The sequence below is a fragment of the Nicotiana sylvestris genome, chromosome 10, assembly GCF_000393655.2.
Source record: "Nicotiana sylvestris chromosome 10, ASM39365v2, whole genome shotgun sequence".
Taxonomy (NCBI): Eukaryota; Viridiplantae; Streptophyta; class Magnoliopsida; order Solanales; family Solanaceae; genus Nicotiana; species Nicotiana sylvestris.
Window position 1 is genome coordinate 35,165,529 of NC_091066.1, and position 72,089 is coordinate 35,237,617.

At 38.5% G+C, this 72,089-nt stretch overlaps 2 protein-coding genes and 2 long non-coding RNA genes across 4 annotated transcripts; 2 read left to right on the forward strand and 2 right to left on the reverse strand.

Moving 5' to 3' along the window:
• Positions 1–26,746: 26,746 nt before the first annotated feature.
• LOC104243051 (protein LEAD-SENSITIVE 1-like) lies at positions 26,747–29,271 on the forward strand. Its single transcript, XM_009798177.2, has 2 exons — positions 26,747–27,012; positions 28,125–29,271. Exons 1-2 carry the CDS (start codon positions 26,919–26,921, stop codon positions 28,868–28,870), a joined length of 840 nt encoding a protein of 279 aa, XP_009796479.1. The 5' UTR covers positions 26,747–26,918; the 3' UTR covers positions 28,871–29,271.
• A 1,130-nt stretch (positions 29,272–30,401) lies between these two features.
• On the reverse strand, positions 30,402–32,473 carry LOC138880507 (uncharacterized). Its single transcript, XR_011403217.1, has 3 exons — positions 32,364–32,473; positions 31,374–31,432; positions 30,402–30,707 (listed from the first exon to the last, which is right to left on the reverse strand). It is a non-coding gene; the product is annotated as an uncharacterized lncRNA (long non-coding RNA).
• Positions 32,474–49,104: 16,631 nt separating this feature from the next.
• Positions 49,105–56,632, forward strand: LOC104243052 (uncharacterized). Its single transcript, XM_009798179.2, has 3 exons — positions 49,105–49,471; positions 53,282–53,430; positions 56,233–56,632. Exons 1-3 carry the CDS (start codon positions 49,286–49,288, stop codon positions 56,369–56,371), a joined length of 474 nt encoding a protein of 157 aa, XP_009796481.1. The 5' UTR covers positions 49,105–49,285; the 3' UTR covers positions 56,372–56,632.
• A 2,491-nt stretch (positions 56,633–59,123) lies between these two features.
• On the reverse strand, positions 59,124–59,810 carry LOC104243053 (uncharacterized). The gene is made up of 3 exons (XR_715123.2): positions 59,722–59,810; positions 59,437–59,622; positions 59,124–59,332 (listed from the first exon to the last, which is right to left on the reverse strand). It is a non-coding gene; the product is annotated as an uncharacterized lncRNA (long non-coding RNA).
• Between the last annotated feature and the right edge of the window lie 12,279 nt (positions 59,811–72,089).

Here is a 72,089-nt window from a genome sequence, read left to right on the forward strand (position 1 = left end):
AAAGTAGTAAATAAGACCCTACTAGTCTCCAGAATACCCGATGTACGCAACATCCTCTAACACTTATCTAAGAAACCCTGGGCGTCCTCGCCCTCTGCACCACTGAAAGTTGGAGGCTGAAGTCTATCAAACCTCTCCAATCGACACTGCTCGTCATCAGGCATAACTGGAACCACAAAATCCTGAGTAGGTGCAACCGGCTGGGCTAGTGGTGCCTTTGGTATTTGGAGTCCCTGGACAACCTGCTCGGGTGTAAAGACGGCGGGAGTCTGAGTGCCTCCCCCGACCTAAGAAATAGTTGTTGTAGTAGAAACTGTGACTGTCTGAGCAAGATCGGTGCACACAATCAGAATCTGAGCCAAAGTCTTCTAGAGACCCGGAATAATAATAGGCACAGTCGGTGTTTGAGCTGGTACTACTGGAGCATCCCCCGCGGAAGCCTGATCATGAACTGGGGCAGCGGGTGGATCTGCATGTGCTGCCCTAGCTGCTGTACGGGCCACACCCTGCCCCTACCACGGCCTCGACCGCTTCCTCGGCCCCTAGTGGCCCCAGCTGGTGGTACTAGTGGTCGTCCATCCTGACCAGTAGCACGTGTCCTCACCATCTGTGAGAGAATAGAATAACAAAAATTTAGTACTCAGATCAACAAATTCACACGACAAGAATTCAAGAATATGAAGTTTTCCTAAAGGTTCTGTAGCCTCCCAAGGACCAATCCGCGAGACTCTACTAAACTTGCTCATGACTCGTGAGACCTATATAACCTAGGCTTTGATACCAACATGTCACGACCTAAAATCTAGCCATGTCGTGGTGGCGCCTATCGTGATACTAGGCCAACCACTTATTTCCAAATACACCATTTTTTTCAAATGAATACTTAAGTAAAATCATAATTTTGAACAGAGGTTCAATAAGATAAAAGTAGTAATAAAAATCCAATAGAAGAAACACAATCCCGATCTCGGGTGTCACTAAGTCATGAGCCAAAACCTAATATGACTATTCGAAATAACATGATCAACACGGTATGAGAATATTAAAAACATATAAACTAAAGGGAGATAAGGGAAAGAGAAGGCGGAACTGCAGTTGCCAAGCAGCTACCTCGCAATCTCCAAGTGAAAGTCCGCACAATATAATCAATAGCCGCTACCGTGCCCCGAGATACCTGGATCTGCACATAGGGGTGCAGGGGGTAACGTGAGTACACCAACTCAGTTAGTAACAAGTCCAAACTATGTACTGACGGTAGTGACGAACCAAACGTCAACAGGTTGCAACAGTTAATTGTACCGAAATATAGGCATGCTTACAGTTCAAGTAAAGTTCAATAGTATTTAAATGCAACTGACAGCATGAAGTTCTCAGGGATTTTACATCTACAAATGCACAACTAGTATGATCAATGTGCTATGAACCTCCGCTCACAAGTACCTAACCCCTTGGTACTGTATATGGCCATCCGGCCCAGAGAAGATCCATCCCGGAATATACATCATTGTCGGCAGTCATCCACTATCGAGGACCCAGGCCAGTCTAGCCTCACAGAGAAGATCCATCTCCCGGTATAATACTTCAGACAAGATCTATGTCCAGAGATGATCCATCCCTAAATATCATCATCTGGTCTCACTAGGGGTGTAAAGACTCCGGAGGGGCTTCTCTCATTAGCCCAAGCGCTATAATAAAGCCAACGAAGGCTTGTTCAATATCTCGCTACAGTGTGTAGCCCAATCTCATACTGTCAATCATTATCAGGCTCTCGGCCTCACTCAGTCAATACTCTCCAGTCTTACACACACGGGCTAACAATGTCATGATGCGAGCCTGAATAATGATATGATATGTCAAATAACAAAAATCGAGACAGAGGCAGGATATAATATGCATGAACATGACTGAGTATAGATTATAAATGAAACTAATGACATGACAGCAAGAAATGACCTCTCGGGTCTCAACAGTGTTGGCGTGAAGCCTTAACATGATAATTAACATGAATTGCAGCTAATTAGCTTAAGCACATAATTTACAACACAAATATCATCACAAAGGAGTCACTAAGCAGTGCCATGGAATGATCCAGGCCGCATTTTCTCATGGTGCATGCACACACGCCCGTCACTTGGCATTGCGTCACTTCAATAGAAATCATATAACACACAGTTCGGGGCTTCAAACCCTTAGAACCAAATTTGGAAGCGTTACTTACCTTAAGCCAAGCCAAACTCTAGCCCGCGACACCTTTTCCTCTCGATTTGGCCTCCAAATGCCCCGAATATAACCAAAATCATTATATAACCATCAAAATATGCTAAGGGAACAAAGCCCATACAAAAATAATCAAATTACAACACAAATTCCGAAATTGACCAAACCCGACCCCCGGGCCCACGTCTCGGAATCCAACAAAATTTACATCAACGGAATCATTATTCCCCCATGAGTTCATTCATATCAAAAGTACCCAAATCCACCCACAAATGACCTCTCAAATCCCTAATTTAGTCTCCAATTTTCCAATCCCTAGCCCCCAATTTGCTACTGATTTTCCCATAGATTTTAAGCTTACAACCTTAAAAATCATCATAAAAACGAGTTTAGGGACCAAAGACCTTACCTCTAAGAAACCCTCTTGAATTCTCCCTTCAATTAGCTCTCCAAAGCTTTTTCCCGTTTGGAATGTTATGAAAATTAACTCAAATTTGCGAAGGGTGAAATATATATGTTCTAACCCAGCAAAACCGCATGTGCGGTCCAATTCCCACACCTACTGGACCGCTTCTGCGCATAATCAACCACTTCTGCGGTTTCTCATTTAATCCCCTTATCCGCACCTGCGACCCAAGCTCCACATCTGCGGGCTCGCAGGTGCAGCACACCTTCTGCATCTGCGGCTTCTCCCTTCTTCGCCTGTGGCTGCATCTGCGGCTTCCTAACCACAGGTGCGGGTATGACAGTAGAATCAGCAGCTGAAGCTGCTCCAATAATTTCCCAAATTCCCCGTCAACCATCCGAAATCACCCCGAGGCCCCCGGGACCTCAACAAAAAGTTTAAACAATTAATATACCACCTTCCAAACTTTTACAAAGCTGCAAAACACCTCAAACAACATCAAATCAACCAAATAACATCGGATTCAAGCCTAAGGTTCCAAAATCTCCTGAATTTCGCTTTTGATCAAAAAGTCTATCAAACCACCTCCGAATGACCTGAAATTTTGCACACATATCACAAATAGCACAACGGACCTACTCCAACTTTGGGAATTCCATTCCGACCCCTATATCGAAATCTCACCTATCAAACGGAAAATGCCAAAATTCCACTTTCATCAATTCAAGCCTAAGTCTTAATCGGACCTCCAAAACACATTCTGATCACGTTCCTAAGTCCCAAATCACCTCTCAGATCTATCCGAACCATCGTAATTCACATTTGCCCCTTTTTCACATAAGTCAACATCCAGTTGACTTTTCCAACTTAAGCTTACTCACAAGAGACTAAGTGTCTCATTCCTTTTCGAACCCGAACTAACCAACTCGATAACACATAATATAGTTGAACAAGATGATGAGAAGCATAAAATGGGGGAAATAAAGTGGTAACTCATAAAATGACCGGTCAGGTCATTACAGGCATGGACTGGTTATCTTCTTGTCATGCATAGTTGATTGCCACGCGAAGACAGTTAAATTTTCATTTATTGGGGAAGATCTAGTTATAACTAAAGGTGAAGTGGGTACACTTGTGGGTAAGTTTATCTCTTACCTTAAGGCTAGAAAACTAGTGAGTAGCGGGTGTTTGGCATATCTAGCACATGTGCGGGATATGAAAGCCGACTCCTCAATGCTTGAATCAGTACAGATTGTGAAAGAGTGTCCATAGGTGTTACTAGATGATTTCCTAGGGTACCACCAGATAGGGAGATTGAGTTTGGCATAGACACATTGCCAGGAACTAAACCAACTCGATTCCTCCTTACAGAATGGCTCCAGCTAAGCTAAATGAACTCAAGAGGCAGTTACAAGACCTCTTAAATAAGGGTTTTATTCGACCTAGTGTTTCACCCTGGGGTGCTCCAGTGTTGTTCGTGAAGAAAAATGATGGTTCCCTACGAATGTGTATAGATTACCACCAGTTGAATAAGGTTACTATCAAAATAAAATATCCACTGCCCAGGATAGATAACTTATTTGATTAGCTACAGGGTGCCAGGTATTTCTCAAAAATAGATCCATCAGTCAAAAATAAGAGAAGCAAACATCCCGAAAATAGTTTTTAGGACTCGTTACGGTCACTATGAACTTTTGGTGATATCCTTTAGGTTAACTAATGCCCCAGCAACTTTTATGGACTTAATGAGCAGAGTCTTCAAGCCTTTCTTAGATACCTTTGTCATAGTATTTATTGATGAAATTTGGTTTATTCCCGTAGCCGAGAAGAGCATGCGAATCATTTGAGTACAATTCTTCAAATACTCAAGGAGCGTCAATTTTATGCCAAATTTTCTAATATGAATTTTGGCTCGATACAGTTACATTTTTGGGACATGTGATCTCGAAAGAAGGCATTAGAGTATACCCATAGAAAATAGAAGCAGTTAAGAGTTGGCCTAGGTCGACGACCCCTACAAAGATTCGTAGTTTTCTAGGATTGGCATGTTAGTACCGTCATTTTGTAGAAGGGTTCTCTTCAGTAGCTACCCCGTTGACAAAGTTAACTCAGAAATATGTGAAGTTCCAATGGTCTGAAGCTTGTGAGAAAAGTTTACAAGAACTAAAGAATAGGTTGACTACGGCCCCAATCCTGACTTTATCCAGCTCTATAGGTAAATTCGTGATCTATTGTGATGCTTCCAGAGTAGGGTTAAGATGTGTTCTTATGCAGAATGACAAGGTAATTGCTTATGTTTCTAGGCAGTTAAAGAATCATCAAAAAAAAATATCATACCCACGATCTTGAACTAGCGGCAATTATTTTTGCTCTAAAAATATGGCGTCACTACCTTTATGGAGAACATTGTGACATTTATATAGATCACAAAAGTTTGCAGTATATATTCAAGTAGAAAGAGTTGAATATGAGACAACGCGGGTGGTTGGAGTTGCTTAAAGATTATGATTGTAATATCCTTTATTATCCCGGCAAAGCAAATGTGATTGATGATGCTCTGAGCAGAAGATCCATGGGGAGTTTTACCAGGTTGTCTGTGGTTAAACGTCCAATAGTTAAGGAAGCCCAACAAATAGCTAGCAAAAGGGTTCGTCTCGATGAGGAGTATGATGGAAGGTTGATAGCAAATATGGGTGCTAAGTCTACTTTAGTAGAGCAAGTTGAAGCCAAACAATTTGAGGACGCTAGCTTGCTTAAGCTCAAGGAAGGGGTCCTCAGTGGCAAGATTAAGAATTTTGCACTTGATGAGAATGGTGTGATGAGACTTAATGGCCGCGTATGTGTGCCTAATATGGATGATCTTCGAAGGGCAATTATGGTTGAAGCTCATAGTTCCAGATATTCAATACATCTAGGTTCTACTAAAATGTATCATGATTTGAGGGAAATTTATTGGTGGAATAATATGAAGCGATATATTGCAGATTAGTGCCTTAAATGTCAGCAAGTAAAAGCTGAACACTAGAGGCCAGGTGGCTTAGCTCAAGTCATTGAAATACCATAATAGAAATGGGAACGAAGAAACATGGATTTTGTGGTTGGCTTACCGCGAACTTTAAAGAAACATGACTCCATTTGGGTCATAGTAGACCGACTCACTAAGTCAGCTCACTTTTTGGCAGTCAAAACAACTACACGGCACCCCAGTATGCAGCATTATACATAAAGGAGATTGTTCGGCTGCACGGTTCTCCTATGTCTATTATTTCTGACAGGGGTGCACAATTTACTGCCTAGTTCTAGCAGAGTTTTCAGGAAGGTCTCGGTACCCGAGTTATTCTAAGTACAACTTTTCACCCTCAAATGGACGGGCAAGCCGAGAGGACAATCTAGGCCTTGGAAGATATGTTATGGGCAGGTGTTCTCGATTTTAAAGGGAACTGGGATGATCATCTACCTTTGATTGAGTTCGCATATAATAACAGTTATCAAGCAAGTATTCAGATGGCCCTATTCGGGGCCTTATATGAGAGGCGATATCATTCGCTTGTAGGGTGGTTTGAGATAGGTGAAACGAAGCTTATTGGGCCAAACATAGTACAAGATGCCTTGAAAAAGGTGAAACTTATTGATGAACGACTTAAAACAGCTCAAAGTTGACAAAAGTCATACTCAGATAATTGACACCACGATCTTGTGTTCAAAGAGGGTGACTGTGTATTTTTAAAGGTGTCTCCAATGAAGGGTATCATGGGGTTTGGTAGAAAAGGGAAGCTTAGCCCAAGATATATAGGGTCTTATCCAATTCTTGAAAGGATTGGGCTTGTGGTGTATCGACTAGCTTTACCTCCAGAGATATCTTTTGTGCATCCAGTTTTTCATGTGTCCATGCTGAAATAGTACTTTCATGACCTGAGTCATATACTTGATAGACACGAGATAGATGTTGATGATACTCTATCATATGAGGAGGTCCTAGTGGTTGTAATAGACAGGCATGTTCGTAGACTTCGAACCAAAGATGTTGTTTCGGTATAAGTAATGTGGAGCAACCATTCAGTTGAGGAAGCTACATGGGAGCCAGAGAAAGTCATGAAGGAAACGTATCCCTATTTGTTCGAGATTTCAGGTACATAATTCATTTTAAGGTTTAAAATATTTAAATTTTAAAGTTATGTGATATCTGAACTAATAATGATATAAAATGGCTTTGGGGGGTATATCTGTGTGCCTTGATGTTGTATATTATTGTATCGAGTAGATGGAGGTGCAAATTGTTCGATTGGTTGGACAGGTTGAAATTTTTTGGATAGCTCCAGTTACAAAGGAAACTCTGCCGAAATTTTTGAAAATTTAAGAAGTTAGTCAAATTTTGGGGGTCATAAGGGAAGGTGTGAGTAGCGCAAGGTCTAAAATCTTTGTGTTAGACTCAAGAACAGATGCCACACAATATTCGAGGACGAATATTTTCTTAGGGGGGAAGAATGTAAGGCCCCAGGAATATTTAGACTCTAAATACGCTGATTACTAGCCTAATGACATGAATGAGATATTTTTATTATCGTGATCGTAGTATGTCTTATTTGTCTTTGGGGTATATCACCAAACTGTAAATTTTAGGCCAATATCCATTTAATAAATATTATTAGACATACATTATATTATGTGTTGCTATCAAAAATAAATGTCCACTACCCAGGATAGATGACTTATTTGATCAGCTGTAGGGTGTCAGGTATTTCTCAAAAATAGTTCTAAGATCGGGATACCATCAGTTAAAAATCAGAGAAGCAAACATCCCAAAAACATCTTTTAGGACTCGTACGGTCACTATGAATTTTTGGTGATGTCCTTTGGGTTGACCAATGCACCAGCAACTTTTATAGACTTAATGAATAGAGTCTTCAAGCCTTTCTTAGATACCTTTGTCATAGTATTTATTGATGATATTTTGGTTTATTCCCGTAGCCGAGAAGAGCATGAGAATCATTTGACAACAGTTCTTCAAATACTCAAGGAGCGTCAGCTTTATGCCAAATTTTCCAAATGTGAATTTTGGCTCGATACAGTTACATTTTTGGGATACGTGGTCTCGAAAGAAGGCATTAGAGTAGACCCACAGAAAATAGAAGAAGTTAAGAGTTGGCCTAGGCCGACGATCCCTACAGAGATTTGCAGTTTTCTAGGATTGGCAGTTACTACCGTCATTTTGTAGAAGGGATCTCTTTAGTAGCTGCCCCGTTGACAAAGTTAACTCAGAAAAATGTGAAGTTCCAATGGTCTGAAGCTTGTAAGAAAGGTTTTCAAGAACTCAAGAATAGGTTGACTACAGCCCTAATCCTGACTCTACCTAGCCCTACAGGTAAATTTGTAATCTATTGTGATGCTTCCAGAGTAGGGTTAGGATATGTTCTTATGCAGAATGACAAGGTAATTGCTTATGCTTCTATGCAGTTAAAGAATCATTAAAGATATTATCCTACCCTTGATCTTGAACTAGCGGGAGTTATTTGCTCTAAAAATATGGTGTCACTACCTTTATGGAGAACACTGTGACATTTATACAGATCATAAAAGTTTGTAGTATATATTCAAGTAGAAAGAGTTGAATATGAGACAACACAGATGGTTGGAGTTGCTTAAAGATTATGATTGTAATATCCTTTATCATCCCGGCAAAGCGAATGTGGTTGTTGATGCTCTGAGCAGAAGATCCATTGGGAGTTTGACCAGGTTGTTTGTGGTTGAACGTCCAATAGTTAAGGAAGCCCAACAAATAGCTAACCAAAGGGTTCATCTCGATGAAGAGTATGATGGACGATTGATATCAAGTATGGGTGTTAAGTCTACTTTAGTAGAGAAAGTTAAAGCCAAACAATTTGAGGACGCTATCTTGCTTAAGCTCAAGGAATGGGTCCTCAGTGGCAAGATTAAGAATTTTGCACTTGATGAGAATGGTGTGATGAGTCTTGATGGCCGCGTATGCGTGCCTAATATGGATGATCTTCGAAGGGCACTTATGGTAGAAGCTCATAGCTCCAGATATTCAATACATCCAGGTTCTACTAAAATGTATCATGATTTGAGGGAAATTTATTGGTGGAATAATATGAAGCGAGATGTTGAAGATTGTGTATCACGGTGCCTTAACTGTCAGCAAGTAAAAGCTGAACACCAAAGGCCAGGTGGCTTAGCTCAAGTCATTGAAATACCAGAATGGAAATGGGAATGAATAAACATGGATTTTGTTGTTGTCTTGCCGCGAATGTTTAAGAAACATGACTTCATTTGGGTCATAGTAGACCGATTCACTAAGTCAGCTCACTTTTTGCCAGTTAAAACAACCTACACAGCAACCCAGTATGCAGCATTATACGTAAAGGAGATTGTTCGATTGCGTGGTTCTCCTATGTCTATTATTTCTGACAAGGGTGCACAGTTTACTGCCCAGTTCTGGCAAAGTTTTCAGGAAGGTCTCGGTACCAGAGTTAATCTAAGTATAGGTATTCACCCTCAAACGGACAGGCAAGCCGAGAGGACAATCCAGACCTTGGAAGATATGTTACGGGCATGTGTTCTCGATTTTAAAGGGAACTAGGATGATCATCTACCTTTGATTAAGTTCGAATATAATAACAATTATTAAGAGATTATTCATATGGCCCTATTCGAGGCCTTATATGGGAGGCGGTGTCGTTCGCCTATAGGGTGGTTTGAGATAGGTGAAACGAAGCTTATTGGGCCAAACATAGTACAAGATGTCTTGAAAAAGGTGAAACTTATTCAGGAACAACTTAAAACAACTCAAAGCCGACAAAAGTCATACTCAGATAATAGACGTCACGATCTTGAGTTCAAAGAGGGAGACTATGTATTTTTAAAGGTGTCTCCAATTAAGGGTATCATGAGATTTGGTATAAAAGAAAAGCTTAGCCCAAGATATATAGGGCCTTATCCAATTCTTTAAAGGATTGGTCTTGTGGCGTATCGACTAGCTTTACCTCCAAAGTTATCTTCTGTGCATCCACTTTTTCATGTGTCCATGCTGAAACAGTATTTTCACGACCCGAGTCATTTACTTGGTAGATAGGAGATAGATGTTGATGATACTCTGTTATATGAGAAGGTCCCTGTAGCAGTAATAGACAGGCAAGTTCGTAGACTTCGAACTAAAGATGTTGCTTCGGTGAAAGTAATATGGAGTAACCATTTAGTTGAGGAAGCTACATGCGACCTAGAGGAAGCCATTAAGGAAAAGTATCCTTATTTGTTTGAGATTTCAGGTACATAATTTGTTTTAAGGTTTAAAATATTTAGATTGTAAAGTAATGTGATATCTGAACTTATAATGATGTAAAATTGCTTTAGGGGTATATCTGTGTGCCTTGATGTTGTATATTATTGTATCGAGTAGATGGAGGTGCAAATTGTTCGATTGGTTGGACAGGTTGAAATTTTTTGGATAGCTCCAGTTACAAAGGAAACTCTGCCGAAATTTTTGAAAATTTAAGAAGTTAGTCAAATTTTGGGGGTCATAAGGGAAGGTGTGAGTAGCGCAAGGTCTAAAATCTTTGTGTTAGACTCAAGAACAGATGCCACACAATATTCGAGGACGAATATTTTCTTAGGGGGGAAGAATGTAAGGCCCCAGGAATATTTAGACTCTAAATACGCTGATTACTAGCCTAATGACATGAATGAGATATTTTTATTATCGTGATCGTAGTATGTCTTATTTGTCTTTGGGGTATATCACCAAACTGTAAATTTTAGGCCAATATCCATTTAATAAATATTATTAGACATACATTATATTAATAAGAAGAATGAAAGTCACTTTTCTTTAAGTGACATTGACAGCAAATTTAATTATGTGTTGGTTGTCTTTCTAAAGTAGTTAATGGCCACTTTTACTAAGATTTGGATTTAAGTAATATCTACGCGGGCCACTAGCTAAAGGATCAAATTAAAGAGTATGGCTTATGATAATAAATTCTTTAGTCCAAGCCCATGGGTCGTGTGACCAGCAACCACAACAAGTGTAGCAATTGAAAAAAAAATAAAAAATAAAAAGAAACCATTTCTAAGGATTGGAAACAGAAGTCTAAGGAGAACGACGTACAACTTCTACACAGGTAACATCTCCCTGTTGACACAGTGCACTAGGTTTCATTCATCATTTGTTCTTCCTCTTTTGCCCATTAATTTCCAGGTATATATGGAGATAAATATTCTAGTTGAACTTGTACATAAGAATTAAGGTTTAAGTGTGTATTTGTGAAAATTTTGAAATAATGAACTGATAAGGTTGAGATGAATTAACTCTGCTATAAAGAAATAGATGACATCCACAGTACATTGACAGTACATTGGGAAAAAAACTATTAGAAAAACTAAGGTATTTGGTCATGATCTCTTGTACTGATCTCAGATGTTTTGAACCAACAAATGTTCTTTTGTTCCTTACCCGTGAAAGATTGTTTCTTTAGCTCACTAATTATTCTATTTATCAGTATTGTGATTGTGACGGTCTCGAAATTAAATTGCTGGTCATCTTGAACTTACAATTGGATCGAAAGGCAAATTGAGGTGAGTTGAGGTTACTTTCCTAGTAGGGAATTCTATTAGGACCCATGTGCTCCATATATTAGATAAAGCTAAGTCATGTCTTCTCGTGATTCAAAACTCAGTTCACTTATTCTTATTCAGTACGACATTATATGTGGTATGAATATATGCTTATGTGTATTACTAGTTGTTATGTGCCTTTATTTGTGATATTCATATTCAGTTAAGTATTGAGTTTCAACATTGATTCATGCATCAATGTGATCACATTCTTTTGGGAGAAGTGGCCAACCTCCCCCAGTATGAGTGCAATGATGCCAGGGTTGTCTACCCCAGGTTCGCAGGTGCCAACTATTTGTTGGAGAGATAGGTCGATACTCCCCCGTACGTGTTCCCAGATGCTCACATACGCAGGGCCATTAAGCGTAAAAAAAATTAGCAAAATTATGTTTTAATGTTTATATATATATATATATATATATATATAATAGTGTATCTCTCTAAAATAAGCGCCGACATTTTATATCATTAAGAGGTACCACAGGATAACAAGCATGAAAATAGGGCTAGTAGTCATAGGCACCAAACTGCCCCTGCATATGGGACAGATATATAGAGTAAGATGTAAGCTCGGAGTGGTTATTAAACCTTTTCCTTTAATCATACTTATTGACTTTTCATCTTTATGTGGTTTTGCATAATACTGGAGTTAAGTCTCAGCTACCAACCATATTCTGCTAAGGTATCAGTTAGATAAGTTGTTTTGTTGTGAAATGCTTATCTTTTGAATTCTGCTATGCTTCTGTCGAAAAAGAAGGCTTAAATGAAACAAAATTAAACTTCATCCCCACTTGCCATCACTTGAATTACCAAATAATGGATCTACATATGTTTGTCATTTAGTTAAGCATTGGTGGGTAGAGGAGAAATGTCACGACCCCAAACCGGACCCAGTCGTAATGGCGCCTCTCATGAAGACAAGGCCAGCCGACACAATTTCCAAATCAATCATTTTCCATTTAAAAGTGGTTTTTATACCATTTATAAACCAATCTCATAATGAATATTTAAAAGAACAATGCGGAATAATTACATAATCCCGACATCGGGGTGTCACTAGTCATGAGCATCTACCAAGGTCTGAATACAACAAAACAGTCAAGTGTACTAAGTACAGAAATGGAAATGAGATGAAGAAACAGTGTTGCGAACGTCGTGCAGCCACATTGCTAACTCTGATGACTCCGTGTCTGAGCAATCAATACCCGCTACCGGGTTCTAAAATACCTGAATCTGCACACGATGTGCAGGGAGTAATGTGAGTACTCCAACCCAGTAAGTAATAAGAGTAAATAAAGACTAAGCAGTAGGAAACAATGAATCCACATTCATGATAACTCAATAAGCACATAGGCTGCTAATTCAGAATACGAGTCGATCGTCTTATTAAAATCCAGCCTTTTGGTAAAAATTATTTGAAAATGCTTTCCGACAGTTTTAGTAGGGGTTCAATACCATTTATAATAAAAGAGATGAAAACCCATAATCATCCCCTCGGGCAAAACATAGTTCGTAAACAACCCCTCGGGCAAAACAGGAATCATAAACACCTCATAACATAAAAATCTCAGTGGAAATAACAAAGCCAAATCAGTGATTAAATTCTGAACATCTCATAAACCCCAGCTTAAATGAAAGTTGTTTTAAAATATTTGTTCAACACTTTCGACAGAGGCTCAATATAAAGATGAGTGAAAACAGTTAATAAATCAACATATTCGATAGAAACTCATTTTAAAGAGGAGTGAAAATCAATAAGTTCATAAACAGGCCCCTCAGGCAAAGAATCACCCATGTGCATGTATATATCTATCGCCCCTCGGGCAAGCCTCTCAGTCACTCGTGACTCAACTCTTACCAATCAGCGCTCACACTCAGCACTCACACTCAATAGGTACCATATAGTAACCGTTGTGGTGCGCAGCCCGATCCATATATCGCTACGGCATGTAGCCCGATCCATATATCTCGTCGACGGTGCTCACTGGGGTGTGCAGACTTCGGAGGGGATCCTACAGCCCAAGCGCTATATTGCTGCGGCTTGTAGCCCGATCCATATAAGTATTGCTGTGACGTGCAGCCCGATCCATAACTATATAATCCTCACAACTACGCTCTCGGCCTCTCTCAGTCATTAACCTCACAATCAGACTCTTGGTCTATCTCAGACATCAAACTCACGATCACTCACACGATCGGTAAAACAGGGAACTCAGCCCAAACATGTGATGACCCGGCCAGTCGTCTCATGAGTTACCGCTCCATTTCCCCAATCTCAGCTTCTTTACGCTTCGTTATCCATATTTTATGGGATCGAGATGATTAGTTCGAGTTCGTAGAGGATTTGGTAAGAAATGAGACACTTAGTCTCTTTTAAGAAGGCTTAAGTTGGAAAAGTCAACCGGATGTTGACTTATATGTTAGAGGGTTCGGATGTGAGTTCCGATGGTTCGGTTAGCTTCGGGAGGTGATTTGTGACTTAGGAGAGTGATCGGAAGTGGTTTTGGAGGTACTGTGTAGAATTAGGCTTGAATTGACGAAGTTAGTATTTTGGCGAATTCCGGTTGATAGGTGAGATTTTGATCCGAGGGGTGTAGCTTCGTTATGTCATTTTGGACTTGTCTGCAAAATTTGAAGTCATTCGGACGTGGTTTGGTTGGGTTTTTTATCAAAAATGGAATTTGGAAGTTCTTGAGATTCATAGGCTTGAATTCGATGTGATTTGATGATTTTGGTGTTAGTCGAGGTGTTTTGATGATTTGAACGAGGTTGAATAATGTTTAGGATGCATTGGTGCTTTTGGTTGAGGTCTCGGGGGCCTCGGGTGTGTTTCGGATGAGTTTTGAGCGAGTACGGACACTTCGGAAATTAGAAAAATGGAGGGAGCAGCAGTTTTGGCGCGGACCGCGCTCCTTTTCACGCTGGGCGCGCTGGCCTAGTGCTGGCCGCGTCAAAGTGGCCGCGGCCGTGATCATGAAGACTGCAGGTTATTGGTCCTATTTCGGAAGCTCATATCTTTTGATCCACAAGGAATTTTGAGGTGATTCAAAAACGAAAGTTGTAGCCCTTCGTGTCGTTTCCAGAAAGGTTAGGATATTGCAATTTGGACATTTGTAGCGAAAGTTATGGCCGAATTACTAAAGCCTGTCCCTATAGAGCAAGACCTGCGCGGCCGCGGTCGTTTTTGCGCGAACTCTGCTGGTTTTGCGCGGACAGCGGTCATTTTTGTGCGGTCAGCGGTGTCGGAATCCGAGGGGTACTCTATAAATACGAGGTTTTGGGTTTTATTTGATATTTTGACCTAGAGAGCTCGGATTTTGGCGATTTTTCGAAGGTTTTTCAAGAAATTCATCGGGGTAAGTAATTTTAACTCAAATTTGGCTAGAATACATGATCTATCACTGAATTCATCATTTAATTCGTGATTTGAGATGGAATTTAGGAAGAAAATTGTGGAACCTTTCAAAAATGTAAAATGATGATTTGAAGGACCAAATGGTATCGAAATAGGATAATTTTGGTATGGTTAGACTCGTGAGGGTATGAGGATTCTGAAAATGTAAATTTTTCCCGATTCAAAGACGTGGGCCCGGGGCTCGGGTTTTGCTAATTTCGAGATTTTTGATATTTTTCGAATGTTTTCGCTTGGGCTTTCTTCCCTTAGCATATTGTGACGTATTCGTTCTGATTTTGGATAGATTTGACGCGCGTGGAGGCCAATTCGAGGGGCAAAGGCGTCGCGAGCTAGAGAATTAGCCAGTTCGAGGTGAGTAATGGTTGTAAATGATGTCCTGAGGGTTTGAAACCCCGAATTGCACATCGTAGTGCTATATTGAGGCAAGATACACACTGGATGATGAGCGTGAGGTTTTCACTACTGGGGATTGTGACTTGGTCCATCCCGATTGATGATTTTACTGAATATTTGACTGAAATTTATTTGTTACCACCATGATTTGGGCTGATTGCCATATCTGGGCTTCGTGCCAACTATTTGAACCCTTCGGGGATTTTTATCACTGTTTCCTCACTACTTGACTTATTACTTGAACTCAGTCCTGTTGATATCTACTGTTTTATAAACTCAGCCACTTTTACTCAGTTTTGAAACTAAAATGATATTTCTACATCATGTTTTGGGCTGAGGACTACTGTTTTACTAATGCCCAAGGGGCTTATGATGATTTCTGGACTGAGTGAGGTCGAGGGCCATATGTGAGGATATGTTGAGTGATATGAGGCCGAGGGCCTGAGATACTATTTAGGCCATGCGGTGGCTTGAGTGATGTGAGGATATGCTGAGTGATGATGCCACGAGGTGGCTTGATATAGCGCTTGGGCCGTGAGGGGCCCCTCCGGAGTCTGCACACCCATAGTGAGCGCGGGTACCCATGTGATTTGAAACAGTGGTAACAATGACACTGTTTGATGAAAGTTGGTCAGGTAACAATGGCTGACCATTATGCTGAGTGATTGTGAGGTAGCCCGAGGGGCTGATACTGTACTGAGAGTGAGCCCGAGGGCTGATACTATGCTGAGCGGTTGATACTGTGCCTGAGGGGCGGATTTCTACTTGTTAATTACCTATTAAATTACCTGTTTTACTTGTTTTAAAAAGGAATATCATTTGATTTCTTCACTGATTTACTGCTTTAAGTGATTTTACTGCTTGACATGGAATTTCTTTGTGCCTTTACGTGTTTTCATACTTTCAGCCATTATTTGTAATTATTACTCACTGAGTCGGAGTACTCACATTAGTCCCTGCACCATGTGTGCAGATTTAGGTATAGCAGAGTCCGCACCTGAGCGCTGATTCCTTCCAGGCTAGGCAGTGATTTGGAGTTACGAGGTAGTTGTTGACGTCCGCAGCCCCTTGTCTCTCTTATCCTCTATCATTTATGTTTTCTTCAGACTGTTGTATCGGATTCCGTACTTTGTAGACCAATGGAAGATTCTGTAGTAGCTCATGACTTGTGACACTCCGGTTTGGGATGTGTCGGGATGGTTCCTACTGTTATTATCGTTAAATTCCGCAATTTATGAGTATTATATTATATGTTATTACTGTTATGATGATTAACTGTTTAAAAGAGGTATTCCGTTTTGGTCTGACTGGCCTTGTCTTCACGAGATGCGCCATCACGACCGAGTTCGGGGATTGGGTCGTGACAAAACAGTTTTCATATTTTTAAGAAATAAAGTGATAAACCAGATTTAAACAATAAACAGGTAAAACACGAATGAGGATATGCTTTCAAAACAAAGAGTGAGGAAAAATAGTGGAAGTGCCCCTAAGGGTCTCAGTAGGTCAGCACAAGGCCCCAAACATGGCATATAGCCCAAAATATAATAACATCAAACAATTAACTATCAATTACGCATTAAAATAATCGTTCGGAATGGACTAAGTCACAATCCCCAGCGGTGCTCTACCCCACGCTCTTCATCTAGCGTGTAAGTCACCTCAACATAGCACAACGATGTGCAATTCGGGGTTTCAAACCCTCGGAACAGCATTTACAATCATTACTTACCTCGAACCGGCTAAATCTCTAGCATGCAACGCCCTTGCCCCCAAAATTGGCCTCCACGTGTGTCGAATCTATCTAAAATCAGAACAAATACATCACAATATGCCAAGGGAACAAAGCCCAAGCGAAAACAAATCGAAAAATGCCAAAAATCGCAAAATTAGCAAAACCCGAGCCCTAGGCTCACTTCTCGAAACTCAGAAATTTTCACATCAATAGATTCCTTATCTCCCCACGAGTTCATATATACCAAAAGTTCTCAAATCCGACCCCAAATGGTCTTCCAAATCCCCAATTAAAAATCCCAAAATTTCAAGCCCTAGTTCTTCCATTTTTAGCTTAAGTTCCATGAATTTCTAGGTTGATTTAGCAATAGAATCAAGTTTTAGGTTCAAAAAATCTTACCTCCAATAGGTTCTCCTTGAATCCCTCTTTAATTTCCTTCAAAAATCTCTCAAAATGATCAACAATGGGGGAAATGAGCCCCAAAATCGCGGATGAAGTGACTTAAAATCTGCCCAGGTCTGACCCTTCCTTCTTCGCGAACGCGGTCAACGCCTCGCGTTCGTGAAGCACAAACTTACGTTGACCAACTTTTGCCCTACGCGAACGCGTCACACCAATCGCGAATGCGATGCTTCTGCCTCCTACACCTTCGCGAATGCGACAACATTACGCGAACGCGATGAACAAAATACCTTGGACCCCAATTTACTCTACACGATCGCGAGTGCCTTCTCGCGGACGCGATGCACTGCTTCCCATCCTTTTGCGAACGCGAAGGCTTAATTCTGGCCTTCCTCAAATCCATCTACGCGAACGCGAGGCTCCACTCGCGAACGCGAAGAGATAATTCTCTGCAACAGCTTAGCAGATTTTTCTACAACTTTCAAACTCCAAAATGGTCTGATTGACCACCCAAAACTCACCCGATGCCCTGGGACCTCAACCCAAAGAACCAACACATCCTAAAAGCTCGTTAAAACTTGCTCCAATCATCAAAACACCTCGAACAACACCAAATCCACCAATTCACATCGAATTCAAGCCTAAGTGTTCTAAAAACTTCCGAAATACGCTTTTGATCAAAAACCAACCAAACTGCATCCAAATGACCTGAAATTTTGCACACACATCCCAAATGACATAACGAAGCTATAGCAACTCTCGGAATTCCATTCTAACCTCTATATCAAAATCTCACCTATCCATCGGAAAATGCCAAAATCTCACTTTCGCCAATTCAAGTCTACACCTTCCACGGACTTCCAAAATGCATTCCGATCACGCTCCTAAGTCCCAAATCACCTAACGGAGCTAACCAAATCATAAAATTCTGATCCGAGATCATATACAAACAAGTCAAATATTGGTCAAACCTTTCGAATTTCAAGCTTCAAACTGGGAACTGTTCTTCCAAATTCATTCCGATTTTCCTGAAAACCAAAACCAACGATTTAAATAAGTCATAATTCATCACACGGGTCTAGTCATGCCCAAGAACTGGTGAGCAAAGTGCAAAAGCTCAAAACAATCGGTCGGGTCATTACATCCTCCCCCACTTAAACATACGTTCGTCCTCGAACGTGCCTAGAGTTGTTCCAAAAGCCAACCAATCGCTGAATAACCTTACCATGCACATACCCGGGGGTGATCCCACGTCACCCTATCACATATAGGTCCGATAACACAATGCAACTGAAATTTCATTATCTGACCTAGCCCATAAACCTTAGAACCACATTTCCACTCTTGAGATCATCCACATGATCAAAATCTCACATCTATACTCTGAATAAGCCTGAACTGGCTGTAATAACCCCTACTTGCAAACTTAGGTGCAATTACATGGTATACCACATACCTCAACCACTTGTAGCGATAACTTCTAATCACAACAGTTGCACACAACAACCGAATACTGGTAAAAAACCTCTTATCAACCAAAGTCTCATTCCCAACACTTCCATATACTGCCAATGATAAATAAACCACAAAGTAAGCCATAACCATTCCTCAGATCAACCATTCATGAAGCTACTTCTCCTTTGGCAAAAACCATAGCAATTTCTAAGCCGAACCTCGATATTATCCTTCCAACATGCTGAAATCGAATCCGTTTGTATTCATTAATGATCCCAACGATCTCCTCTGATCCAACAAACTACTCTGGTGACATGACACATCAATACAGGCTTAAGCCACAACTTGCATAATACACGCACCAATAAGCAACGGTCTGAACATACTCAAATCATGAAAATGACTCTAACGAAAGAGCTGCCCCTCAAGCTCACCAATACCATCACAACACAAGGCTGAGAACCCGTCTCTCATCATAGAAATAGAACACACGAATCTAACTCGCAAGGTCATAACTCCACATAGCTTCACTGCAACGCGCGATCCTATCCAAACGCTGCTCCACAGGAAACTCCTCGAGTCACTATGCTCAAAATCGACAACCACGCACAATTTGTTGTCTGGAGCCAAAGCAAATCATTACACCCACAGTGAAACAAATAACATATACCACGCAAACCCGAAAGGACATAACCGATATGTCATTCACCAAACAACACCCAATCACTCTTCCCGCTCGACTTCCACTATGAAACTCCGATAGAACCGCACCATAGGTGCCTATAATCAACAGATCATAACATCTCGCAACACAAAAAGGTAACTCATAGATCTCCCCAGATTGCCAATAAGCTCAATAACAACCGAATCAACACATCCTTCGCCTACAGCAACTCGAAGTCAACAAGGTCATCTCGATGCCGGACACATATCCATATAGGTCTACCAATGGACCACACATCAACTCTAGTTACCCACAATAGATAAATAATCCTTCGAAGGTTCACAATGACTGAATCAAAGCACATACTAACATCTGACTAACTTACCCACATTTTGCCATCCACAACCACGAGCTAACCTGCGCATGAGAACTTCCAGTCTCCAAGTCCATAAAACACACGAAGTACCATATCTAATCCCAATTCCGCCACTCGTATATATAACTCACCTCTAGTACTCAATCATTCCACGAGAGATACTCTAAGATTCCTCTGTGTTGCCAAGCAAACTCGAATATCAGCAGCCGATCTGACAAGAAGTGTTGCAATACTACTGGAGTACCATCAACTTAATCACATTACCTCTCTCTAAATCATATACCCTCGTCCAATCACCTCAATTAGCATTACCATTTCCTTAATCATCTAAAGAGTATTTCTCAAATCATTTGGATCTCATTTCTTCAATTTATCTGAACTGCTCGTGCTGCCTAATAATTTATGACCTTCCTTTCAAATTTGAACCGTGACCTTACACATGCCAATCTCACTCCTACACAACATACCGCATAAACCGTACCATTCTAGGATAACCACAAGAACCTTGTATTTCTTTCGAGCCACAAGCAACTATGTACTCAACCAACCAAGAACTTTCCATTGTTCCCATCTAGAAGAAAATCACTACACATACCATGCTCCTCATGCCCATAGAAAATATACATTTCCAACCGAGGTCAAAACCATCAAGAACTCTCTGAGTTCCCCTTGCACAAACCAGGCCTGCCAGGACTGAAACCTTCGAACTCAACCGAGATACGCAGATCACTAAAACCCAAGAGAATTGCCGAGAAACACCTGTAGAAACTCATTACCTCGCAAGCATCCAAAGAGCTAATCGTATCCTTACCATACCAACTCGGACTACTACCAAGCTATCCCATCTATCCGAATTTCCTTCTGATTTACCTTCAACTTGGTACTCATTCTTGCTATAACATCACAATTCCTCAACCCAGACTTACCACATGGGACCCAAGCATAAAGCCATACCGTCTAAGGCTCATAAGCCGCTAAATACTTTCTCAGATATTCCCACGAGCACCACGATCAAAGTACTTTGCTCTGAAGAGACTTCCTGCGAATCTAAATCTGTTACCTTTACCTTCCTGGTACTGATACATAGAATTTCATAATTTATAAATAAAATACCACAAGTCTCGACATCTTCCAATGAAAACTCAGTTTCTAACCACATATACAACTTTAAAATACCCAACTGTTAAATGTAAAATCTTGAACACATTAGAACCATTCTCGAGAGTCATTCACTCTATTCAAACTGCAATTAGCCTGATCAAATAAATAGAACCACCCGTGCCTCAATAGCACTCTGACATCGCAGGGTGTAACTTCATCCTAGAACAACCAAGCCACTTCCTACTCTATGCACCGAGCATCCATTACCACAACATCTCAAGACACTCTGAGATTCCCATACACCTATGAAGCATGACATAACCTCTGTCAAAATTTTTCCTTTACTCGAGACATCCTCGGTCTCAGTCCCCGTAAGCCATAACTGATTCACCAGTGCGCCTCAAACTGGAACCAACATAGCACATAACCGTGCAATCAACAAATCAACAGCAGACTCCTCCACTTGGCTCGAAACCATAGATCAAAACACACTCAATATCTCATAACATATATACTCTATTGATGCCATAATACCATAGTGAGATTAAACTCAAATCTTTTGTAAGCTTGCGAAAACACAGATCATCTAGTACTTTAACTCTTTTTCAAATCTCGCATTCACTCTCACAACAGTTAGGCCCCCTCTCTTAAGCGACCCATTTAAATTACAACACATATCTTTCACTTGCAGATAAGATCTGCTAACAGACAGCATAAGGATCGCACAACTTCTGAACACTTCACAGGAGATAACCCACCTGATTTTCCTCAAACTAACATTCCCGCATACCTTCCACCGTCATAAACTTTACGCAGTCATTTAGTCTTACTGAGTCTGAACCCATACCGCAACATGAAATTTACTTCACTCCCAACTAGGAAATATGAAAGATTCTTCACATGCCCACAACTCGGGGCTATACCTCGAACCAAGATGGAATTCAAACACCTAATAGTTCTTCTATCCTCCAGCGGACCTTTCTCGTCACTTCTAAATCATATGGATATGTCTCGCAATACTAACATACTCATCACATAGCCATCCAGTCGTTGCTCCCTCTAATAGGGACAATACCGAACATATAAGTTCAAAAACACTTGCTCACACAATCAGCACCTCGATGCTCAAGCCATAGGCAAAGATCCGGCCTCAAGTCCTCCAGACTGGCCCAACATCAACTCACAAAGATCACATCTCGCCCCCCGATCGGGGACTCAAAAGCCATCGATGCAAATCTGATACTGAGCGCTCATGCGTGCATACGAATGCGTGGAAGGAATTCAAAGAGTTACATTTCAAGCTGAATCAAGGACGCACGATAAGAATTAAAGAACGTGAAGTTTTCCTAAAGGTTCTGCAGCCTCTCGAGGATAAATACAGACGTCTCTGTACCGATCCGCGAGACTCTGCTAAACCTGCTCATGACTCGTGAGACCTATGTAACCTAAGCTCTGATACCAACTTGTCACGACCCCAAACCGGACCCGATCGTGATGGCGCCTCTCATGAAGATAAGGCTAGCCGACACAATTCTCAAATCAACCATTTTCCATTTAAAAGTGGTTTTTATATCATTTATAAACCATTAATCTCATAATGAACATTTAAAAGAACAATGCAGAATAATTACACAAGCCCGACATCGGGGTGTCACTAGTCATGAGCATCTACCAAGGTCTGAATACAACAAAACAGTCAAGTGTACTAAGTACAGAAATGGAAATGAGATGAAGAAACAGTGCTGCGAATGTCATGCAACCACCTTGCTAACTCTGAAGAATCCGCGTCTGAGCAATCAATACCCGCTACCGGGTTCTGAAATACCTGAATCTGCACACGAGGTGCAGGGAGCAATGTAAGTACTCCAACCCAGTAAGTAATATGAGTAAATAAAGACTGAGCAGTATGAAACAATGAATCCACATTCATGATAACTCAATAAGCACACAGGCTGCTAATTCAGAATACGAGTCGATCGTCTTATTAAAAATCAGCCTTTTGTTAAAAATCATTTGAAAATGCTTTCCGACAGTTTCAATAGGGGTTCAATACCATTTATAATAAAAGAGATAAAAAACCATAATCGGCCCCTCGGGAAAAACATAGTTTGTAAACAGCCCCTCGGGCAAAACAGAAATCATAAACACCTCATAACATGAAAATCTCAGTGGAAATAACAAAGCTAAATCAGTGATTAAATTCTGAACATCTCATAAACCCCAGCTTAAATGAAAGTTGTTTTAAAATATTTGTTCAACACTTTCGATAGAGGCTCAATATAAAGATGAGTGAAAACAGTCAATAAATCAACATATTCGATAGAAACTCATTTTAAAAAGGAGTGAAAATCAATAAGTTCATAAACAGGCCCCTCAGGCAAAGCATCACTCATGTTCATGTATATATCTATCGCCCCTCGGGCAAGCCCCTGAGTCACTCGTGACTCAACTCTTACCAATCAACGCTCACACTCAGCACTCACACTCAATAGGTACCATATAGTAACAGCTGTGGTGCGCAGCCCAATCCATATATCGCTGCGGTGTGTAGCCTGATCCATATATCGCTGCGGCGTGCAACCCGATCCATATATCTCGTCGACGGCGCTCACTGGGGGTGTGCAGTTTCCGGAGGGGCTCCTACAGCCAAGCGCTATATCACAGCAGCATGCAGCCCGATCCAACATATCGTTGTGTCGTGCAGCCTGATCCATATAAGTATCGCTGCAGCGTGCAGCCCAATCCATATATATATATATATTGTTGCGGCATGCAGCTCGATCCATAACTATATAATCCTCCCAAACAGACTCTCAGCCTCTCTCAGTCATTAACCTAACAATCAGACTCAGACTCTCGGTCTATCTCAGTCATCAACCTTACGATCACTCGGACCATCAGTAAAACAGGGAACTCAGCCCAAACAGTTTTCATATTTTTAAGAAATAAAGTGATAAACCAGATTTAAACAATAAACAGGTAAAACACGACTGAGGATATGCTTTCAAAACAAATAGAGAGAGGAAAAATAGTGGAAGTGCCTCTAAGGGTCTCAACAGGTTGGCACAAGGCCCCAAACATGAGATCCAGCCCAAAATATAATAACATCAAACAATTAACTATAAATTACGCATTAAAATAATCGTTCGGAATGGACTAAGTCACAATCCCTAGCGGTGCTCTACCCCACGCTCGTCATCTAGCGTGTAAGTCACCTCAACATAGCACAACGATGTGTAATCCGGGGTTTCAAACCCTTAGAACAGCATTTACAATCATTACTTACCTCAAACCGGCTAAATCTCTAGCTCGCGACGCCCTTTCCCCTCAAATCGGCCTCCACGTGCGTCGAATCTATCCAAAATCAGAACAAATACGTCACAATATGCAATGGGAACAAAGCCCAAGCAAAAACAAATCGAAAAATGCCAAAAATTCCGAAATTAGCAAAACCCGAGCCCTGGGCCCACTTCTCGAAACTTAGAAATTTTCACATCAATAGATTTCTTATCTCCCCACGAGTTCATACATACCAAAAGTTCTCAAATCCGACCCCAAATGGTCTTCCAAATCCCCAATTAAAATTTCCAAAATTCCAACCCCTAGTTCTTCCATTTTTAGCTTAAGTTCCATGAATTTCTAGGTTGATTTCACAATAGAATCAAGTTTTAGGTTCAAAAAATCTTACCTCTAATCGGTTCTCCTTGAATCCCTCTTTAATTTCCTTCAAAAAGCTCTCAAAATGATCAACAATGAGGGAAATGAGCCCCAAATTCGCGGATGAAGTGACTTAAAACATTCTGCCCAGGTCTGACCCTTCCTTCTTCGCAAACGCGGTCAACGCCTCGCGTTCGCGAAGCACAAACTTATGTTGACCAACTTTTGCCCTACGCGAACACGTCACACTAATCGCGAACGCGATGCTTCTACCTCCTACACCTTCGCGAACGCGACAACCTTACGCGAACGCGATGAACAAAATACCTTGGACCCCAATTTACTCTACGCGATCACGAGTGCCTTCTCGCGAACGTGATGCACTGCTTCCCATCCTTTCGCGAACGCGAAGGCTTAATTCTGGCCTTCCTCAAATCCATCTACGCGAACGCGAGGCTCCACTCGCGAACGCGAAGAGATAATTCTCTGCAACAGCTGAGCAGATTTTTCTGCAACTTTCAAACTCCAAAATGGTCCGATTAACCACCAGAAACTCACCTGAGGCCCCCGGGACCTCAACCCAAAGCACCAATACATCCTAAAACCTCGTTCAAACTTGCTCCAATCATCAAAACATCTCGAACAACACCAAATCCACCAATTCACATCGAATTCAAGCCTAAGTTTTCTAAAAACTTCCGAAATACGCTTTTGATCAAAAACCCAACCAAACCACATCCGAATGACCTGAAATTTTGCACACATATCCCAAATGACATAACGAAGCTACAGCAACTCTCGGAATTCCATTCCGACCTCTATATCAAAATCTCACATATCCATCGGAAAACGCCGAAATCTCACTATCGTCAATTCAAGCCTAAACCTTCCACGGACTTCCAAAATGCATTCTGATCATGCTCATAAGTCCCAAATCACCTAACGGAGCTAAGCAAATCATAAAATTTCGATCCGAGATCATATACAAGCAAGTCAAATATTGGTCAAACCTTTCGAATTTCAAGCTTCAAACTGGGAACTGTTCTTCCAAATTCATTCTGATTTTGCTAAAAACCAAAGCCAACGATTTAAATAAGTCATAATTCATCACACGGGGCTAGTCATGCCCAAGAACTAGCGAGTAAAGTACAAAAGCTCAAAACGACCGGTCGGGTCGTTACAAGGAACATGGGTGATGAGTTTAAAAAATACATAAAAAAAAGTTAAAATAATCTGTGAAAACAACAATGGAACGGAAAGAAGATGCATAGATTTACGTGTGCTGATTTATAAGACAAATAATGCAACAACAGGCTTTATTTGCATAATGTTTGAGAGCTTTAGCATTTATTCTTGATCCTAGACGCTACCACGCTACCAAATATTATATAATAAGTTCTAATCTCTAGTGTTATCTAGTGTTCTCAATTGCCGAAGAAGAGATCTGTTAGCTCTGTGTATGAGGTCGTCGGTTGGTTGAAATTTTATTGCTTATTGAAATCCATGAGTGAGCTGAAAAGAATTTTGTATACAAAGAATAAAATTAGCTTATACTACTCATTCTCCTATTCTACCTACAAAATCTATGCAGCCACTATAAAATAGAATTTCATACCTTTCCGAAGTCCAAATTAAAACTCATAAAGCAAATTTAATTGTTCTACATTTCCCCTATTTTAAGCAAGCCTGGCATTAATGATCTTACATTTTTTAGGTTCGGGCGGTGGCAATTTTTTAACAGTGACTTGAACCCCATCTTGACAAACAGCTGACATGGAATCAGTATTTGCGTTATCAGGCGAAACAATTTTCCTAGTAAATTTCCTAACTTTCCTCTCCATTCTCAAATACTTCACCCCTTCTTTCTCGTCGGTAATTTCTCAAACACCTCTAGTGCAAGTCTGGATGTAGTATCTAAATAAAAAGTAAGATCAAATCATGAAAAGCACGTAAAACACAAGTCTAACAACATATCACCAATTAAGTAAGAATTTCAGATGAAAGCAAGCTACATCTTCTAGGAAGATTCAAAACATCATAAAGAAACATTCTTCAAAGTAAAAAAGCAATACAATCTTAAATCTAAATAACACTGGTAATCAGAAGAGGTTGGATAAACAAAGGAAAACACAGAAGAAAAAACTCACCCAATAACTATACAGACAGCACACAGTGAAGTGACGAGGGAGAAAAAAGAGTGAAACAGAGCAGAAAAATGACGGAAGACGTTGTGATAGACGGTGTCGTTCAATTTCATCTTTCAATTTCATATAATTGGGACAATCTATGAGGATGTGTCAAAGTAACAGAATAGCATGTGTCTCTTACCCCAATTCTCCAAAATAACCCTACGACCCCAATTCTCGTTAGCCGCTTATAATAGTAGTAATAATTTTCATTTAATCCTTAAACCTTGTGCTCACTTATCATTTTAAACCTAGATTGGGAAAAGCTGAAAGGAGAAGGAAAGAGATGGGTCTGCTGTCTCACAGAGTAGAAAGGAATGAGATAGCAGCAGGTGATCATATCTACACGTGGAGAACTGTCTTCGCATACTCTCATCACGGTTAGTCTGCAACCCAATTTCACTAATTTTCCCTTTCAGTAAATCCTAATGTAAGATTTTAGTAACTTTTTTCTTCATTTCATGATACTGGAAATGACCGAAAACAGCAATTACTACCGCATATGAACAATCTTGCGTTGTATACAGTAGCATTTGGCTTTAGATTAGAGAAATGATTGCGGAATACAACCAGCCTTCTTTTCAATTGTGGATCTTCAAATTTGCTGAAAATATGGTTGATGATCCAAAAGAATAGTGACTTAGAGAGTGTTTGGTGTTGCATGATCTCAGTAGGCTTTAGCTTTTGCTAAATCGTAGTGGATTAAGCATAAGAAAAAGATACAAGCAATGACACAATTCTCTTTAGAAGCATGTCCATTTCAGGTGCTGCTTTTGCAAAATGCTAATGAGTTAATTCTGATAAGATGGTAATTTAGTAGTAGGACTATACCTCTATGTACACTGGAAACCTTGGACAGAAGGATTAGTAGGTTATTGAGGGGAAAAAGGGAACATATTGCCCATGTAAAGTTTAGATATCTTAGACATTTATACTCTTGGTGTAGGAGGAACTATGTAAATAACAAAGAAAACATGCTGGAGCTCATGGACTCTCTCCTATGCATATTTAGTACCTCCTTGGTACATTTATATCAAAAATAGAATTATCTGTTAATAAAAGTAGCAGGAAATATCGGATATCTGTCATGTTAATACTCTAGATCCTAGAGTAAACATGCATGCCTCCTGAATTTTGGATAACTAATCACCTTTGATATTGATGTGACCAGGAGGTCACGGGTTCGAGCAGTGGAAACAGTCTCTTGCAAAAATGCAGGGGTAAGACTGCGTACAATAGACTCTTGTGGTCCGGCCCTTCCCTGGACCCCGTGCATAGTGCGAGCTTAGTGCACTAAGCTGCCCTTACCATTATAACACTTGCTATTAATTAGTTAATTAGGCACAACAGGCTTCATCTCCTATATTTTAATTTCTTGTCAGAGTGCCAGTTATTTATACTCCAGTATCTGTTGTGACTGAAAATGAGCTTAATGATATTCTAGTATTGGTAGTTGGTGTCATATTTTCAAATGTGTGAAATTCATGAGCAGGAATCTATGTTGGTGGAAGCAAAGTTGTCCATTTTACGCGTGAGCAAAATATTGTTTCAGGAGACACAATTCTCTTCTCTGTTCCCCCAAAACTCTCGTCAATTTCGAGTACAAATGTGTCTTCGACCTGTACAAATATTCTTGACTGCGGATTTCAGCACAAGGAAAGTGGGGTGGTTCTATCTTGCTTGGATTGTTTCCTGGGTGATGGACTATTGTACCGCTTTGACTATGGAGCCAGCCCTTCAGTTTTTCTTACTAAACTCCGAGGTGGCACATGCACAACTGCACAATCTGATCCTCCTGAGGCAGTGATCCATAGAGCCATGTACTTGCTTCAAAATGGTTTTGGAAACTATGATGTCTTCAAGAATAACTGTGAAGATTTTGCCTTGTACTGTAAAACAGGTCTTCTTGTTCTTGACCAAGGAGCTCTTGGAAGGAGCGGTCAAGCTGCCTCTGTTATAAATGCTCCTTTGGCAGCTATTGCTTCTTCGCCCCTTAAGTTATTCATGTCAAGTCCGGCTGGCTTAGTCTTAGCAACCGCTGGTATGTATTGTTTGACGAAGTATGTAAGTGACATTGGTGTGAGGAGTGATGTTACGAAGGTGAAAGTAGAGGAACTGACTTCGTTCCATAATTGCAAAAGCTTGAAGAAATCCATCAATGAGGACCATTGTGATACAAGAGAGGTGACTCTTAATCAAACAGATACACCAGCTAAAAAGCGGCGAAGATGTGATTGAAACAAAATTAGCAGTGTGCCGGACTACTCATTTTCCATGTTTTGAGTCAGGTGTCAAGGCTCCGACAGGACCTGGAGCCCGAATAAATCTTCCAATGAGGAATTTGAAAGGCTTGGTTTTTTACTTTTTTTTTCTTCACTTTGTTCTCCCCAGCAAGCTGAAAACCTTTTTTGCAGAAGATGGATTGGGGATCTGAAGAAGGTTTGGATTGGTCTTTGTAAATAGCTGGACTAGTCTTTTATTTTTCTCCAGCAAAATGGTATGTGCTGTTTAGTTGGTGATATCTCCAATGATTTTTGTTTTTATTCTTGCTACGACTAAGCAGGTAACGTTAATTCTGATCAACATAAATAAGTTCCTTTTTTTTCTTTTAAATACATCAAAGAATATATGATTGTCTATTAGTTTTGGTTTCTGTTGATTGAATTTGCTAAACTATGGAAATAATGATCTTGCTATTCTTTTCCTTTGCCTTCAGTTGAAGCTGCCCATGTAAACGAGGGTAAACAGGCAACAAAGTTTAATTGTAGTCATTTTGCTACTCTGAGAATAAGGCAGACATTTTAGCTGAAGAAATATTTTGTAGAGCAAGACATTCTGACATATACGATCACTCTACATATTGCCATTCATTAAAAATTATCCGAATATAAAAATAAAAAAATAAAAAAAGAGAAGAGAGATCAATCCGTTGTCACCATAGGTGCAGCACATTAGCAGCATCTTAATTGCTCTCCTCTCAAGTGTAGGCCTTGCCGTCGAGTTGAGCCAAGTCGAGCTGAACTCATCAAAGCCTAATCCAGTATCAAGCTTGGACCGGCTCATCCCATTTTGTTTCCGCACACTAAGTAGTAAAAATTGCACGGGGCACCCTATTTGGTCGCCCTCATTTAACATATACCTATTTTTTTTTAAGTTTTAATTTGTACCCACTTTTTAAACAACTTCAGCCCCCTTTCTCTCCCTCCTTCGTTTTATTCTTCTTCTTCTTCTTTCTTCTGTTGTTGTTGGTACTGCTATGAAACTTCAGTTCATGGGATGATTGACATAAATATGTTTATCATATTATTTAAAAATAAATTATAAATAATTACGTAAGTTAGTAGACAATAATTTGTGAATATTTTCCCGTACGTAAGTTAGTAGACAATGATAATTCTGTTCTTTTCACGTTTATTATTTCCAGAATTTATGATTTAGATACTGTTGGCAATCTGATTATTTATATAGTATGTTAGAAAGCTTTATCAAAAACTTCAGCTTATATAGTGCTGAAGTTTTTACAAATGAACTAAATAACTTCAGCATCTTCTACTAAAGTTTTTGAAAATGCTTTATGGCAAAACTAATGAATACAGGACAAAAAAACTTCAGCTTTGTCACGACCCAAACCGAAGGGCCGTGATGAGCACCCGGTGCCTTACTCAACCGAGTACCAACATAACATATCTTTCTTATTATACTATCTTGAGTAAATGAGCCAGAAACCCATCATGAGATAACAAGAATAAAACGTAAGGGAATACTCAACATATGACGACCCAACATAATATACAAACTTATACATGTGATATACGGGCCTATAAGGTCGACATGACCATTTGTAAACTCAACACATAGGCCAACAAGGCCATACAAGTATCCATAAACCTGACATCTGTCTACAAGCCTCTAAGAGTACATAAAATCATAATGGTCGGGACAGGGCCCGCCATACCAATCAATACATAACCAAAGCATACTGACCAAATAGGCAACTCCGGAGCAAGTGGAGTGCACCAACACCTCCGCTGAGCTGATAGCCTACTAGGAAGACTATCAACCTATCAATCGGGACCTAGGGGCATGAAACGCAGCGTCCCCAGACAAAAGGGACGTCAGTACAAATAAAGTACTGAGTATGTAAAGCAGGAAAGCATAAACAAGAACATTAATGTAAAGAGAGATAGAGGAGATACAACCTGTAACATCTAAGTGCCTCTGGGGATACAGACATGAAATGCATAAGACATATACATACATAAACTTTTAAAAACATATGCCTCTGTGGCATCATCATCATCATATCGTACCCGGCCTCAAAGAGGACTCGGTAAAAACGTACCCGACCATCATAAGGCTCAGTAGAATCGTACCCGACTACGTGGAGCTCGGTAAATCCAATTGATCAGTGGTTGCATAATAGGTGTCATACCCGGCCTACTATAGCGCGGCTCGGTAGAGTAAAATAGATACTATATGTAATGCATACTAGACTTATGGAATCACGTTCTAAACCTTTGGAGTGACTTAGGTCGTTGCATCTTCGATTAACATTATGGACATCATACCATCAATATGAGCTTCTATAGGATTCAAGGATCATACATACTTGCTTAGAATAACTTTATAAGGAAAGAACAACATGGGCAACCTTAATTTCTAGGAGTAGATCCGTTATGAAATAGAGTATTCATTTCACTTTAGATCATGCCAAAAGAAAGAGGGAAGTGCCTTAACATACCTTAACCACGTTGAGTCCTTAATACCTCCCAAGCAACTCTTCAAACAACTCAATTCAATCTACCATTGCATAAGGAGATTCAAAATCAATATTGAATAAAGGCTAAGTCTGCAACATAAACTTGTAGCTCGTTTATATAAATTCGGGCAGCATCTCCCCTGTAACAAGAGCCTACTCCAACACCATATACCAACAACAATTACCAGAGAAATCCAGCAATACATAATTATCAATAACAAGACACCATAAAACAACAACAAATCACAACTATTTTACGACGAGCGACAAGCTCCAATTGGAATTTGTATACCCCATATCATACCTTATAGACTTTTTACTTTAATTTAATAGTATTATTAAGATGATAATGAAGTCATTCATCAATAATTCCAGTCTTATACCATATATCCATAACAAAGAAAATGATCCACAACTCCAATTATTCTTAATTAGCAACTTTATACACTAGTTCATGTCTAGTTCATCCATTTAACTTATCCAATGCCAAGATAACCTTAAGCGCCAGTAGGAACACAATATAATTACCTCCTACAGTGGATTCAAGTCGAAATCCACATTATATTTAGATTACAACAGCCCAACATACCCCAATCAATTCATACCAAAAACGACGACTATAATAGTGTCCAACACCCCGAAAATATTGCAAAGAATGACTAATCCATCATTTTGCCATTACGTGGTATTTCTCCACACCATTTATCCTCCAAAAACTCCATTAAATAGCAGCAAAATATACAGACCAAAAGCTACATGAAACAGCCCAAAAACAGCACACAACAAGTCGAATAATTCGAACTCACGGCTTCCGATAATCGTCCCATGCGTTCTAGCTATTACGAAATGTATTTATCAACCTTCCTTCATATTTGAAAGCTTAAATATAGAAATAAGGTATTTTCTTAAATATTAAATATCTTCCAAAACTTAAACTACAAAGAAAAAGAGAAGCAATATAGTGATACTTACGTCGTAGGGATCGTTTTAATGTTATCGCTACTTGATTTCGTGCCCCGGATGATAATCTTATTGGAAACCCATGTGGAGAACTTGAGGGGAAGGTTAGGGGTGTTATTTGGTCGTGCTATCTGGAAAAATGGGGAAAGAGATGAGATAAGGGATGTAAATATCCCATTTTGTTGAAAAGTCAAAAAGGTGCTACTTGGTACCATCTCATTGGCCCTTTTTCAAATACTTATATCTTTTTATCCGGATGTCGTATGAACGAACGGTTAATAGAGTTGGAAACTACATTCCAAGACCTTCAATTTAGTATATAATATGTCCAAATATGATCTCATATAGTACACGAAATTTATTACTCAAAAAGCTCCATTACAAGGCAAATCCTTAGTCGATTTTTCCGCAACTTAAATCCGATTTTTCTTAAACTTTATACTTCATATACAAACATCATATATAGCCATATCATGGCTTTAAACTCATTTAAATCATGATTAACAAGTCTCATATTTATCTTAACTTGCTTAACACTTCGGCAAACCTTTCTTGTCCTTGGAGAAGGATTTCATCCTTTTTGCGCTTACATCAATTGACTCACGATGTACTTTCAGGTACAAAAACATAGGTTGTAACATTATTCCCCCCTTTGGAACATTCGTCCTCGAATGTTGACTGATGTGCTTCTCCTTCTCATACCATATGGCTCTTATGAATACTTTAATATTGTCCCTTGTCATCTAGGCAATTGTTCTGTGAATAAATTTAAAAACTAGGGCATTCCCCCCTTTAGGCCTATTCTCACCTCGCGAATTATGGACGGAGTTCTTCCAATCTCGTAACTTCGACTACCTTCTATGATGTATCCTATATGACTATGTCCTTTTATGCACGACTCTTCTCTCCTTTTTCCTCCAACTTTTTGCCAATCGCTTGGCTTCACTTTGTGAATACATATATAGAACTATGACAAGATGTCCCTCTGGGCATATATAGGTATACTTAAGCTTTTCGCTTGGTACTTTTCTGAATGTATGACTATTGCTATATTTCATTTTATAGCATTGGTATTATTACCGAGGTGTGCTACACAACTCTAGGTTAATTTCTCATTGCTTGTCCCATAACCTGCCGGCGCAACCCTGCCACATTAGGAACATATAATCGACCTTAATATCTGAGGACTCCATCTCACCCTGCCACATTAGGAACATATAATCGACCTCGATATCTGAGGACTTCATCTCATGTAATCTCAAATAGTGTCTTCTCCTTTTGATGGGTTGTATCTCTATAATGATCTAGCATATGATCTTCATACTGGCATTCCTTCACTTCAGTTACTAAAGAGGAGGTTTCCATGTCCTAAGTAGTAACTCTGGTACCACCTGCATCTAGTAATCGAATTCCAAGATTAGCTAGCAGATGAATCTCGCAAGCTATCTCACTCTTCTATGCCTGTAAATAGATAGGCTACACATAGATCTACGATTGAGGGTGTTGACTACTACATTCGCCTTCCCTGGATGATATAAAATAACATCATAGTCTTTCACTAACTCCAACCATTGCCTCAAATGTAATACATTGTCACTAAGGCTCACATCTCATCGGGGAACATCTGAAGTGATTTTCTTGATGCACCTAGGGATGATACTATACTTCAATAACTACATTTTCATAATATCTCAACGTATTCATCTTATGGGGGCATTCTAATACTGTACCATCCATGAAATCCCTTTTCTTTAAATCATTACTCAATCGAAGGCTCAAACGTCATTCTCTTAACTATCACAATTACACCCTTATTCTACTACCAGGGCAGTATTCCATCTCTTCTAATTGATCCTATTCTTAGACTCCTCTGAGTTCATTCAGAGTGTACCGAGCTTTCTATAGCTCATGAAAAGCATCAGCTCTCTTGTTTTGATGGGTTTAATTATGAGACCTTGACTATTATTGTCACCTTCTCACTCACATTTACCATACTTACCTTTAAATCTCGCACCGTATCTTCTATCAATTTCATAACCTCCCTTCTACATTGGTGGAATTCACATCCATACCTTAAATCTCTACTATAATACTTGCAACCCTGGTGCATACACAATCTGGTGGGAGCTTCGTATTTACGTCTTATGAGGCTGGTACTCTTCTAATTGTTTTATCGTAGAGTTTTTATAGAATATGATTGTTATACTATCTCTTTTATACCTCTGCTATTAAAAGTGCTCCTGATATAGTTCGAGTCATGATTTCTATAATCATCTAGGTCTAACAATCGGACTCATGATGTAACTTTCGAGCTTCCTCTTCCTTCTCAGCCTTTAATTAAGCTTATGCTATCTTCCAATCTTCAGCTTAGGGTTTTAGCTATTACATTAGCCTTTCATGGACTCTATGTAGCATCCATGATATAATATTCTAACAATTCAAGCCTTTATAGGTGACGTGGACTTAATTCTTTCTTTTAACTTATACCAGAGTCTCCTATAGCTGTATGAATGTCAACATATATGCTGCATGGATATAACTCTAAAGTCTTAATTGCATTCACAACGTAATTAACTCTAGATCATTGATTGAATAATTCCTTTCGTGCCTTCTCAGCGTTCTTTAAATGTAAGCAATCACTTTTCTTGGTCGTTATGCCACTTGTTGCATGAATACTTGGCTTATCTTATTGCCCACCAATACTTGAATTTCCTATAACTCATATGATCTCAAATATCACTTTTGACTTCCCGTTCATTAGTCACCATAGGTGCCACTTTCTTATGGAGTATATACAATATTGTAGTGAGACTGTTGTTACAAGACCATTTCTTTTTATATCGTTATGCTTAAGTTGAAGCCTTCTTCCTTATTTCCTCAGCTAGTCTTTCTTTGTAGTACTTAAGGAGACCTTCTGGATCTTGTAAAGTTACGATCTTGTTATACTGTATACCCGAAGGAATTTTCGATGTTCTTACTCGCCTACAAACATCCTTAGTTACATACCTTCGTGCCTTTGTGCTCGTAGGGTTACTTCTAAACTCAGATTTTGATTGTCTCCTTAGTGGCACTCTCCATTATTTCCGTAACACTTATACGGTACCTTTAGTAACCCAACTCCTATCTGAATATTTCTCAAAGTTACGACATCCTATCTGCGAGACTGAATTTACTAAATTAGGATTCACTAAGTTTATCTTGCATGATCTACTGATTTGCTTATAACCTCTTGTATAGCCATAACTTGGCTCTTCTTGAATCAACTACAAACTACTCGTTGGTCCATTCCCATATCTATATTCCGCGTAATCTCTCTTTAGTTATTTACTTTGTCTTAAGTTACCTCTCGTATTGGCTCCTTATGTATCAAGTGTTCATTTGCACTTATTTATCAATATCATCATGTGCGCAACCCTTACCGCTTCTCTCCGGCGTCATGCTTGCATAATGTTCTGGAGTCATATCATATCTATAGGATCTGAATAGATGCAATCTCATTCCTTTCACCCTTTTACCGGTTCCTCATTTACTATTCCATAGTTACCTCTTCATCTTGGTATTTTCTTCACATCTTCACTAACATCTTACTCGCCTTGCGGTAACATCTCTATACCAGGGATAATTGAATTTATTACGCATAAGGGTGACACTTAATGTAACTGGCACACTTAGTCCCTTAAGCTTAACTTTGCTCCACGTGCTTGCTTTAGGGAAGCATCTTCCTAAATGAACCTTAAAAGTTATTCTTTTGTTGTCCATTCTATTATTGTCAGAATGTTATCTCTGAAATTCACATGATATCAACTATTATAAAATCCTTCAGTCCCTAATTCATGTTCAGTTTATCTTGTTCACCAGCCCATACTAATTTCTACTACTCTGGGGTCTAACCTTGCCTCCTAGTAATCACATTGAAGTCACCAACTCATTCTCGAAATAAAGATATGACTTTATGGCCTATACTCATTTATTGCCTCAAGGCCTGTTACCTCTTGTATTTTCCTTCACTCGACTATAGACTCTATCATCGTGTCATATTTTGATTTACCGTTATCACCCATATATCATATCTTACTCATGATGCTTCATTTACTCTCTTCTTATTCTTCGAATAATATTTTTGTCTATCACTTTATTCTGAAACTTGAACAAAATGTTCTTTCACTTTTAGCTCCCCTTGCTTTATCTCACTGGATCTTCGGAATGCCTAACATTCTTCCCTTTTTCTTACTCGGGTCTGGAGTCATACTAAGGGAAATATTTTTCCCTTCTAGGATCCCACTACCTATCTTCTGAAATTTCTGAATATTCTAGTATTCATATCTGATTATACTATTCTAAAGTTCATCATCTAGGTGTCTCACAAGGAGATCTATTACCATATTTGAACTATCCTTCGGATACATTAGTTAATGATAACAATCCATCCATAATTTTTGGTTACTCTAACCCGAATTGATCTTGATATCACCTTCTTCTTTTAAACTATATTTGTTAGCTCCTATAGGGCACAACTGAGATGGGTGTGGTCAATTGTATATATCATCGTTAACATTGAAGGTAACACCAATACTGACATTTCTCTGCCTGAATTGTAAATACTGATAATCTTTATTAACTAGGTACCACGTACCCTTTGTCATCTTGCTTGTTTTACTTGCTGAAACTTGTGTCTACTTTCCGATTCACTTATTTCTTTTTACCATACGAGTGGATAGATATTCTTTCCTTAGGGCTCCTTATCAAGAAGCTTACACATCTTAGAATACATATGATCTGCTGAAGACCCCACATTTGCTCATCATAAGCATGATGCAAAATCGAGTTCCTCTGACTCAACTCTTCCACAACCACAGTCAATCGCATACCAACTGTTTATTTGGATGAGGTATCATTGTATTACGAATATAATAGAATTTAGAAGTTTGAATTCTTACAATTGAGCTCTACAACACGATCTAGAGTAAGAAGAAAGAGTGACAGTCTTATATGCCCTATAGCCTCCTGCTTATAAGTATGGTGCAATACATACCCATAAACAAGACATTACTAGACATGGCTTGTAGACTCCCTAGGACAGAACTGCTCTGATACCACTTCTATCACGACCCAAATCGAAGGGTCGCAACGGGCACCCGGTGCCTTACTCAACCGAGTACCAATATAACATATCTTTCTTATTATACTATCTTGAGTAAATGAGCTAGAAACTCGTCATGAGATAACAAGAATAAAACATAAGGGAATACTCAACATATGACGACCCAACATAATATACAAACTTATACATGTGACATACGGGCCTATAAGGTCGACATGACCATTTGTAAACTCAACACATAGGCCAACAAGGCCATACAAGTATCCATAAACCTGACATCTGTCTACAAGCCTCTAAGAGTATATAAAATCATAAAGGTTGGGACAGGGCCCGCCATACCAATCAATACATATCCAAAGCATACTGACCAAATAGGCAACTCCGGAGCAAGTGGAGTGCACCAACACCTCCGCTGAGCTGATATCCTACTAGGAATACTGTCAACCTATCAATCAGGACCTGCGGGCATGAAACGCAGCGTCCCCAAACAAAAGGGACGTCAGTATAAATAAAGTACCGAGTATGTAAGGTAGGAAAGCATAAACAAGAACATTAATGTAAAGAGAGATAGAGAGATACAACTTGTAACATCTAAGTGCAGCTGGGGATACTGACATGAGATGCATAAGACATATATATACATAAACTTTTAAAAACATACACCTCTGTGGGCATCATCATCATCATATCGTACCCGGCCTCAAAGAGGACTCGGTAAAAATGTACCCGGCCATCATAAGGCTCAGTAGAATCGTACCCGGCCACGTGGAGCTCGGTAAATCCAACTGATCAGTGGTTGCACAATAGGTGTCGTACCCGGCCTACTATAGCGCGGCTCGGTAGAGTAAAATAGATATTATATATAATGCATACTAGACTCATGGAATCACGTTCTAAACCTTTTGGAGTGACTAAGGCCGTTGCACCTTCGATTAACATTATGGACATCATACCATCAATATGAGCTTCTATAGGATTCAAGGATCATACATACTTGCGTAGAATAACTTTATATGGAAAGAATAACATGGGCAACCTTAGTTTCTAGGAGTAGATCCGTTATGAAATAGAGTATTCATTTCACTTTAGATCATGCCAAAAGAAAGAAGGAAGTGTCATAACATACCTTAACCATGTTGAGTCCTTAATACCTCCCAAGCAACTCTTCAAACAACTCAATTCAATCTACCATTGCATAAGGAGATTGAAAATCAATATTGAATAAAGGCTAAGTCTGCAACATAAACTTGTAGCTTGTTTATATAAATTTGGGCAGCATCTCCCCTGTAATAAGAGCCTACTACAATACCATATACCAACAATAATTACCAGAGAAATCCAGCAATACATAATTATCAATAACAAGACACCATAAAACAACAACAAGTCACAACTATTTTACGACGAGCGACAAGCTCCAATTGGAATTCGTATACCCCATATCATCCCTTATAGACTTTTTACTTTAATTTAATAGTAACATTAACATGATAATGAAGTCATTCATCAATAATTCCAGCCTTATACTATATATCCATAACAAAGAAAATGATCCACAACTCCAATTATTCTTAATTAGCAACTTTATATACTAGTTCATGTCTAGTTCATCCATTTAACTTAACCAATGCCAAGATAACCTTAAGCGCCAGTAGGAACACAATATAATTACCTCCTACAGTGGATGGAAGTATAAATCCATGTTATATTTAGATTACAACAGTCCAACACACCCCAATCAATTCATACCAAAAACAACGACTATAGTAGTGTCTAACACCCCGAAAATATTACAAAGAATGACTAATCCATCATTTTGCTATTACGTGGTGTTTCTCCACACCATGTATCCTCCAAAAACTCCATTAAATAGCAGAAAAATATACAGCCCAAAAGCTACATGAAATAGCCCCAAAACAGCCCACAACAAGTTGAATAATTCGAACTCACAGCTTCCGATCATCGTCCCGTGAGTTCTAGCTATTACGAAATGTATTTATCAAACTTCCTTCATATTTGAAAGCTTAAATACAGAAATGAGGCATTTTCTTAAATATTAAATATCTTCCAAAACTCAAACTACAAAGAAAAAGAGAGGCAATATAGTGATACTTATGTCGTAGGGATCGTTTTAATGTTATCGCTACTTGATTTCGTGCCCCGGATTATAATATTATTGGAAACACTTGTGGAGAGCTTGAGGGGAAGGTTAGGGATATTATTTGGTCGTGCTCTATGGAAAAATGGGGAAAGAGACGAGATAAGGGATGTAAATATCCCATTTTGTTGAAAAGTCAAAAAGGTGCTACTTGGCACCATCTCATTGGCCCTTTTTCAAACACTTATATCTTTTTATCCAAATGTCGTATGAACGAACGGTTAAGAGCATTGGAAACTACATTCCAAGACTTTCAATTTAGTATATAATATGTCCAAAAAAGATCTCATGTAGTACACGAAATTTATTACTCAAAAAGCTCCATTACAAGGCAAATCCTTAGTCGGTTTTTTCGCAACTTAAATCCGATTTTTCTCAAACTTTACACTTCATATACAAACATCATATATAGCCATATCATGGCTTTAAACTCATTTAAATCATGATTAACAAGTCTTATATTCATCTTAACTTGCTTAACACTTCGGCAAACCTTTCTTGTCCTTATAGAAGGATTTCATCCTTTTTGAGCTTAAATCAATTGACTCACGATGTACTTTCAGGTACAAAAACATGGGTTGTAACAAGATTTTAGTGCTGAAATTTTTACAAATGAACTAAATAACTTCAGCATCTTCTGCTGAAGTTTTTGAAAAAGGTTATCCATGACAAAAAAACTTCAGCTTATTTAGTGTTGAAGTTTTTATAAATGAACTAAATAACTTCAGCATCTTCTGCTAAAGTTCTTGAAAAAGCTTAATGACAAAACTAATAAATTTAGGACAAAAAAACTTTAGCTTATTTAGTACAATTACAAACAAAAATTTCAGCAAATAGAGAACAAACAGCTACTATGCTTAATTTCAGCAATTACAAACAAAAACTTCAGCACACTTGCTACTTCAGGCCCGTCTACTAGAATTCTGAAGTTTTGTGTGATTGTCTTTGCTACTTCAGCCTCGTATGCTGAAGTTACACGAAAAAGTGGGTACGCTTGCAATTTTTTTGGCAAAGGGGGCACAAGTTAAAACGTGACCCAAAAAGCGGGTATAGATGCAAATGCCCTCACTAAGTAATACCTTTATGTTGCGGGTTGAAGCCACAGAAACAGTCACTAATTAGGGTAGATTGTCTACATCACCCTTCCCCAGATCCAATGTTAATGCGGAATGTTTTGTACGTCTGACTGCCCTTTATACTAAGTAACACCTTTTGGAGGGTCTCAATTCATAATATTCTAAATTAACAAGTAATAATTAAATTAAAAGAGAATCAAATTTGAGTTGTCTTAGTTGGTTAATTACCTAAATTTTCACCTTGTTGGTAAGGGTTTTCCTCCCTAATTTCCCTTCTTTTATCCTGAATTTTTTTAAAAAAAAATGAAAAACAAATTATAACAAAAAGGAGTTAATAGATATTAAGTTAATGAAAACAGTAGTCACATTTTCTTGATTAAATTATGAAAAAGCATATTAAACAATGACAATTTACTTCTGAAAGAAAATTTTTAGAAATCAATGAATTAATCGGATGCAAGGTTAAAAATTAAATTAACTACACAATTAGGTAGAAATGACACGAGATAGCTATTTTAGAGGGCTGCTATTTAGAAATTAGGCAGTGTATCTTGAATTTTAATTTTCTAGTTCAATTGTCAGGAGACAGAGTCCTGAAGTTAAGATTTTCAGTTCAAATTTTCCGGACAAAATAAGTATTGGTTAATCCCTAAATAGTGATAGTTCAATTGCAGGAACTTAGTGAAGAGTTAGAGGATCGAGCAGCTAAGTCAGGAGCTTGCAGAGAAGCTCGAAATTATCAGCAATAGAGATAAAAAAGAAGAAGACGAAGAGAGTATAAATAGAGAAAATTGTAATAGCTTATCTAATATCTTTGTAATGTATACAATGAAATCATTTATAGAATTGGATCATACTGAATTGTGCAGCCTACTCTAACAGACTCGATTGACTTCCATTTCAACTAACTAACTAACTAACTTTTAGTTGTTTCTGCTGACATGACTTCACTATCTAACTAACTCATGCCTCCAACTACATTATGCATATCAATACTCCCTTCTGCAGAAGATCCTTGATCACAAGGATCAAAAGATGGAAACCTGGTCTTCAAAGCATTGAAGAACTCTCAAGTAGCAGAGTCTGCTGGCAACCCTTCCCATTTGATGAGGACTTGAGTGACAGCTTTGTTGCCCTTCTTCACTATTCTTCTTTGTAAAACAGACTCAGGATTGGGATGATGAGGCCTGGCCAAATTAGCACAAGAGGGTAAGAAATCTGAGTAGGTAGTTGATAGCATTTCTTCAATAATGAAACATGCACTGTATCTTTACTGAAGGTGAAAATAAAAATGTGTAAGCAACAGGTCCCACTTTTCTAGCTATCTGAAAAGGTCCATAATACTTGAAAGCTAACTTGTGGAAGTGAAGTGTAGAAATGCTCACTTGCTTATAAGGTTGGACTTTAAAATAGACCCAATCTCCTACTTTAAAACTTCTGTCAATCCTGTGAGAATCAATTTGTTGCTTCATTCTTAATTGAGCTCTGAGAAGTTGGTGTTGTAACAACTGCAACTTTAATTCTCTATTGAGCAGTGTATTGTCAACCTCTGAAGAATTTGATTCTCTTGGCAAGTAGGGAAGATGCAAGGAAGGTGGTCTTCCATAAAGAGCTTCATAAGGAGTAGTTTTGATTGCAGAATGATATGAGATATTGTACAAATATTCTTCCATAGGAAAATAAGAATACCAATTTGTAGCATCATCAAAGAAAAAATACCTTAAATATGTTTCCAAACACCTATTCAGAACTTCACTATGGACATTACTTTGTGGGTGGTAAGCTGAAGAGGTGCTCAATTGTACTCCTTGGATAGAAAACAACTCCTTCCAAAAGAACTCAGAAAAACTGCATCTCTATCACCAACTATTGAGTCTGGAGGTCCATATAGTCTGGAAACCGCGTCCATAAACACCTTAGCTACAAACTGAGCAGTATAGAGATATTTTAGAGAGATAAAGTGGCCATACTTGTTGAGCTTATCCACAACAACCAAAATTACTTCATGACCATGGAATTTGGGAAGACCATCTATGAAATCTATACTAGGTTGAGACCACACCACCTAAGATATGGGTAGAGGTTGTAAGAGTCCCGGATAAGTAAGTCAGCTTTATTTCTCTGGCAGATGTCACACCCTTGTACAAAAACCTTCACATCTTTCCTTATATCCTTCCAATAAATAGTGTTATTACCCTTTTATGTGTTGCTTTAATACCAGAATGGCCACCTTGAGGTGTGGAATGCCATAAAGCAATAATATCCTTCCTCAGTTGTTGGCCCTTACCCACTACAAGTTTTTTCTTTCTCCTCAATTAATTATGGTACCAAGTGAATCGAAAGTGAGTAGCTGGATTTGCCTGAAGCTACTTAATGAGAACTTTTAATTCTAGGTATGTATCTCAATTGTAAAAAATATAGCTTGCATTAGCTCAGAGCTGGTAGTAAAAATGACTAAAGAAAATAGCTCATCCTCGTATACTTTTGAAAGTGCATCGGTTACTTTATTTTCAGCTCCTTTTTTGTATTTAATCACATAGTCAAAAGGTATTAGTTTAGTCAGCCACATTAGTTGAGAGTTTGTATGCAGCTTCTGTTCCATTAAAAACTTTAAAGCTCTCTGATATGTCCTAATGATGAATTTTTGACCAAGTAAGTATTGAGACCATTTAGTCACTGCATGAACAATAGCCAAGAGTTTCATATCATATACTAAAAAGTGCAGCATGTCTGGGAGATAATTCTCTACTATTAAAGGCAATGGGATGACCTTGCTACATTAAGACATCAGCTATCCCCTGCCCACTTGTATCAGTTTCCACAATGAAGGTCTTATTAGGATCAAGTAGTTCCAATACTGGGGCCCGAGTCAGCGTAATCTTCAATTGTTCAAAGGCTTTAGATGCAGCATGAGACCATTTGAAGCTATCCTTTTTGAGGAGGTCAGTTAAAGGCATGCTGATAACTTCAATGCCTCTGATGAATCTTTTATAGTATCCAGCAAGACCAGGGACTCCTCTCAGTTGTTTAATTGTGTTTAACAAAAGCCAATTCTTCATAGTTTTCACCTTTTGAGAGTCTGTTAACACACCTTCTTTAGTAATAAAGTGACCCAAATACTCTATCCTTGGGACCCCAAAGAAATATTTACTTTGCTTTGCAAACAGCTGGTGTTTCCTCATTTCTACAAAGACCAATTTAAGGTGCAGCAAATGTACCTATGTATCCCTACTGTAAACTAGTATATCATCAAAGAACACCAAGACATACTTCCTAAAAAAAGGTTTGAAACACTGAATTCATTAATCCTTGGAATGTGGCGGGAATTTGATAACCCAAAAGGTATCAACGGGTATTTATAGTGACATGCATGAGTTCTAAAAGTAGTTTTTGGCACAACTTCTACTGCCATTCTCAGTTGATGTAACCATACCTTAGGTCTATTTTTGAAAAGACCTTAGCCCCTCCCAACTCATCCAATAAGTCCTCTACAATTTGAATTGGAAACTTATTTTTCATAGTGTTCTTATTCAATCTCTATAGTCAACACATAGGCTCCATGACCCGTCTTTTTTCCCAACTAGCACTACAGGAGCAACAAAAGGGCTTTTGCTTGTTGGATAATCCTCTGGTATAGCATTTGTTTGACTAGCGACTTAATGGTATCCTTTTTGACAGATGCATACCTATAAAGTCTTTTATTTATAGGTTCAGTTCCAGCTTGCAAGATAATTTTATGATCAAATATCCCCTAGATTGTGGTAGATGTGTGGGTTCAACAAACAAGTCTTTAAATTCTTCCAACAATTTCACCAACCTAGGATGTGTGTTAACTTCTTCTTTAGACTCTAAAGAATACCATTGAAGTTCATTACACATTGCAGGTACAACTTGAATCATGCGAAGTTGTAAATTGTAATTGCTCACCTAACATTCTGTCCAATACCCCTGCTCCAAAGTTAGGATTTGTGTCCAATCTCTCCTCAAGACATGCTTTCTTCCTTGATAATAAAACTCCATAGTGAGTGTCCTAAAGGTTATTTTGATGTCCCCTAGTGTCAATAGCCATTGGACTCCCAGAACTACACCACTAGACCTTAGAGGTAATAACAGGAAATCTGCAGACAACTCAGCTCCTTGCAAAAGCCAGGAAATCCTGCACACCTTGTCAACCCTCATCATATTTCCATTAGTTGTTGCTACTAGCTGAGGCGTAGTCGACATAACTGGACAATTCAATTTTTTCACCAATTCTGGATCTATAAAATTATGAGAACTCATTGTATCTACTAATATGTGCAGTGGTTTCTTTGAATGGTACCCAATCACCTTTAATGTTCTATACCCCAATGAGCCATTTAGAGCATAAATGGAGATTTTCATCTATTCCATTGGTTGAGTTAATTCTAGTCATTGCTCTTCTAGTTCAATCTGTTCCTCCTCTTCCACACATTGTTGTTCTACCATTTCCTCCAATTCAAGAAAATATAACTGCTTCAAATTTCTACACTTGGGTCCCGTCACATACTTCTCATTAGGAAATAACATAAACCGTTGGCCCTTTTCATTCATTTCATCCAAATTGAGTGTCCTTCTATTAACTCCTTTAGGAGCTGCATAATTTCCATAATTGGGAGTTGGTAGAAGAGGTTTGCCACCATCTTTGCTCCATGTACCTCTTGGAAGGCACTTGTTGAGAAGTAGTTACAGAAGTTTGTCTAATAGCAGAAATATGGAACACTTGCATTCTAGTTGTCATATAGACTTGGGATAGTGTAAAATGATTGGTTAAATTCACTACCATGTTCAGTTCATGCTTCAACCCTGCAATGAAACAACTAATAGCATTTTTTTGTGACAGATTTACCCTGTTCAAGTTCCTCTCAAATATAGCTTGGTAGTCCTTCAGACCACCCGTTTGCTTGATCTTTTTGATTCTTCCATAGGATCATCGAAGTCAGCTCCAAATCTCTCTACCAGTGCAATGACATACTCAGTCCAACTTACAGGTTGTAGATGGTGCATGTATCTCATGAATGATAGATGCCACTAAATGGCTTTCCCTTCTCACAGGGGCAAATTTATGTGGTTGAGGGTGAGGTACATGCATCCATGATCTCCTCCCTGGGCCATGTATAAATATTATTAATTTTTCCAATTAATCCATAAATATAGTGTGGTCACCCATGCTCAAGATATTGGTTTGGTGTACTGCGATTAAGTGCCCTTTTTGTTTCTTTTTTGTCCCTCAGGTTAGGTGTTCGATCCTCATACAATTCTTTTTTAATTAATTCCTTTTATAATTAATAAATAAATTTCCAATTACCAATGCACTTTTTTAATTAACAACAGATCCCCACGCCCTTTACTTCTTTTCGATTAACAAACAAACACGTTTTGTTTTTACTTTTAAAAAAATCCCTTTTCCCTATATCTTTTTTATTTTTCTTCTCTTAATCATTCTTTTGGATACAAATACTTTGAAATCCCTAAAAATAAAGTAATCGTGACTCGCCTCTCTCAAGTCTTCGGCTCTCTATTTGTTTAAAGCAGCAACACCCCCTCCCCCCCTGCCGCTCAATATTAAGTGCCATTTCTAAAAACCTTTTTGAATGATTGTTTAGTTTGTTGTATATAGAGTATTAGATATTTAAAACTGTAAGTACATATGCTATTAAGGGTAAGGAGGAGTGTGTTTATTTTCGAGAACCAATTTGGGTTCATGCCGGGGTGTTCGACTACAGAAGCCATCCACCTTGTTAGGAGATTGATGGAGCAGTATAGAGAGAGAAAGAAGGACTTGCATATGGTGTTCATTGACTTAGAAAAGGCGTATAATAAAGTTTCGAGTGAGGTTTTGTGGAGATGTTTGGAGGCTAGAGGTGTACATGTTGCTTATATTAGATTGATTAAGGACATGTATGATGGAGTAACGACCAGAGTAAGGACTGTGGGTGGGGACTCAGACCATTTTCCGGTTATGATGGGGTTGCATCAGGGGTCGGGCACTCAGCCCTTTTTTGTTTTCTCTAGTGATGGACGTACTGACGCGCCACACCCAAGGGGAGGCACCGTATTGCATGCTATTTTCAGATGATATTGTATTGATTGACGAGACGCGAGATAGTATGAATGCACAATTAGAGGTATGGAGGCAGACCTGGAATCTAAAGGTTTCAAGTTAAGTAGGACCAAGACAGAATACTTTGAGTGTAAGTTCAGTGGCGAGACTCAAGGAGGGGAAGAGAGGTGAGGCTGGACTCGTAGGTCATCCCTATGAGAGGGGGTTTTAAGTAGCTTAGGTTTATTATTCAGGGGGATGGGGAGATTGATGAAGATGTCACACATCATATTGGGGAGGGATGGGTGAAATGGAGACTCGCTTTTGGTGTTTTGTGTGACAAGAAGGTGCCACCGAAACTTAAAGGTAAGTTCTATAGAGTGGTGGTCAGACCAACGATGTTGTATGGGGCTGAGTGTTGGCCAGTCAAGATCGCTCATGTATAGAAGATGAAGGTAGCAGAGATGAGGATGTTGAAATGAATGTGCGGGCACATCAGGTTAGATAGGATTAGAAATAAGGTTATTCGCGACAAGGTGGGTGTGGCCCCTATTGAGGACAAGATGCGAGAAGCGCGGCTTAGGTGGTTTGGTCATGTGAGGGGGAGGAGTACAAATGTCCCGGTGAGGTGTGAGAGGTTGACATTGGAGGGCCTACAGAGAGGTAAAGGTAGGTCAGAGAAGAGGTGGGGAGAGGTGATTAGGCAAGACATGGCGTAGCTTCAGCTGACCAAGGACATGACCCTTGATAGGAAGGTATGGAGGTCAAGAATTAGGGTAGTAGAATAGGTAGTCTAGAGTGTTCATAATAGTAGTATTGACGCAGTCTCGCTTTCTGTTGGTAGCAAGTTTTTATGACTAACTATTGTTATCTTTCATTGTTGATCACCTTACTATTTTGTTATTTTTATTCTGCTTTTATATGGCTTTTTGGTATTGTCCCTTCTTGTCTACATCTTTATTAATGTGGTTCTTATGCTTTCCTAAGCCGAGGGTCTATTAGAAATAACCTCTCTATCCTCACAAGGTAGGGGCAAGGTCTGCATACACACTACCTTCCCCAAACCCCACGGTGTGGGATAATACTGGGTATGTTGTTGTTGTTGTTAAGTACATGTGCTATTATTGACTGTTTTCAAAGTATTAAAACTCTTCAAAGACAATTGTATAATGAATGATGTTTTTTGCGAATATAATATTAGTGTAGTTTGCTCTTTAACTTGTTGTCACTATAAAATTTTATATAATGGAACCAAACATCTATCTTAAAGATTGTGCACCTATGTTCTTAAAATCCTGGATACACCTCTGCCTTCTAACAGCATAGCAGCGACCTTCATCCTTTCATTTGCAGGAACTTTCTCCATGGAAAAAAACTGCTCAATTTTGAATAGCCAACATCGTAAGTCATCACCTGCAAATCTAAGAAACTCCATTCTTGACCACCATGAGAAGTTGGAATTTTTGTTGTTGTAATTGTTGGGACTCCTTTCCCAGTGTGATCTTTCTTCTGTTGGTTACACTTCATCTTTATGATCCACCTAATTTTTGCCTTTTCGAATTTTTCCCCAATTGTTCTTTTAACTCCATGACAGCTTGATCTAATTGTTTCAAGCTTGAGACTTCTCCATTCAAAGGCCTAGTATCAGCCATTAATTTCAGCATCATCTCACGTAGCTCTCCCACTTCATTCGCCAGATTGTCGTTTGATCGAACACCTTTCGTCATAGTTCCAAGGATGCGGATGCTCTGATACCACTGATAGTTCAATTGCAGGAACTCAGTGATGAGTTCAAGGATCGAGCAGCTAAGTCAAGAGCTTGTAGAGAAGCTCGAGATTATAAGCAATGGAGATCGAAAAGAAGAAGATGAAGAGAGTAGAAATAGAAAGAATTGTAATAGCTTTGCTAATATCTTTGTAATGTGTACAGTGAGATCATTTATAGAATTAGATTATATTGAATTGTGCAGCCTACTCTAACTGACTCGACGGACTTCCATTTCAACTAATTAACTAACTTTTAACTGCTTCTGTTCCATCTATCTAACTCGCGTCTCCAGCTCCATTTTGCATATCAAATATAGTAGCTCTAAAAATGCTACTTGTGTACTTCCCCTCACAATTAGTTGGAACTAGTTTATTGCTATTTGTTGAAATAAAAAAGAATAACCCAAAAAAAAAAAAAGTTAAGGACTAAAAATATCTATCTATGATTTTTTGAGGAAAAAAAAAGGGGAAAGAATTTCTTTCATCTGTTAAACAGAAGCAGAAATGAAGGCCCCTTAGCGGTCCCACCCAACCCCCACCCCCACCCCCCAGCAATCGCATCCAGCCTCTTTCCTTGAACAGTTGAACCCATCCCATTACCTTATACTTGGACTTTGTGCGATAATTATCGCCATTTCCATCTGACTTTGGCGATTGCTTATATAAAAAGGTTTCTTCTTCAAATTCATATTTGTCTTTGCTTATTTATATATACACACTAACGTTTAACTACAGACGGTGGGGATAGAAAGTATTTTTTGATCCATTTGGATGGCGAATTATTATGTGAGGGCTGCTCCTACGACGGATCTGAATCGGAACACTGAGTGGTTCACCTACCCTGGGGTCTGGACCATCTACATATTCATTCTTTTCTTCTCGTGGATGGCTGTGCTCTCTGTCCTTGGCGTCTCACCCGGCGTAGCTTGGACCATCGTCAATCTCTCTCATTTCCTTGTACGACCTTTTATCTATGCCTTTTTTTTCCTAATATGTGGATGCTTTTATGATGCCAAGTCTCTAATTTTGTGATCTGATTTATGACTATCCTTTCATGATTATGTTATTATCATTTTGGAAATCTGGGATTTTGGGAGGGACTTGTTCTTAGATGGGCTTTCTGTTGGAAGAGCTGTATGATAACCCACCTATGCCTACTTAATCCCGGCTTCTAGTTTGATTGACTTTGCAGGTCATTCAGGTCTATACCTACGGTCCTTGTGATTCTCAAATGTCACCGGTCCCCTGACATAAGGAGTATATAGTGAATCAGTACCTTTATTCTGTTGGATTTTTTTTAGAGATTATAATATTAAGAAGAACATTTAATCAACAAACAAGACAATGGTTAACAATAGAAGAAGAGATAGAGTTTTGGACGTGAAGATCGATTCAAGTCATGCTATGGAATGCGTTATCTTCAGAGTGGATGCAAATAGCAAAGTGACGTCTTACTCCCAAATATACAGCAAAATCGCTCCGGAATCTTCTAATGTGCCCTCAAAAAAGAAGTTTCGGAGAACTCTTAAATCTCTCAACTGTATTTGTAGGAGTTGATAAATACACTTTGGATGATCACATATCCGAATATGTATAATATTTCACTTAAAGGGGTGGGAAGAGTTTAATGAGAACATCACATTTAGGGTAGGGGACGGGAGGAGGATTAGTTTTTGGGAGCATAGGTGGTGCAGGAACAATGCTTTGAGAATCACATATCCGAATATGTACAATATTTCAAGCCAAAAGAAGATGTCTGTCTAAAGGACGTGGAGTCTACAAGAGGAAGAAGTGCAATGGAGTGTGAGGTTAAGAAGGAATTTGCATGACTGCGAGGTGGAAGAATTTCAAAACTTGCTCGGACTCCTTCAGAATCAACAAGTTTCGCAAGATAGACAATGATGCGCGGAGATGGAGTGCCGGGGAAAATGACGTTTTCCTTGAGTCATATTATGAGAAGCTTCTATGTGGGATGACACCATGTTTGTTGTTGTTATTATGATAAGCTTCTAACTAGGGAGGAGCCGGTCCTTCCACATAATCTAGTATGGAATCCTAGGGTATCGAGAAAAGGTGTGATTTTTTAATTGGCTAGCTACAAGACGGGTAATTTTGACGGTGAAGAATTTTAGGAAGAGGAAGATTACTCGTGTTAGTTGGTGCTTCATGGGGATAAAATATGAATCACCTCCTTTTACATTGTCGGATAGCTTCTTATTTTATTTTTTTTTGGGAGGGGGGGGGTGATTTTTAGTTGGTTTGGTATCGAGTGGGTGACGTCGGGCACGGTGAAAGAAGTTATATTTAGTTGGGTCTTCAGAAGACAGTTCGAAGACGTAGGGCTTGGGTGTTGCTCCTCTAGCACCCATGTGGGTTGTTTGGAGTGAGGAATAGGAGAGCTTTTGATGGAGTAGAGAAAGATCTTGTACACTTGAGGAATAGCCTCTTTTACCTTATCTGTTTTTGGTACATCCATGAGGTTCCTATTTGTATAGATGATTGAGTGTTATTCTTAGAAAACCATGTCTTTTTGTAAGAGGTTTTACTTTTTGGTATACTCCTTGTATACGAGAATGTACTTGCCTTTCTTTTATAAAATTTATTACCTTATCAAAAAAGGAAAATCAAGTTTAGATTTTTTGGTGGGATAGGTATTTCTAGAGATTCAATAAGGTAACGTACATACCTTTGCAAGAACAAATGTACCCTTAAAGATTGGATGGCACCTTTTCATAAAGAATAACTTTATCCTTTAAAGAATGGGTAACATCTTTGCACAAAACATTGTCTCTTGTTCAGAAGTATATTTTAATTTTGAATGACTTCTAAGCAAATACCACCATATTCTTGGGAACCTTTTCCCAGAAGAGAATTGTTTTTGGCTAACTTAAAAGTTAAAACCTTGAGTCTTACCCCTCCGATCCTATATGATCCCATTTCTTTTTAACCCATAAAAAAAGAAAGTTAAAACCTTGAGTCTATGAAATTTATCATCATCCATTATAGTGTTAGTACCCTTCCCTTATAGTGGCTAAAGCTTTTCTTACTACCATTTTGTGGAAATATATTTGACTTGTGTGCTCTGTTATATTCCATGAAAAAGATTCTTCATACCTAAGAAATTTAGTAGGTGTGGTAACGTCCGAATCCACTCCTCAAAGAGTAAGTATACACGGTCGCATGCAATATAATTTACCCAACTATGAATCAAGGTCGAATACCACAGGAAACAATATGTAGGCGATTAGGCAAGTAAGAGAGTTATTGCTTTGGCTTTATGCTAAGCCAAACACTAATAAGGGTTTGGAGAAAATATTATGACTAATGCAGAAATATAAACTAACCTAGAAAGCAAATAAAATGATCAATGGCTACAAGCATGGATACAAGGGGAATCACACTCAAGACTCACGTAACGATCCAATATATTTCACGATTTTATAAATATGAGCGAGTTTATGTTAATTAGCCTCGGATTATAATTTCACATTAGCTTCTTTCGAAAACTAACAAGACTTTCTAATTGAATTATCCCTAAAACAATTAAGAGAATTAAGCACATCCGAATGTGGTTTCAAGTAGTTCAATCCTATCCCTAGGTAGAATCTATAAAATAAGGGTTAACACCTCAAGTTCTTGTTAATTAATATTTCCCAACTCCGAATTTGCCTTTTCCAAAATTTAAACCGAAGTTAATGGGCAAGTCCTAGGGTTGGCTAATTCCTTTGGAAACATTTTTAAAAAAAAAGAATAATTAAAGAAATAATCAACTCACTTCATAATTAATAAAAATCATTCAATACATAAGCATATAGCATAACAAGAGTTTTAATCCAAACTTGAATAATGAGTATTTTCATAAACAAGAATCAAATAATGGTATGAAATACTACACACTTAGATATTCAATACAAAGCAAGAAATTAAACAAATGGGCAAAAGATTAAGAATTTCTCATCGAAGGACTTCAAATCTACAATCCCCAGGTCTATTGGAAACAGCTTTTCTATCTTCACAAGGTAGGGGTAAGGTCTGCGTACACACTACCCTCCTCGGACCCTACGGTGTGGGATAATACTGGGTATATTACTGCTGTTGTTGTTGGTGTAGAACCCTAGCTCTCCAAAACTTGTATTTTCTGCCACAGATATCTTCCAAAACGAGCTAGGCCGAGTTTTATGTGTTTTGGGATAAAAAATGTGAAATTTCATTTTTGCCCGGTTCTGGCCAGAAAACCTTCTTCGCGTTCGCGTAAAGTGCTTCGCGTTTGCGAAGTGCTCTGCCCAGTTCTGCCAGAAAACCTTCTTCATGTCCGCGGCCGGTCCTTCGCGTTCGCGAAGGGTTGTTGACTGGTTGACCTTTGCTTTCGCGGCCAGACTTCGTATCCGCGAAGGGTACTCTGTTGACCAGATTTCCAGTTCTTCATCTGAGCTCCTTTTTGACTTGTTTTCACTTGATTTCTTTCCCGATTACTTCTAAATCACATAGACCTGTAAGATGGGAGTAAACCACAGTAAATGCACTATTTTATCAATTAAACATAGCAAAAGTTTAAGATTAAAGAAGAGATAAATGGGTAAAATACTAACTTATCAACGTGCTAATTTGTTTTTTCTTTTCTGGTACTAAATTTTGTTATTCCTCTGAAATCTGAATTATAGAAAAGATTGTGAAACTAACCAGTGATATAACAGGGTTGGGAAGCTTGTTGTGCACCTAGCTGCCTTTTCTATCTCATTTGTGCATAATCTTGTCTTTTCCCTTTAGGTCACGTATCACTTTTTTCACTGGAAGAAGGGAACACCATTTGCTGAAGACCAGGGTATCTACAACAGGTTGACTTGGTGGGAGCAAATGGATAATGGAAAGCAGCTTACTCCCAATAGGAAGTTTCTGACAGTTGTTCCTGTGGTGCTGTAAGTATTCATTTTTTAAGTGTAAATCATTTGTTGGGCTTTTTGGCTATGAAATCATTGATGCTGTGGATTACTAATAGCGCACATATCTACAGTGTGGAAATTATAATCTCTCTATAAGTAATCAACAAAATAAACGACCCCTTAATTCTGTGGAGTAATTATAGGGCACATATTTACAATCTTAGTGAACTAAGCATATGTTACATAAAATATGTGTATGGAGGTTGTAGCAGGATGTAATTATGAGCATCAGCTAGAAGACTGATGTGTTAATTAACATAACTTTTTAACAGCAAATTGGTAATTTGGGGCTTAAGTTAGTTTGGGGATTTGAGGCGCACGTCACGAGTTAAATCCTACTGTGAACTAAGTCTGATATTTAAGTGGAGAAGAGTAGGATGATGGACCATTATCCACCGAGTATCGAAGTAGGAAACAATGGATTTCTTGGTTATAGAAAAAGTTAGTTGGAGTCTTTGAGTTAAAGAAGTGAACTGATGAGCATTGGTTCAGCTATATGAAAGGCAGATTTCTTTTTCTTTTTTCCTTTGTTATTTCATTCTCCAATTCCTGGTGAGTTTGAGGCCTCCGGTGCCTTTAATTTGATATTGACCTGTATATAAGTATGTAAGGCAGATGTTAGAAAAGAAATCCCCAATAATATAAAGCATGAAAGAGTTATATGTAAAGCTTCATCTATTGTGGCCAAGCGAGACTATGCAATTGCGAGAGAGGATCGATGCTCTACTTGAAACAGCATAATGTATAATGGTTAGTTGCTGTAGCAGTGTGTTCTACTTTAAAAGGAAGGGAACTAAAAATGAAACAACATTTGATATTCAGTGAGATCTGCATAAAAGAAAAAAAGGACCTAGAAAATCTGCAATCCTGTACTGTAAGAGTGAAATCTTCAGACCATTATTGCCTTGGTTTGTAATATAACATTGTTCATGCTAAACTTGAACTTCTTTTGATCTGGGACTGGATATTGAACTAGAAAAGCTATTGTTTTCTGGTTTTTGTGGTGTGATTGGTTAAACTATCAGTCCAACTGGTCCTTTATGCATTGCAGGAACAATTTGATGTGGAACTAGTAATTATATAAGCTTGTATATCTTCCGCGTACACACAATAAGTGTATGCAATATAATTGTGCTGAAATTGTTGCTTCTCCAACAAAATATCACTTTAATCTGAGGTAATTCTCTAGATCTAATGCTATAAACAGTTTCTGGTGGAAGCCGTATGAGAAACCATAACCTAAAATCATGTATTCCCGATAACCTATCAATTTGAATAATATAAGTATTTGATTTGGTTATTATGGAATCTTTTTGACTTGAGTTTTTATGACTATTTGATTATCGAGATATGTTACTTTAGTGGCTTGTTTGATTTATTCATATGTTAGGAAACATAGATGTAGTTCCAATCAACTTTGTTGCAGTGTGCAATAGGTACTTCTTAGTTGAGGTGTCAAAATGAAAACTGGAGCCAACTTTGAGGGGCCGTATATCTATTTTGCCTAGTTTCTTTCTCTCTGAACATACATGTATGTATATCCATAAAGACATGCTGTTGCTTTTCCTCTTCCTTTCTCCTCTTTAGGTGAGTCACTAAGGAACATAACTTAGAAAATCCTAAGACTCATTTTACTTTATGCCAATTAAATGATGATGTTGAACATTCTCTTTATTATTGCAATACTCCTTTAAAAGACTATCGACCTGTTTAGTCAAGGTCAACTTTTTGTTTGTTTAGAATGATATGCTTTTCTTCTTCAATGAAACAGAAAGAGATACAAAAAGATGGATAATCCCATAAGTTTTAAGTCTTCTAGCATTTTCCTGAGTAAACAGTTAGCATACCCATAGTTCAGTTTCTGCAATGGTTTGCAAATCAGAATACTCCGCAACCGAAAAGGAAAAATAAAGAAAAGAAAAGAAAGGTAAGCTGGAATGTGAAGTGGAGTAAACTTGACCAAAAAAGGATCAGTTTATTTTTCTTTTTCAGTTTCTTTTGGGTGATGGAAAAATCCTTGAGATGATGTCTATTGTCTGCTAGTTCTTGAGCCGAGGGTCTTTCGGAAACAACCTCTCCACCTTCATAAGGTAGGAGTAAGGTCTGCGTACACACTACCCTCACCAGACCCCACTTGTGGGGTTTCACTGGGTTTGTTGTTATTGTTGTGTGTCTATTGTCTTCTGATAGAAGTTTTGGTCTCAAAGGCTTATTAATGCTACTGTTGCTTCTCAATTGACTTTTACTTGTACTACTACCATCTTGTGAACAAACCAATATATATTTCTGTTACGCAATTGCCTTAATCTATTTAATTGAAAGTTGAGTTCTGCTACACCAGGGTTGACATCTTAAATGCGAGACTCTTAAGGATGTGAATTTGAAGCATATGTTTGGTACTAATTGAATGGTATTCTGTCTTGTAAATGATGCTTCCACATATGCATGATCTTGCTGCACTTAAGGTGTATATACAAATGCTTGGCAAATTTAAAGAAAGCTGAGATGATAAAAAGGAAGGGGAGATGGCCCCTGCCCTCGTCTATTATATTCACAAGTAACAATGAATGAATCCTTTGTTCTAATGTTATTGATAGGACTTGATTTATTGGCCATTTGTTTGGTCTCTGCTACAGACACACAGTGGACTCTCTTCTTTCTTTCCTCGAGAAAATTTGTTCTTTGTTTTAAATGATCTTTCGTGCTTGTTTAAGACGATCTCACCTTTTCGATGAGGTGCATTTACTGATATGTTCAAATACTTGCTTCGTTCAATAGGTACTTGATCGCTTCACATACAACTGACTATCAGCACCCGATGCTGTTCTTCAACACATTTGCAGTTTTTATACTGGTGGTTGCCAAATTTCCAAACATGCACAAGGTTCGAATTTTTGGTATAAATGCAGATCAATGAGCTATATTCAATTCAAAGCATACAGTTCAACTTTACTCGCATTTATTATTTGAAGCTTTAGAGTTTTTCAGTAAACTGGGAACCCCTGTACAAATGCAAGAACTGTAAAGGGTAAAGTAAAATTATATACCTCTTTTTAGCTATGCAATTTTCTATTAACCTGTTGAAGGCAAGATGCTGCAACTTTGCCTCTGTATTCCTTTGAATTATGTCTTTCTGTGCTTGATTACCAGCTAAAGATGACTCTTTCTTACCCTCAAATTTTGAAAAGTGAAAGCAAAAGTTGCAGCTGGGACCCTAGGTCATTGCTGTAAATTCTGTTTCTGTGTTGTTTCTTCTGGTTTTTGGCGGTTTGCTGAGAATGAGTGAATGAGAATAGTTTATTTAGACCCAGACTAATGCCGTGAAGGGCCCAAATTTTCTCAACTGAGCAGATAATGCTTTATCAAAGTTTTGGTGAGAAAATAAATATATAGATGTAATTGGAAAAAAAAGTAACAGATAAACAATTGTTGTTTACATGCGAAGAAAGGAAGCAACAGGAAAGTCAAGGACAACTTTATAAATCCTCTTTGTTGGTAATTTTCTTCTATTCAGACTGTAAGTGGGCATAGTAGACATTTCCTCTCAGATTAGCTGCTCTGCCTATTCTTTATCATGATTATGATTATTATACTGCATATATTTGTTTGCAAATCAAGGATATCAAAATACGCTACAGAAACCAAATATAACTAGGGATATCAATCCTCTCCCTCAGTCTCTCAGCAAACTCTTCTGCCACATGTTACAAATGCTATTGTTAAGGCCCTGAGATTCACGTAATAAATGGTATTGTTGAGTGCCATGTCATAAATGCAATTGTTGCCATGATCAGTGGCTAGTTCCAAGGAGTGTCAATTGACTTGTGTTTTCAAATGCACCGCCAAAATTGTCATGACCTTGGGTGCAAAAAAAATGACGTAGCCCGGAGGATATGAACAAATGGAAGCTATGCCATGCCTAAAAATACAAATAATGTGGTATACAAAAGTCCGAAAGGGTACACATCTAAAAATTAATATGTATGACATAATAAGGTATTCGGGAGCCCGGCGTGCACAAAATCTAAATGTTGATTGTATGAATATGACTGTATTTTTATTGGGGATTAAAAGCCAATAACAAGTTCAGTAATTTCTCACAAGTGGGGTCTGGGGAGGGTAAAATGTATGCAACCTTATCCCTATCCTAGAAGGGTAGAGAGACTATTTCCGATTAGACCCTCGGCTGGAGAGCGGATGAAAAAAGTAATGGCAACAAGTAGGAATAACAACAAGATAAAATAAAACCAAAGCCAAGTCCTTTCTTTGACGCAGAACTTCCACTTCCAGATGCCATTGGTCAAAAAGTTAAAGGTGAAAAAGAATTAAGGTGATCTAAAACTCTTTGACTTTGGACCGATTTCTAGATCTTCTTCAACAATAGAAAGATTGAGATCGGCAAACTTGATTTTGACAAAAAATGACTTGAATATATATACTTCTTAAAATTTAACTTTTGTAATGACTTACTTAACTTTGGGCAAGAGACCACTCCTTAAATCAATGAGATTCTTAACGACATTTTGATAAATAAAAAAAACTAATATATTATTGTTAATAACGGATAAATTAAGATTCAAAAAAGAAGTGATAAGAGAGAAAGTATATATGGTAATAAAATTAATTTTTGTGCTTTCTGTCACGAATTTCAACTATTTTCAAAAGACATCCATCCTGGCAACTCGAGGAATTTAATTAAACTAGCCTCTCTGCACGTGCGTTGTATGCGTATGCCGAGTTATGTAGTACATGACTTTATAAATAATATAAATATTGTTAAAACAAAGGTTAGAGAAAATAATTATCTATGAAAAGATAAAGTACAAGTTCCTATGAATGATTAGTATGAATTGTCATGCGATAACTTATTTGTTGAGGTCAAGATGATTAGATATTGCCTGAACCTACGAACATGTATAGTATTTCTTGATCAATACCAGTGGCGGCTCAATAATATTGGGGGCCTAAAGCCAAACTTCCATAAGAGGCCCTTAACTTTTTTCCTAAAAAAACCTTTTATATATATATATATATATATATTAGTCTCTATGTACGTGACTCGCACGTATAATAATAGGCACTCCTATGTTAAGATAAAGTGAATATACTTGTTATCAGATGAAAATTAATCTCATACAATTTATGTTATTAAAAATGCTACTTTTAGCTAATCCATTTTCTTATCATTATTACCTTTTTAGTTAGTTATATTTAAAAAAAAAAATGGACAAAGAAGACTTTCGTGCATATAAGAAGACTTGGTAACCAAAAGAACATGCTTCCTATTGTTTTTTATATGAAGGAGGAAAAACTTTTGGTCTTTAAATTTGTTAACAATATTGTGTTGGCCTTGTAATTTATCTAATAAATGTGTATAATTCATACTCTCATAGTCTTATATAATTAATTGGTCACCATTATTTTTCCTCTTTCTTCTTTTTCTATGTTTTCTTTCCCACCTATGCTATTAAATCAGTCTTTTTTGGTCTTAATTTAATGATTTAAGAAAAAATAAACTAAAATCTATATATGGATATGGTATGCTAAATAATAACATCCATACTTCTTTAGATAGAATTTTAGACGTAAATAAATTAAACAAGAGATAAGCAAGGTAGGACAAAAATAATAATTGTTGTACTAAAGCGCCTCAAAATTTATTCAATAGTTGAGTAAATCACAAGAAGTATGACTTGTTGCACTGCAGGGAGTTAAACTTGTGTACTTCAAAATTATTACATTAATATAATATCTCACATTCAACATAAAACTAGGAGTTCATGATATGCATTTCCAACGAAAATTTCTAGGGAAAAGAATGTCCATCGCCACCATCTTTCTTCAAATGATAAATGATGAAGTTTTTCCATGCCTCGCGCTGCAAAAGAAATACTATAAAGTCACTAAATCTCTATAGCATGGAATCTTTATTTGCTATAGCCACTACAATACAATGAAAAAAGTGTTCGAATAAGAATTGACCTTTATTTCAGACGCGCATTCTCTTTGCGCAATTCTTCTTGGATCTTTATTTTTTCTTTGATTTCTTCATAAACCTGAGGATTACAACAAGGGTAAATAGCATGCTTGTTCCTTTCCCTCATTATTGAAAGTTCATAAGAGATTCTTGTATTCTCCAAGTGAAGCATATCATTTTCTCTCCTACAACTAATAAAGAAAAAAGAAAAAAAAATTGTAAGCCTAGCAAAATTTAACATAACTAACATAGATGAAGAGAGAAAAGTGTTAAGAAAAATAGAAACATACTCTTCAAGTCCTTTCTATGACGTAGAACTTCCAATTCCAGGTGTCATTGGTCAAAAGTTAAAAGGTGAAAAAGAATCAAGGTGAATTAAAACTCTCTAGACTTTGGACCGATTTCTAGATCTTCTTCAACAATAGAAAAAGTGAGATCGGCAAACTTGGTTTGACAAAAAATGACTTGAATATATATACTACTTCTTAAATGTAACTTTATTAATGACTTACCTTGACTTTCTGCGTGAGAGCAATCCTTAAATCCTGAGATTCTTAATGGCATTTGGAAAATGAAAAAAACTTATATATTATTGTTATAACGGATAAAGATTCCGAAAAAAAAAGTGATAAGAGATAAAGAATATATAGTAATAAAATTAATTTTTGTGATTTATTTCATGAATTTCAACTATTTTCAGAAGACATCCATCCTGACAACTCAACAACAACAATAACAACAATTCAGTAAAATTCCAAAAGTAGAATCCGGGGAGGGTAGAGTGTACGCAGACCTTATCCCTACCCCGAAGGAGTAGAGAAGCTATTTCTGAAGATCCTCAGCTCAAGAAGACAAAAATAGACAGTAGATCCGTAAAAGCAATAGAAGCCAGAAATATAATATCAGTATCATAAGAGACAGAAAATAGATGGAAAAGCGATAATAATAATCAGTAATAATTCCATAGTACTATGAAAAAACAAAAAAATAGTATGGACACAATATAAACCACTAGCAGTCCAAGACAAAAAGAATTACAAGAAAATATACTTGACATCACACCATAATAAAAAATGGCCCATATTTTTAAGTTTTACTCGATCTAGCCCATATTGTACATATTTTGAAAGCACTAGCAAATTCAAAATCTATGGAGTTAAATTTGTGTTCTCATAACCATTGCTTTCAATCTCTTTTCTTCTCACATATTCTACATATGCTTTAAGGGGTCGTCCACCATTATTGCTTCTCCCCCGTGTCAACTGATTGCAATGTAAGAAAATTGAAGAGTAGAAGTCTACCATTGAAGGCTATTCAAAGCTTTGCTTTCGAAAATAAAATTATTTGAGTTTGTTAGTTGTTTGGATTGGGTGTTGTTCCAATTGATTGAAAATATCAAAAGGAGTTCAAAATATCAATTTGAAGTGATTTTGAGTAGATTTGAGCAAGATTTGAGTTAAATTTCAGAAACGACGCAAGAAAGAAGACGAAGTCAGTTTTTTGTGTAATTAAGTATAATCTTGTATAATAGTGTATATGAGTGTATAAACATATGTTATACACTATTATACACTTTTATACACCTTTATACAAGCGTCTGTACACGAATTTCTTCCACAATTTTCAGTTGATATTCTTGTTCAAAACCAATCTAAATCTCCATTAAATGACTTCAAATTTTATATACATCCTCCTTATACTATTTCTAACAATTCTAAATAACACCCACTCCAAATTTCTCAAAAAATCAAATTCGAAATCTAAACTCACATATTTAAGCTTGTTAAAAATCTAATTTTCACCATTTAAATGGATTTGGTTTGTTGAACTAGAGAAGTTCTCTGGAGATGCTTGGAGGCAAAAGGTGTGTCGGTCCCGTACATTATGACGATTAAGGACATGTACGATGGGGCTAAGACTCGGGTTAGGATAGTAGGAGGAGATTCTGACCATTTTCCGATTGTAATGGGGTTACACCAAGGTTTTGCACTCAGCCCGTTCTTATTCGCCTTAGTGATGGACACGTTAACGTACCATATTCAAGGGGAGGTGCCATGGTGCATATTATTCGCCGATGATATAGTTCTGATTGATGAGTCGCGAGCCGGTCTTGACGAGAGGCTTGAGATTTGGAGACAGGCTCTTGAGTCTAAGGGTTTCAAGTTGAGCAGGACGAAGACAAAATACCTGGAGTGTAAGTTCAGCGCTGAGCCGGGGGAAGTAGGCGTGAATGTGAGGCTTGAATCACAAGTCATCCCAAGTAGAGGCAGCTTCAAGTACCTTGGGTCGGTTATCCAGGGGGAAGGGGAAATTGACGACGATGTCACACATCGTATTGGGGTAGGATGGATGAAGTGGAGGTTAGTATTTGGAGTCCTGTGTGACAAGAGAGTGCCACCAATTCTCAAAGGTAAGTTCTATAAAGTGGTGGTTAGACCGGGATGATGTATGGGGCTAAGTGTTGGCCTGTTAATAACTCACATATCCAGAAGATGAAAGTAGCAGAAATGAGGATGTTGAGGTGGATATGCAGGCACATTAGGATGGATAAGATTAGGAATGATGATATCCGAAAGAAGGTGCACGTGGCTCCCATTGATGACAAGATGTGGGAAGCGAGGCTCAGATGGTTCGGGCATATCCAGAGGAGAAGCCTAGATGCTCCAGTAAGGAGGTGTGAGCGGCTAGTTGTGGAGGGAACGAGAAGAGGTAGAGGGCGGCCTAAGAAGTATTGGGGATCAGACATGATATGGCGAGGCTTCAGATTTCGGATGACATGACACTTGATAGGAAATTGTGGAGGTCGAGTATTAAGGTAGTAGGTTAGGAGGTAGTTGTTCTTGCCTTACTAATACCTTTGTGAGACTAGTCTAGTAGGATTTTTGTCTGATATAGCTAGTAGCAATGTTGTATCTTACTATATTTTCAGTACATGACCTATTTACTAGCTATCGGTTTTGCTTTGCATCTTTCTTCTAGATTTCATGTTGTTCCTATTTTTCTTATGATTTCTGTGATGATACTAATATTATCTAAAAAAAATTCTCTTGAGCCGAGGGTCTTTAGGAAACAGCCTCCCTACCCCTTCGGGATACGAGTAAGGTCTGCGTACACACTACCCTCCCCAGACCCCACTAGTGGGATTTTACTGGGTTGTTGTTGTTGTTGGTTTGTTGAACTAATATTTGAATTATATTTGTTGATTCGAAAATTAACATAAAAGCCTGAGCATTCTTTTTTAAAAATTAAATAGTATTTTCGAGAATTTATTGGAGTTGGATATTGAATTTTAGCCTATTATTTTTGGGCTAGTTGGTTGTAAATTGAAATATGGGCTATAAAATTGAAAAGCAGGGATTTCAGTTGTTCTTATGTGAAAATTTAATACAAAATACCATAGACTAGCTCCACCCCCATACAAAGTAGAAAAATGTTCAACTACTTCCTAACTTTCAACCTTAATGCTCGACGTCCATACCTTCCTATCAAGAGTCATATCTTCAGAAATCTGAAGTCGCGCCATGTCCTGCCAGATCAATTCACCTTGATACTTCTTAGGCAACTCTCCACCTCTTCTCATACCTTCCAAAGCCAACCGCTCACACTTCCTAACCAGGGCATCTAGGATTCTCCTCCGCGTATGCCCGAATTATCTAAGTCTCGTTTCCCGCATCTTGTCGCCAATAGGAGTCATGCCCACCTTCTCCCAAATATCTTCATTTCTAATATTATCCAGTCTAGTGTGCTTGCACATCCATCTCAACATCCTCATTTCTGCTATTTTCATCTTTTGGATATGTGAATTTCTGACTGGCCAACACTCAACCCCATAAAACTTGGTCGATCTAACCACCGCTCTATAGAACTTACCTTTAAGTTTTGATGGTATATTCTTGTCATACAGGACTCCAGATGCTAACCTCCATTTTATCCACCCCACCTCAAGCGTGTGACATCCTCGTCAATCTTCCCATCCACTGGATAATTGACCCAAGGTATTTGAAACTTCCTCTATTGGGGATGACTTGTGAGTCAAGCCTCAAGTCCATGTATGCTTCCCTTGTCACGTCGTAGAACTTGTATTCCAGATATTTTATCTTTCTCCTACTCAACTTGAAGCCTTTAGACTCAAGGGCATGTCTCCACACCTCTAGCCTCTCGTTAACGCCGCCTTGCGTCTCATCAATCAGAAATATATCATCAGTGAATAACATTCACCATGGCACCTCCCCTTGAATATGGCGTGTTAGTGCATCCATCGTCAGGGCAAATAAGAACGGCTAAGCGTAGATCTTTGGTGCAATCCCATAACAATCGAAAAATGGTCTGAGTTGCCTCTCATAGTCCTAACTCGAGTCTTAGCTTCATCATACATGTTCTTTATCACTCTAATGTATGCTACCGGAATACCTTTCACCTCCAGGCATCTCCAAAGAACCTCTTTAGGAACCTATTCATACGATTTCTCAGGTTAATAAACACCGTGTGCAAATCCTTCTTTCTATTCTTGTACTGTTTCACTAACTCCTGATAAGGTGGATAGCTTTCGTAGTTAAATGACCCGGCATGAACCCGAATTGGTTATCTTATATAGACGCCTCCCTCCTCACCTTCCCTTCCACCACCCTCTCCCAAACCTTCATGGTATGACTTAGTAACTTAATACCTCTATAGTTGTTACAATTCTAGATATCACCTTTGTTCTTGTACAACAGTATCATCGTACTCCACCTCTATTCATCTGGCATCCTCTTCATCCTGAAAAATAATATGAAATAGTAGCCATTCCAAGCCTGCCCTACCGGCACACCTTCCAAATTCTACCGGAATTTCATCTGGCTTGGTCGCTCTGACCCTACTTATCTTATGCATAGCTCCCACGACCTCCTTAACCTTAATACGCCCACAGTACTTAAAGTTTTGGTGACTCTCGAAATGCCCCAATTCCCCTAGTACAATGTCCTTGTCCCCCTCTTCATTCAAACGTTTATGAAAGTAAGCCTGTCGTCTTCACTTAATCTGGGCCTCTTCTATCAATACTTTGTGTTCCTCGTATTTGATGCACCTCACTTGGTCCAGATCACGATCCTTCCTCTTTCTCACATTGGCCAGCCGAAATAACTTCTTGTCCCCGCCTTCGACCCCCAATTCCTCGTACAGACGACCAGACGCTGCAGTCTTAGACTTTGTGACCGCTAATTTCGCCTCCTTCCTATCTTCTTTATATCTTCCTCTATTCATTCTCCTCTCTTACTCATTTGTGCTCTCCACTAACTTTAGGTGTGTCGCTTTCTTTGCTTCCACTTTACCTTGGACCATGTTATTCCACCACCAGTCGCCTCGGTGTCTTCCCCAGTAAATCTTCTAGACCCCTAACACCTCTCTCGCCGCCTCTCTTATACAGTCCGTTGTCGTCGTCCACATATCACTAGCATCCTCGCTACTCCTCTAGGATCCCATAGCCATAATCTACCCTCTAACTCCTGAGTTTTATCCTTCATCAAGGCTCCCCATCTAATCCTTGGTTGACCCTATACAAACATCTTCTTCCTCTTTTCATGATAACAATATCCATCACCAAGAGCCTGTGTTGTGTCAGAAGGGTCTCACTCGGGATAACCTTGCAATCGTCACACATACCCTATCACAACTCCTGAGGAGAAGATAATCAATTTGAGTCTTAGCCACCTTACTTCGAAAAGTAACCAAATCACAATGACTATCTCTTGGACCATTTTTTTCAATTGTTCCTCTAAAAAGAAAGAGTAAGCAGAGAAAGGTTAGAATCAAACTGGTAAGGAGGTAATCTAATAAAATAAAGATGAGGATGTCAAGGTAATTTGAATGGAAGAAAGTATCAAATGGAAGGAGGAAAAAATGATTTGAGCTTTGATACCATTTGTATTTATATATTTCTTAATAATAACAAGTATAAGTACAATAAGGTATTTCTAGCAATTATATAAGGGAAAAGGCTCAACAATACCCTTATGGTCTTCGAAATGGCTCATCCGTAACCTCCGTTTGCAAACTAGCATATCAGTTCCTTTGCCGTTAAATGCCCAGCCTATTACTACCCTTTAGAACTAACGGCTCTTTTAAATAAAATTCCACAGCTTGACACGTGGCACATTAAACTATCCCCCCCCCTTTTAATATTTTTTACCAGCCCCTACCCACTTATTTACCCACCCTCTCCAACCCTTTTAACATAACCCCTTTCTTTAACTCGATCAAAATCATTCCATTTCACCCAATTTTTTATTCTAGAGTTCTAAAATCGACAACCATCCTTCTTCTATATGGTTGTTAAAATTCCGCTTCTTCATCAATTCTAAGTGAGATTAAATATGTCGGATTGTTCTAGTGCTTCTTTTAGGTCGAAAAGGAGGTGTTACTGCGGTCTTGTTGCCCTCCATTTTATAGCGTATACTCCTGATAATGCTAGTAGGCATTTTTTTAAGTGCTCAAAACCTGATGTAAATTGGTTTCTTTGATTAATTTTTTGGCAGTTTGTTTATCTTGTCATGGATTGTTTGTGTTAATTTTTTGTTTTTTTTTGTTTTTGACCGAAAAAATCATTTGGTTATTTTGAATGGGCGGATGATGAATTACCTCCGAGAGTAAAAAATTTGATTAGGAGTCTTAAAAATAAATTGGATATTGTTGTAGTTGAAAGAAATAATTTGAAAAAGAAGACTGATGACTATGATGTTGCTGCTGCTATTGAGGCTCAAACTATAGCCAAATTGAGTCAATAAGTAGTTGAAAGGAATATTTTGAAGAAGAAATTGGTTGATTATGAAGTTGTTGCTGCTATTGATGCTAGAACTATAGCAAACTTAAGGAAAACAGTAGCGCAACAATGGATTTTGATCTGTGCCTTATGTGGCTTCTTGGTTGGACTCGTTGTTACATGGTTGTTGAAGTAAAGCATGAAGTTAGAAATGATTAGTAGTTAGTTAATCTATCTATGGGATTTTGTTGTTGGTTGAAACAAAGTGTAATATATGTTGGTGGAACTGTTGTAATGAAATCTCTATAAATAAGAGCGGTTTGGTATACTAATCTCCCGCTATGCACGAGATCTGGGGAAGGGCCGACCACAAGGGTCTATCGTACGCAGCCTTACCCTGCATTTCTACTAGAGGCTGTAATAAAATCTCTATGGTTTAATGTAATAGTTTGTCTATCTCTGTTTTTTGAATTGGCTAATTGTTCGTTTTCCTGCTACAACATAAATGTACAGAAACAAGACTTAAAAAATCTGGAATGAACAAGACTTAAAAATTTGGAATATACAGAAACAGACTATTAAACACCAGAAATGTGTAAATAGAATGAACAAGACTTAAATATTAAACACTTGATAATCTGGAATACCATTTGATAGCTAAGAAACAAGACTTAAACATGAATGTCATCATACATAATAGCTGTCACAACCAACCAAACTGGTAAACCACAAATAGTTAATAAGTTTGTAGTAGCATAATTATCTTAAACCTATAGGTGGTTAACCACAAAAAAGAACATCGAGCAGCCTACGAATATCACAAACACCAAAGTTATAGATATTAGTCTTTACAAAAACCACAATGGACTAGCATATTTCCTGAACAAAAACTTGAATAAACTTCTAAATCATCTCTATTATGCAGGTGCTCCCTTCCCTTTTTTCCCATCATCTTGGTCTTTTTTATTTTACTTCAGCTAGCAGCTGGCTTGTTGTCATTGCCTTCTTTCTCATCCAGGTGCATTTGACTGGTTCAAAAGGCAGAGAAGTTGGATTTTCTGCACCCGTGTAATCTCTCCTAAACTTAATCTTCCTTGATTCAGCATTCTCACCATCCTGCATTGTTTTCCTTGGTTTCGATCTTGTTTGTGTCTCAGACACGACCATTGGCCTCAAAGGAGGGTTTTCCTCATTACCAATTTCTGGTCCATATGCCATGGAGGGTTGTGTTTCAGGCTGGCTCTAAAAGACAGACTGTTGTGACTATTGAGTTGCATCATCCAGATGATCTTCATAAACTACTGAACTTTGGCTGGTCATTTGACTACAACCTGCCTTTTTCTTCTTCCGTTGGGCTATTCCAGCCAAGTTTTCCTGACAAACCAACAAAATTCAGACATTAATAATATGCATACACACAAGAGAAAAGTAAATTTTAAACAATTTATTTACCTTGTGACATCCCCTTGCATTGTGGTTATGTTCACCACAATTGCTGCATGTAACTAGAACCCCCCTCCTGGAAATACTCTACTCTCCCTTTCTCTTCCTTGCCTCATCTAGCTCCCTATTTCTCTTTACTTTGGGCCTTCCAACCATCTTCACAACTTCATGTGGTTTCATATGTTGTGAAGGATCAATTTTTCAGAACTTTAGCCCTCTCACAGGAATAAACTTGTGTTTGTAGGTGAGTAAATAAGCTTCTCTGTTGTACCGCCAATTGATTTCAACTAAAGGATCCGCCTTCTTGTGTTGTAATGATTTGATAGCATGTGAGCATAGGATTCCACTCAAATCCCATAGTCTACATGTGCATCTTTTAGACTCCAAAGTTACAGTATGGGTGCCATCACCCTCTCTCACCTCATAGCCATAATCACCATTAAAAACTACCACACAAAAATGTGCAATACCTAGATAGTCATTATACAGCTTCAAACATTATGGACTGAAATTACCTGTCCAAGTTAAAGCATTTGTTTCATTTGTTGCCAACATTTCTATGACCTTCACCCTTATTTCCTCCAGCATTTTGATTATTAGTTTTTGCCTTGCCTCCAATATCCATGAGTTAAATGACTCTGTGAAGTTGTTATCAACCATGTGGTTCTTGCATTGAATGTAAAAATAAGCTTTGCACTATGCCTTTGGAGGGTATTTGACCAAATCTCTTGCACCATCAACATCAAGCTTTCCCAACTTTATCAACTGATCATGAAATTCCTCTTCATAAGTGTTCCAGACACACCACCATAACAGCTTTTTCATCTCACTACTCCACTTTTTACACCAATTGGTTTCAATGTGCCTCACACAGAACCTCTTATTTGCTTCAGGTGGAACAACACTAACAACTTCCAGCAATCCCTGGCAGAAATCAAAAAATAAATAATTAGCAAACATGAAATAACTTAACAGTACATTAGAAAAATAAATTGTGGAAGCTAACCTTTCGCATGTCTGAAACAAAGGTCACTCCAGCACCATCTTTCAAGTCCAAAGACATTCTTAAGAGCTCCAAAAACCAGGTCCAAGTTCTGGCAGTTTTCTTGTCCACCACTACCCAAGCAAGTGGATAGAAATGGTTTATACAATCTTGTCCCATAGCAACCAGCAGCCGACCTTTGCATTTACCCTTTAAGAAAGTACCATCCAAGCTTATTAGTGGTCTCAAGCCATCTTTTCAACCATGCTTCACAGCTTGGAAGCATATGTACATCCTCAAGAACCTTTTATTCCCTTCAGCCAATGCATCCTTTGATATGTTAATAATCACATCACTCTCATGGTTAGTTTTCTTAATCTCCTGCCTATATGCCTCAAGCTTATTGTATTCATCTACAAAGCTATCCTCCAACTTCTCAAGAACCATTCCTTTTTGTCACGACCCCGGTTCTCCCTCCATGAACTATCGTGACGGCACCTAGTGTCTACGACTAGGTAAGCCTAAATTGCGAAAGATAACCAAACTTGCGGAAGTAAAATAATTTAAAAACATAAATAAAACAATAATAGTGTTTAAATGTGCCACTCGGCATACACCATATATAAGTCTCAAAAATCAATATCTAAATCCAAGACCCGGAAATCCACGAATCACAAGCTAAGAAAAGGAAATACTACATAGCTTTAACTCCGGAATTTGTCTAATAAGAACAGAAAGTACAGAATGGCTAAATACTAAAAGGCAGGAATAGAAAGGGACTTCTCGGTCTGCAGACGCGGCAGATGTACCTCGAAGTCTCTAAGTAGTCGCCTCCCTTAAGGATGGTAGGCCTGATCAGCGGTACCTGGATCTGCACATGAAAGACATGCGCAGAAGGGGCATGAGTACACCACAGCGGTACTCAGTAAGTGCCAAACCTAACCTCAGTTGGGTAGTGACGAGGAAGGTCAGGGCCCTACTGAGGTTAAAACAAATATAAAGATCAACAGTATAGGACAGAACAGTATAAATAAGTACGACAGTAAAATAACACAGGATATACAGAACAGCAACAATTATACAGAACATGGTAAACATGGAAAGGAAATACAGCTCAGCACCAATAGTAACAATCGGGGATCTCCTAGGATACCGTCCTGTAGCCCCATCTTTACATATCTAGTGAATCTCCCGGGATACCGTCCCGTAGTCCATCATATATATGTCCGAAGGATCTCCCGGGATCCCGTCCTGTAGTCCAACTCATAGTGCACAGGGATCTACTGGAATCCTGTTCCGTAGTCCCAAATGTAAATACCCAGTACTTGGGTAATCTATCGGGTGCATTCCCGTAGTTCCATATAATTGTGCAGGGGATCTACTAGGAATCTAACCCGTAGTCCCAAAGTAAATGTGCAGGGGGATCTACCGGGAATCTAACCCATAGTCCCAAAGTAAACAGACAAGGGGAGCTACCGGAATCCCACATCCGTAGTCCCAAAATAAATACACAACAGCAGCAGGAAGATAAACAGAAATAGCAAAATTCATACTAAGGCAATAAGTGATTCTAGCCTAGCATGATGCACATAATTCAAGTAAGGCAGGTTAAATAAAAAAAAACAATTAAGTCACTTAGACATGCTTTCCTAAGCTAACAACAGGCTTAATAGTGCAAGTAATAGAAACAGAAAAGGAAACATACTAGTAAGTACTTAAAGAAAACTGGATTTCCAACAATTAGCAAAAGTACACACTCGTCACCTCACGTACAAGGCATTTCAATTACCAAATATACCAATCCTAAGGGGAAGGTCCCCCACACAAAGTTAGACAAGCCACTTACCTCGAACCGGCTCAAAATCAACCCAACACCACATCTTTGCCATGAGTACTCGACTCCAAATAGCCCAAATCTATTCAATTCAATTGCATAATGTAAATAACACTTCAAATAACTGATTCTACAATTAAATTCTAAGCTAATACGCGAAATTATATAAAATGACCAAAATGCCCCACAAGCCCATGTCTCGGAATCGGGTGAATTTTATATTTTAAGAAACCTCGTACTCTCACGAGTCTATACATAACAAGAACACTGAAATCGGAATCCAAATGACCCCTCAAATCCTCAATTAAAGGCCTCTTAAACTCAAGCCCTAATTACCCATTTTTCCCAAATTTTTCACCACTAATTATGTCTTTAATCATATAAAAATGAGTTATGAATCCAAGGACGTTACCTCCAAGTGATTCCCCTCTGTTTTCCTCAAAAAAATCTCTCAAAAGCTTCAAACTCGGATGAAAATGGTGAAAGAATCCCTCAAATTCGCGAAGGCAACTATTTATATGTTCTGCCCAGCAATTTTTGCATTTGCGGCTCTGGGACCGCATCTGCGGTCCCACTTCTGCGGACACAATGTCGCATCTGCGACTTTCATTAAAATGCCATCTTCCGCATCTGTGGACCTCTAACCGCAGGAGCGGTTCCGCTTCTGCGAACCCTTCACCGCATCTGCGGTTCCTGAAGAATTGACACAAAGCTGCTTCTGTGGCCCTTTAGCCATTTCTGCGGTGCCGCATCTGCGGTCCCCAAACCGCAGATACGAAAATACCAGAAGACCAGTTGTTGCAGCACTTCAACTCCAAAATTTCCTCTGTTAACCATCCGAATTCATCCCGAGGTCCCCGGGACCTCAACCAAAGGCATGAACATATCCTAAAACCTTATTTAAACTTGTACAAATCTTCAAAACACCTCAAACAACATCAAAACAACCAAAACACATCGGATTCAAGCCTAAGTTTTTAAAATCTTCCGAATTCCGCTTTCGATCAAAAACCCAACCAAAACACGTCCGAATGACCTGAAATTTTGCACACACAACCCAAATGACACAACGGAAGTACTGCAACTCTCGGAATTCCATTCTGGCCCTCGTATCAAAATCTCTATCGAACCGGAAACTTCCAAAATTCAACTTTCGGTATTTCAAGCCTAAATTAGCTATGGACCTCCAAAATACAATCTGAACACGCTCCTAACCCCGAAATCACCCAACGGAGCTAACGGAACCATCAGATTTCCGTTCTGAGGTCGTCTCCACACTGTTCTGACTACAGTTACTTTTCCAACACTTAAGCTATCATTTAGGGACTAAGTGTCCCAAAACTCTCCGAAACTCAATATCGAACATCCCAACAAATCAAAATAGCAGAATAAACTTGGGGAAAGCAGTTAATAGGGGATCGGGGCGTTAATTCTTAAGACGACTGGCCGGGTCGTCACACTTTTGCCCTTTTAAGCATGGACTTGCTGACATTCAAACTGAAATCATCGTCTATATTCCCTATTATATCCTTTACCTCATACTTGGGATTATCCTGTAACTTTTTCTTAAAATATACGGCTAAAGTAGCAGTACTAGCTCTCCTATTTTCTTGAAGCATGGATTACAATTGTGGTTTGGGTTCTATGTTTTGATTTTGAACTC

Excerpts from the sequence above, each read along its gene's own strand:
- LOC104243052 (XM_009798179.2), top strand. The coding sequence starts at position 49,286 with ATGGCGAATTATTATGTGAGGGCTGCTCCTACGACGGATCTGAATCGG. Across the intron at positions 49,472-53,281 it reads TCAATCTCTCTCATTTCCTT|GTCACGTATCACTTTTTTCA; the intron begins GTACGACCTTTT and ends TTTTCCCTTTAG. Across the intron at positions 53,431-56,232 it reads ACAGTTGTTCCTGTGGTGCT|GTACTTGATCGCTTCACATA; the intron begins GTAAGTATTCAT and ends TTCGTTCAATAG.
- LOC104243051 (XM_009798177.2), top strand. The coding sequence starts at position 26,919 with ATGGGTCTGCTGTCTCACAGAGTAGAAAGGAATGAGATAGCAGCAGGT. Across the intron at positions 27,013-28,124 it reads CTTCGCATACTCTCATCACG|GAATCTATGTTGGTGGAAGC; the intron begins GTTAGTCTGCAA and ends ATTCATGAGCAG.